At 33.7% G+C, this 52,287-nt stretch overlaps 6 protein-coding genes across 9 annotated transcripts; 3 read left to right on the top strand and 3 right to left on the bottom strand.

Moving 5' to 3' along the window:
* Positions 1-10,119: 10,119 nt before the first annotated feature.
* Positions 10,120-14,797, top strand: LOC133821822 (uncharacterized). The gene is made up of 11 exons (XM_062253973.1): positions 10,120-10,338; positions 10,446-10,546; positions 10,694-10,832; positions 11,235-11,339; positions 11,421-11,481; positions 11,685-12,205; positions 12,407-12,521; positions 13,195-13,250; positions 13,782-13,888; positions 13,974-14,061; positions 14,270-14,797. Exons 1-11 carry the CDS (start codon positions 10,177-10,179, stop codon positions 14,516-14,518), a joined length of 1,704 nt encoding a protein of 567 aa, XP_062109957.1. The 5' UTR covers positions 10,120-10,176; the 3' UTR covers positions 14,519-14,797.
* Positions 14,798-17,306: 2,509 nt separating this feature from the next.
* LOC133820892 (exocyst complex component EXO70A1-like) lies at positions 17,307-19,512 on the bottom strand. The gene has a single exon (XM_062253461.1). It carries the CDS (start codon positions 19,495-19,497, stop codon positions 17,488-17,490), a length of 2,010 nt encoding a protein of 669 aa, XP_062109445.1. The 5' UTR covers positions 19,498-19,512; the 3' UTR covers positions 17,307-17,487.
* A 2,395-nt stretch (positions 19,513-21,907) lies between these two features.
* Positions 21,908-26,705, top strand: LOC133821821 (coatomer subunit beta-1-like). The gene is made up of 4 exons (XM_062253972.1): positions 21,908-24,125; positions 25,073-25,585; positions 26,029-26,114; positions 26,278-26,705. The coding sequence occupies exons 1-4, from the start codon at positions 22,077-22,079 to the stop codon at positions 26,480-26,482; spliced, it is 2,853 nt and encodes a 950-aa protein (XP_062109956.1). The 5' UTR covers positions 21,908-22,076; the 3' UTR covers positions 26,483-26,705.
* A 4,123-nt stretch (positions 26,706-30,828) lies between these two features.
* On the top strand, positions 30,829-33,914 carry LOC133821820 (pentatricopeptide repeat-containing protein At5g39350-like). The gene has a single exon (XM_062253971.1). It carries the CDS (start codon positions 30,893-30,895, stop codon positions 33,830-33,832), a length of 2,940 nt encoding a protein of 979 aa, XP_062109955.1. The 5' UTR covers positions 30,829-30,892; the 3' UTR covers positions 33,833-33,914.
* A 1,097-nt stretch (positions 33,915-35,011) lies between these two features.
* Positions 35,012-39,169, bottom strand: LOC133821817 (uncharacterized). 4 transcript variants are annotated; one of them, XM_062253968.1, is made up of 6 exons: positions 37,853-39,169; positions 37,572-37,760; positions 37,059-37,175; positions 36,855-36,917; positions 35,531-35,650; positions 35,012-35,422 (listed from the first exon to the last, which is right to left on the bottom strand). In XM_062253968.1, exons 1-6 carry the CDS (start codon positions 39,023-39,025, stop codon positions 35,315-35,317), a joined length of 1,770 nt encoding a protein of 589 aa, XP_062109952.1. In that variant the 5' UTR covers positions 39,026-39,169; the 3' UTR covers positions 35,012-35,314. The 4 variants fall into 4 exon arrangements, 2 of the variants coding, with proteins under 2 accessions (XP_062109952.1, XP_062109953.1); XM_062253969.1 differs by having other exon boundaries at positions 35,012-35,426; positions 37,853-39,164; XR_009887761.1 differs by having other exon boundaries at positions 35,409-35,426; positions 36,829-36,917; positions 37,853-39,166.
* Positions 39,170-41,558: 2,389 nt separating this feature from the next.
* LOC133821819 (phosphopantothenate--cysteine ligase 1-like) lies at positions 41,559-45,022 on the bottom strand. The gene is made up of 10 exons (XM_062253970.1): positions 44,826-45,022; positions 44,051-44,186; positions 43,821-43,944; positions 43,697-43,741; positions 43,479-43,564; positions 43,323-43,375; positions 43,121-43,180; positions 42,940-43,041; positions 42,112-42,231; positions 41,559-42,020 (listed from the first exon to the last, which is right to left on the bottom strand). Exons 2-10 carry the CDS (start codon positions 44,184-44,186, stop codon positions 41,769-41,771), a joined length of 978 nt encoding a protein of 325 aa, XP_062109954.1. The 5' UTR covers positions 44,826-45,022; the 3' UTR covers positions 41,559-41,768.
* Between the last annotated feature and the right edge of the window lie 7,265 nt (positions 45,023-52,287).

Here is a 52,287-nt window from a genome sequence, read left to right as displayed (position 1 = left end):
TATCGATTAGATCTAATCTTTATTGGCTTGCGTTGATCACGCTAAGGCCGTCCTGACTTATGAGTCAGCACTATGTGACCAGTGCCCAGTACCACTGCCGAACCTGACTAATGAGTCACAGCTTCACAGTTGATACTGACACCTTTGCCAAATCTGACTAATGAGCCAGTACCATGCACAAGTGAGCAAGATTTGCTAAGCATTCAGTAATCAAACCATGTCCACATTTACACAATCAACATGCATCATGAACAACCATGCATGTCACGAATGGTGCGCAATTTCCTTACCTTTGGTTTGAGCGAGAATTAATATAAGAACGACCCTTGAGAACGACCTGTCATTTGCCCCTTAGCGGTTACCTGGTCATAACCAATTATGGGATTCCATCAATAAAATGAATAACGAAGGGTTCCCAAACCAAAACCTAGCCTCCGAGACATCGAATACTACTAAACCGGGTAGTAGGATCGATCCTGAGGCCTAAGGCTAGAATCCCCAAGCCAAAAACCCATTTCTGGCCAAAATTCCACTAAGGGTCGCGACCCTCCTTGGCCATGCCGCGGCCCGCCCCTCAAACAGAGGCGGCCTCCTTCAGCATCCTTCAAGAGCCGCGGCCCTCCTTGGCCATGCCACGGCCCAACCCCCGGTTCAGCCAACACTCTGGTTTTTCTTCCTTTGTGATTTCCCCTAGAACCAACCTTTCAAACCAAGCTCAAACACCACTCAAATATCCAATACAACCCCTAAACGTGATCTATAACAGTCCCTCATCAAAACCTAAGTTAAACCCCAACCAAAACTTCCATTAATTCCAACTATCCACAACGAAACCATAAGCTGAAACTAAACATCAAAACAGAGCATACCAGGGTACTAGTGACTAGAAACTTACCTCAAACTCAGGTTGTGATACTCTTCAATGGTAGACCACTCTCCCAAACTCCCAAGGCCTACTTCCCAAGCTAGAATCCTCAACAAGAGCTCAAAAATCACAAAGAAGATGAAGGAGAAGGAAGGTACGGGTAAGCTTCAAGACTTGTTCTGTTTTCCCTTCAATTCCACAGCCTAAATCAGTTTATACTTATCCTAGGGGTAAAAAGACCATTATACCCCTAGGTCAATTAAGGGTTTCTAAAGGCTCCCAAGGGCAAATTTGTCCTTTCCAACCTACCTCGTTAATCATAATTAACGCTCTCCAACTCTCGCTATTCTCGATAATCTCAAACACCAATAATTCATATCATGTTACCCTTTAACTCCCGGTAACGCTCTAATCATTTTAATCACCCCGAGACTCATCCCGAGCCTCGAATTTGAAGCTGTTATGACTAGACCGCTAATCAATAATCCAAGATCGTCTCATGTCGGATAGCTCGAACAAACCCACATTATAATGTGGTCTCAACAACATATCACCAACATGCATACAAATATACAATTATACCCTCAACGGGCCAAATTATCATCACACCCCTGTAATTTAAAATGTGGACCCACATGCATGCGTATAACATCATATCATAATATAATTCACATAAATATGCATATTGTCATTTAATGGTATAATTAAACAATTATGGCCATCCTGGCCTACTAATCCAGCCACTAAACCGCATTAGGGATTCAGGGCATTACAATATTTAATATTACATATAATATATGTAATAATGTACGTAATATATGTATGTATAAATGAAGAAAAAAAAAAGCTCTTAATCAGTTTATTTGAGTGGGTTGGTATAATTCTCAAACCATCCAATATAATAATTGGACGGTTTGAATTTTTGTCAGGTTATTCGAGTTGTATTTTTTATCAGTTTTTTTGGTTTGGTTTAGGCGGTTTGCAAAAACTTTTGCACAATCCTAATATAATGTATGGCGATTTGATAACCATGAAAATCAGTATCTGTCCCACATCGACATAACCTTGGATTGTCAGAGGGAGTTGGGAGACAATGTCATTTAAATCATTCACTCAGAGGAGGTGAAGGGCTAGTGTTGGTTTAAAGTCTGATTTTAGCATCATAAATTATTCAAAATTTATTGAAAATTGGCTGGATGTCTGTTATAACTATAACATACGCCATCATGTAAAAAAAATTGGGTTATAATTTTTTCTAGTGCCGAGAAAAAAAAATAAAAAAGTTCTTACGGTAATAGCCAAAGTGATGTCCCTACCTAAATAAATTCCTATATATATATTACTTTTCTATAATAATATAAGATTATTGAAGTAAGCACCTACTAATAGTTTTGCGAGTACTCAAAAATTTTAAATGTATATTATTATTTTTTATTATAACTTAGATAATTACGTTTTCATGTGAAATATTAATGCAATAAAGCACACATGGTCTCAATACTATTTGATGCCACATTCTATAAGTGATTAAATTTAAAATTAAACCTCACATAATCTAATTTATAATGTTAAAATTATTAAATTTAATCACGAATGCCACATTGGCAACTATCCATAACAATACCTTTTTATGTATAAATAATGTTTACTTTTTTATTTTTACTTACTTTTCAAATTTATTAATTTTTTTCTTTTTGTTTTGGTCAAAATAGGCTATATCACTATTAAGGAAGAATGTACAATTGGGTGGAATGAAAAATTCTAACCCAAAATATTTATCGTCTAGTCTAAGGCATGCTAATTCAAACCATGAGACACATTTTACAACAATGCCACTGATACGAGAAAGAGATGTTCTTGGAAATAAAATTTTCTAACCAAAGAGTTTACCTTTGATTAGAAACTTTTTATTTTGTAGTATAAATTTAGTATATATGTACATATTTTTGGTTTACTCTATTTTCCTTCTTCAATCTTTTTACATGATTTCTAATTTAATTTATGATGTTTTTGTAGATTGTTTTCCAATTTTCAGAATGTGTAGCTTTAATGATAACTTTAGATTTGTCACTTTATCTTGACCCTTCTTACATGCTGATGAATTAGATTTCTTATCAGTGTTATCTAAATTCTTTAAGAGATTATATTATTTTAGCAACTAAGAATTTTTATTAGAGGATATTATAAATTTATTGTCCAATTTTCTAAAACTGTCTTTAATTCATGTTAGACATCCATCCAATAAAACTACTTATGGATTATGTATGCTTTAAAGGTAGACAAAGCACTTGTATTGTTAGATGGTTTTTTTTATTCTTGTCGAGCGATGTAATACATTTGATTATTTTCAATAAAATTCTAATTGCTAAAAAAATTAAACAATCAAATACTAAGTGTAACGCCCCAACTCCTGGGACCGTTACGGTGTGCCTTGTAAATAGTGCTAAACTCGCTAATCGAGACATTTGGCCAAAATCGTGATCTAAGTATGATTAGCGGTTTAGGGATTAAACATTTTGGTTAAGATATAACGTTTCACAAGAACGTTTAACATATACATTGGGATCCCGAAAATACAATTAAGAGTTTATTACAGAAAATATTTACAACAGGCCGTTCTAAGCGGCAAAACAGGGTTCAACCCTAGTTCCACTTTAAACCTCGACCGTGGCGGTCGAGCAACCGCATATGTACACGTCATCACCTAAGCCCTCCAACTCAAGGATGGTTTAGCTTCCTCTTGCCTTTACCTGCACGACATAGCACCCGTGAGCTGAAGCCCAGCAAGAAAACATAACACTTTTCATAAACATTATCAAATGATTAACATTATAATCACACTGAATATAAAGCTTTCAAACCAATGGGTGCACATCACATGATTCTAGCGGGAGAGTGGCTGTTAAGTAAGCCACCAGCCTCCAAGCTCTGTTTTGTAGCGGGAGAGTGGCTGTTAAGTAAGCCACTAGCCTCCAAGCTCTGTTTTCTAGCAAGAGAGTGGCTGATAGGTAAGCCACTGGCCTTCAGGCTCTGTTTCCTAGCAAGAGAGTGGCTGATAGGTAAGCCACTGGCCTTCAGGCTCTGTTTTCTAGCAAGAGAGTGGCTGATAGGTAAGCCACTGGCCTTCAAGCTCTGTTTATTCATCGACTCTCAGGGTCGGTCAGGCATTAATGCTCCTTGAGTCATTCAATGCTAGTAATTGATTAGATCTAATCTCTGTTGGCTTGCGTGATTCACGCTAAGGCCGTTCTGACAAGTAAGTCAGCGCTTCCTAACCTGTGTCCAGTAACACTGCCGAGCCTGACAAATAAGTCACAGCCTCACAGCTGATACTAACACTTTTGTCGATTCTGTATTCAGTCCATACACAAGTAAGCAATGCTATCAATATGTATCATATGCCAATTATCCAAGAATAGGGCATTCAGCATGCTTACTAAACAGTTTCTAGCACAGTCATGATCACGCATAAACTCAGAGACTCAAGCTCTGACCAATCTCATATTCATCGTTCATGGCATGCCCTATCACATGTTTCACGTGCATTACATGCATCACACTTAATTATCTAGCATGCCTCAACAACAGTCATATGCAAATGGGCAAGATTTGCCAAGCATTCATTATGCTAACAATGTTTACATTTAAACATCCAACATGCATCATTCATAGCCATGCATGTCATACTCAATAGCCAATCAACATGCATCATAATAGCCATGCATGTCATGCTCAATAATCAATCAACATGCATCCATAATAGCCATGCATGTCACATATACACAGGGTGCAGTTTTCTTACCTCAGATTCGAGCTAGTACCAATATAAGAACGATCCTTGAGAACGATCAACCTTTAAGTCCTTAACGGTCACTTAATCATAACCATATATGGAACACCATTAATAACATGATAATCAAAGGTTCCACACCAATATCTAGCCCCCAAGAGATCAATCCAAACTAATCCAAGTAGTAGGGACACTCCCGAGGCCCATAACTAAGTTCCCGGGGTCAAAATGAGCAAACGGGGCGAAAACAGGGCAAGGGCTGCGGCCCTAGCACCTTGGGCCGCGGCCCCCAGGCTTCTCTGAGGCAAGGGCCGCGGCGCCCTCCATCTAGGGCCGCGGCGCCCAGCAAGGCTCACTTCCTGACACCTGCTTCTTCGAACTAGGGCCGCGGCGCACAAGAACAGGGCCGCGGCCCCCAACCCTGGGCCATTCCCAAACGCGTTTTAAACACTCCAAATCTTTCAAAAACATACCCAAACATTCCCCAATCATCAAATCAAAGTTCCCAAGCTTCCTAATACTCCAAAACCCTCAAAACCCAAAGCTCAAACCGACCAAAAACTCAACAATTAACAAAGTCCAATTCTAAGCTTTAAAACTTTAAAAACTTAAAACTTCAAACTTAGATTACCTTCGATTGGGTTGTTTCTCGTCAAATCCTTCGGTTAAGAAGCTTTTAATCTTTTCTAGGATCGCTATGCCTCGACCCTCGCTTGATTCCGACTCCTAGAACTCAAGATTTCCTCAAAAAGGCTCAAACGGTAAAACGGACTGTTTTGAGAGAGAACGAGAAGTTTCTAACGTATGTTCTTATCTGTCAAGCTACTTCAAGCTTAAGTAACCTTAAATAAAACCTAGTGCTCGGGGTCCCGAAAACACCCCCCAGGGACACTATAGTCAAAACTTCCAGAATTTCACCCTGATCTCAAATATTCCCAATCTATCACCAAATAACATTTCTATTACCCCAAAATTGACCCCGTTATGATAAAACTGCTAACTCATTATATATGACCGTCTCATGCCGCATAGCTCGAATATATCTCCATAATAATGAGATCTCATTCACATATTACAATATGCACCCAATTTACAAATATGCCCTCAGCAGGCCAAATTACCAAAATGCCCTTATCATTTTAAATACTCCCATACGCATGCATTTATCATCATATAATAATATAATTCACATTAACATGCATATATTCATTTTATAACATATTAAATCAATTATGGCCCTCCCGGCCTCCTAATCAAGGTCCTAAACCTTATTAGAAAATTTGGGGCATTACACTAAGTGTGTTGACGCGGTTCTTCGCCAACAGGTAATTATACGAATAAACGAGATGGATTAGTGCTAAATAGTGAAACGTAATATGAAAATATTTATATTCCAAACTGGCGAAATTAGTATTGTGGGAATGTTATCACTCATTTCCTTTTAGGTGGTTCGAATGTTAAAATCTTTCTAGTCCACCAGTCAATATTATTGATATCTCTCGAGTATTCTTTACAGAGTGTTTCTTTACAATAAAAATGCCCCCACCCCTTGCAACGCCCAGGGTCTCGATATTTATAGGGAGAGGATATCTGGGTGTTGGTAAAGGGGGTCATCCCGTGACCTTCTTACCCACCATGTCATCTCTGTGACACTTATGATTAATTCCTAAAACCTGACAATAAGGTGTTGTCTAATCAATAGGTAAGGGGAGATAATGGGCCGCATGGCCCAAACCAGTCGTGGGGTGCCTGAACACGCACGTTTATGCTGCGTATTCGAGAATTCAGGAATGGAATAGACACGTGATGTCTGATATGTGCACGTTTACATTGCGTGGTAGCCTTTATAAGGACTCGAGTGTCAGATCTATGCTGCACCTCAAGCTCAATATAGCGCCAGCTCGTGATATCCACACTGCTGACCCACTGCCTTCGAATGGACTGCTAACTTTCTGATCAGCTTCGGGCTAGGGAGGCGGAGACTTGTAACAGCAGCTCCGGGTGGACGATTTACACGTGGAAAACTGAATTATGTCATTTTCCAGTTCGCTAATAACTCATGTATATTTAGGGCGTACAAAGTGTATCCCATAGCAAACAATAAATTATGAAAATAAAATATTTTATAATTTTATCTCTCTAATAACCTTAATGGTTAGAAGACAAAAAATAGGGTTTATCCTAAAAATACCATGATAAAAAGTTTCTAAATTTTTTGAAAACATCACTTATTTAATAAAAGAGAAGTTTACATAAACATGAGAAAAATAAACATAGTTTCTATATTTATGGGAAAAAATAATTATACAAAATATGACAAGTTTTGAAGAAAAAAAGTTTAAATATGGTAATTCCATAGAATATAAAAAATAGATTACTATAATCATAAATACACAAAACTCTCTCTCACTCTCTCATTTATCTCCCTCACGATATATCTATCTCTTTTCTCATTTCTTCCTCTCTCCTCTCCCATGTGGTTCTCTCATCTCAACCATCCGTCGGTGAAGCTGCCTCCGCCCCCGCCCCAGCCCCAGATGGCGACGATGCACCTCTGCCCCCGCTCCTAATTGTGATGTACCTCCGCCCATCTAATTCGTCTTCTTCAGATCTAGTTTTATTTTTATTCTCTTTGTTTTTCTTCTTCTTTTTCACATCTGGTTTTGTCATTTCAAATCTGATTTTGCACTTCATATTTAATTGTTTCCTTCTGAACCTAACTGTATTCGGTTACAGTCATGATTTGTTCTGATTTCTGTGTTTTTTTTTTCTAGATCTGTTTAAGTAACCAGGTACAATGGTGTTTGATTCTTTTTATTTATTTATAATTTTTTTTTAGATCTAGCTACAACCAGTTACAATAACGATTACTTTAGATTTGTTTGTTTATATCTGATTTTGTTTTCATACCTGATGAAGTAACTAGTACCATGTCGATTGGTTCTTTTTGTTTTTAGAACTAAATCTATAACCAGCTACGATTATGACTAGTTTAGTTTTTTTGTTTGTGATCCTATCTATTTCCAAGTCTGGCTAAGTAACTGGTTACCATTGCAACTAGTTCTTTTTTTTTCATATCTGTTATACCCAAAAATTGGAGAATGCATCCTAGGAGGCTAAGGAGAATGCATCTAGGAGAGTGCCTCCTAGGAGGGCTAAGAAGGTGGTCCTAGGAGACCCCAAGGAGGGTGTGGTCCTAGGAGACCCCAAGGGTGTGTAGGAGGCAAGCCTCCCAAGGTTTTCTAAGTGTTGGCTCGAACGTGTCCAAGGTAAATAGCTAAGGAGGAGGAGTCTCATGCAAGAGAATGGAGACTTAGACTTTCATAAGGAAAGTCTATACAATGTTCGATCGGACATGTTTGGGAGATGCTAAAGAAGGTTGCCTCAATGTTGTCCAAGGTGAGGTTCCCTCAATATTGTCCAAGGTGAGGTTCCCTCAATGTTGTTCAAGGTGAGGTGCCAAGGAGGTTGCCTCGGACCACCTTAGTCCGAGGAGAAGCCAAGGAGATTGGTTCAAGGAGGAACATGGCATGCTAGAGGAGAGTGCATGTTAGAGGAGAGAAGTGCATCTCCTACCACCATGCACGTTCAACCTACCACCATGCACGTTCAACCTACCACCATGCACGTTCAACCAGCCCTTGCATGGGTAGCGAGTAGGAGGTGGACCAACTAGCTAGAGGAGACTAAGTCAGATACAACTTCAACAACATGCGCGGGAATCTCTCATTCTTCCCACAAATGGGGAGTTTGTTACATTTTGAATGTTGAATGTTTATTTGTAATATAAATATAATAAATATAGTAAAATATCCCTATTATAAGGGGATATCAGTTGAGGATCCCATCTCTATAAATAGAGGGCTTATGAGATGAGAGAGAGGCCCCTTCTGCTTATTCTTTCTAGAGAGATAAAATTGGGTCTGTCTATTCTAGAGAGAGAAAGTGCTGAAATTAGAGAGAATTCTTGTATTTTCACAATTTATACTGAAGAAACTCAGTTGGCATAGTCCATCTGATCTTGAGTATAGATTTATAAATCACAACTCTAAGTGGATTAGGCTATTACCGACAATCGGGGCTGAACCACTATAAAAATTCTGTGTTATTTACTTTTCTTGTTTATACCGTCTGTTGTCGTTTACATTCTCTTGAAGGTTCGTCGTATTTGACGTTCTCACGTCGTTGGCTAAAAACGCAGTCAACAATATCTATTTTGTTTTTCAGACCTAGCTATAACCAATTACCTTCACGATCAATTTAGTTTATTTTTTTTCATATCAGTTTTTTTTTTTCAAATCTCACTAAGTAACCTGTTACAATTCAATTGATATTTTTATAATAGTACATTACTAAAAAAATCAAAATTATTTTTATAGTTGTAACTAGTTACTACAACACCACTTAAAAAATAAAACCGATTTTTATTATTATAACCAGTTACCACACATCACTAAAAAAAATTGACAGTGGCACAAGATTACTATCACAAAAAAAATCAAAATTGTTTTGATATTGGTAACCAGTTATTGCGAGTAAAATATTGATTGAAGAAGATAACAAATTATAGAAATTAAGAAGAAATGAGAATAAAAAGTATGGTGATGAAGGTCTCTTATTTTCTTCTTCAAAGAATTATGTAAAAAAAAGTATTTTATAAAATATGAATGATAAAAAATAATACAAATAGATTAAAATAATAAAAATAATCTCAAAACATATCAAAACTAACTACCAAAATTTATAAAAGATAAAGTATGGTATACAAATAAAATTTTATAAATATATGAGAAAAAAACTACCATAAAATTGTAAACAAAAACAAATATGTCATAAAAAACTAAACAAAAAAACTGCCATATTTTTCAAAATTTAAGAAAAAATCTCATATTTAGTGTAATTTCCTAATGGTAAAAGTATCTCTTGACATAATTTTGGAGGATTACTTGATAATACCCAGTTTTAGAATTAGTTAACTAAAATTAGCCATTAAATAAATTCAGTTAAATTTTACCTATTATTATAATGATATTTCTCATAGTGCCCTTGCTTATACACATATAACTTAGGTATCACTAAAGTGTATAATTAGTAGATTCAAATAAATATTGGGTATAAAATTAATTTTTTTTAAAAGTGGCTAAAAATTAAATGACATCTCTAAAACTGGACAATTCGTGTAATTTGTACTAATTAATATTATTAATTATTTTGGTCATATATTTTTTCAAATAAGGTTAAAATATATTAAATTGAACTAAATTCCTGTATTAAATTTAATTAATTATAAAATTATCCCTTTTTTTTAACTAATTACAAAAATAAAGCATTAATTGGTGTTAGGCAATATCCATGAAATTTTGATATTGGTAACTCTCTGTTTTTACTGTTTTTTTAGCTGTCTTTACTGTTTACTCGCACCATTACTCACTCTTCACATGAGACCTATATATATACTCCAAATTTAAATGCAAGAAGAAACTGGAGAGCTCGAGAGTACTGAGAGAAGAGATATTCCGCCATGAAGAAGAAGAAGAGAACCCTATTTGGTATGGAGATTTTCTTGACGAATCCCATGTCTTTCAAAATCCGTAGAGAATCACCACTCATCTCCACTCTCAAATCTTCAATTTCCACCATGCTTCTTGATTTTTTCGCTGAATTCACCGATGAAATTCTCTCTGTAAGTCGTCTATCTACTTCTGATGATTGTTCAGAGAAACTCACGTTGTTTTTACTTTTTTTTTTTTCTTTCTTGATTGAATGATAGCGTGTGTTTTGGCTCTCCAGGAATATATTACCGTGATGATCTGCAATGGAAAGGATCAGTATCAGGCAAGGGATGATTTAGAGGCGTTTCTTGGTGATAAGAGTGCTGAATTCGTGAGTTGGTACTTTGATTCCCTAACTTTCTCGATTAGCTTTTTTTTTTTAACCTCGATTCTTCGAATACTTGTAAATTTCAGAATATGTTAGCATTGAGAATATTGCTTAAAGAGCTGGTTTCTTGTTTCGAAAACCCTATTTTGTTTGGGTAGGTTATGGGATCATCTCTTGAATTGCCATCGTAAATGTGATGAAGATATTCGCATAAGGGTTCTAAAAGAAGTTTCTGTCACCAGTCCTGAAATAAGTGATAGAGAAAGAGACTCAAGAAGTAGCAGGAAACTTTGCAAGGTCGGTGCTGATAGCTTGTTAGAAATATTTCCTATCTGTCTCTGTTTATGCATAGAGGGTAGACTTATTATTTCACAAAGAAAAGAACCATAATGGGATAGGTTTCGAAAAGTAACTAGAAGGAACAAGAAATGATATCATAAATTGTGTTTCCTTTCCCAATTTCCCTACTTATTTGGGCTTACCTAAAATGTTTTCTAATACTACGAATGACTTTGAACTGAAAACACTTGGTTTGTTTACTTTCTTGTTAAAGCTCATTCTGGATTAGTAAATGTGGTTTAAATATCTTGAAGAATGGCAATGAAAACGTGGGAATACCAATCACATATTTCCTTTTGAACGTTATCATTTTTCCTTTATATTACAAATGAGATGATTACTGATTAGGTATTGTTGCAGACTCATAGACATGAGCCTTTGAGAGAAATTGAGGAAGATGAAAAGATTGTTGGTGGCTCAGCAAGCAGAAATGAAGGCGTTGTGTATGTGAAGAAGCCTGAGCAGGTTTTGTTGTTATAAATTATCTTTTTTGGCTGTGGTTTAACAATTTTTCCATCAACTAAAGAATTTTTCCTTCAAGTGCAGGTTCTTGATCATAATGAGCCTATACCTATTTCAATTAGATATCCACAATCTTCTGGATCAGGTAATTATATTGTTAGATGAAATATCTTTGCTCTATAATCATATGTACTAATAATATACGAAATGTATGTCTATACTACATATTTATTCACTAATAAAAACAAATACACACGGATACTCTGTTGCTTATAAGGTGGCATCGCTTATTGGCCACTCATGCTGTTGTACCCTCTGAATTTTTATGCTATTTTTTTTTTTTTGCAGATCACTCTTTTTCCAAACAGCCTGGGGTCTGTAATGTTTTGGGAAAAAGTACTGCACTAGGTTCTGCAATCTCATATTCCATGCATGCTGATATTCCTCGGGTTAGCGTTTGGGATAGACTGGGCATGCCATGTGATGATGTACCTGCAGAGGGCGAGAGTATTGATCTGCATGCTGTTGGTTGTCACAAGCTAGATGAGGAAGTGCACAATCAGCGTGCATCAATAGCTTCCCGGCTTAGTTGTAGGGCCTCTAGTATTGATGGAAGGTCCGAAGGTTACAATAACCTTGATGAGAGTGAGAATCCGGAGGATGGTGTCATGAGAACACGTGAGCCTCATACTTCAGGTGATAACAGACAAAAGAGGCTCTTTAGAGAAATTAGCAGTGGCCCTAGTATTGGTTCAGTTCCTTCAAAGGATAAGGGTAAGATGGAGCCACAAGTCAAAGAAATTTCACTGGAGTTCAAGAGATCAAACGTGGCCACCAAAGATTCAAATACCACTCCAATTGTGGTCTCTGTATGTCCTTGCTGCTATATAATACATCAGTGTAGAAGAGTGGTTGCTAATCTCAAACTTGTGTTAGCTGTTAGGATGGAATTATGTGGTTAAATTGATTTCGAAATGTAGAATGTGTTTATTGTTTTCCCCTGAAGAAGATTTATGTCTCTTTATTCAGAAGGTTTGGTATTAAAGTTGAGTGTTAATATTTTTGTGCAGAAAGTGCTTGATATGAAACAGAGACTGAATCAAATAGAGATGGAGATGACGAAGCTTCGGTCAAAGCAAGTGGAATTGAAGATGGATGGAAAACTTTGTCAAGTGTCAAATCCTAGTAAGCCTATTTATCACTTGAGAGAATTTTATGACTCTGGGATTGATTTGTCCTTGGCAATGCAAACTACCTAATTTTGTTCAATATTTAATACTGATATGTGATTTTGGAGGAAAGGGAAAAATGTAGAAGAAGAAAGGGGATTGATATGCTGGTAATTTGGCTTAGTTCACCCCTAAACCTATGAAGGAAAAAAAAGATGATGTTTTCTGAAGCATTGTTTTTGGCAATTTTCTTATTCTTCAGCTAGATGTGATTTCAATTCCAAAATTCTGTATGAGATGCAGTCATGCGATTTTTCTAATTTGGTGGAATATATATCTACTACTAATTAGGATAGAATATTGTGCTGGGAGTTGAGTACATAGTCCTAAGTTCTAAGTAGGGTTTGGTTTGTCAATTTATGAAGAAATTTAATATCTTAACGAATATATACCGGAAAGATTGAAATGTTATTAAGCTGTTTTACTTTACCCCTTAAAAGGAAAAAAACGAAATTGTATCTTAAATTAAACATCTTGCTGAAATGTCTGTTATTCATTTGCATCTGGGATATATATTTTCCTTTATGTTCAAAATTAATTCGGTTTATGTCACCTTCCTTGTTGACAATGACTCTTTTACCCGTGTTCCAACTTTATGCCAGAATATTATTCACTTGTGTTATTTGCAGGTGAGTTAAAGCATCCAATGGAAGATATTGATTCGAGAACGATATTTGTGACAAATGTAAACTCAACAAAACATTTCATCTTTTTTGCTACTAAATTGGTTGCACCGAGATGACATTAATTATTTTAAAATTTATTTTTCTTGTCGTATTATAAAATGACTTCATTTAGACCAGGCCAACCCTGAATGCTTTCTTGTGTTGGTGAAATGGTTGTTGAAAAGTCAGGCTGTTTACTTTTTACATTAAAAAAAAAAAGAAGGGATTGTAGGAAACATGGATGGTTGGAATTTTCTTATGTGTATGTTCTTGGGTAGTGGTTTGGGTCTATGCAGAACATCTCATTTTGTGAAGTTTCATGTTCATTAGACTTTAGTTTGCTTGGAACTGTCCAAAGGACTTCAAAATAGGTTATAAAGTTTTGAATGATCACTACTTTTCTATGAAGACGTGGACTAGACGTAATAGATAAATACTATCTCTTTTGATCTTTCTTCAACTTATATTTATTATCGTTTCAATTTCACATTTGTAGTTAGTTTTATCATTTCACGATCACTATTCTCATACGCTATACCATCGGAAAACAGGTGCATTTTGCTGCAACTAAGGAAGGTTTGTCATTGTACTTTGCCAAGTGTGGTGCCATTGTCAATGTGATAATATTGATCGATCCAGTAACTGCTAAACCAAAAGGGTAATGTTTTGTCTATTATATGTACCATCTATGTAACAATAAATGGTACCATGACAACAAATAAGGTTCTTCATTCCTTTCTCAGGTCTGCTTATATTACATTTGCTAGCAAGGAGTCTGTTGACAAAGCAGTGGCACTCAGTGGAACAGCATTTCTTTCAAGGACAATTCAGGTATGGTAGTGATGTGGTATTGTGCTTTCTGCATAGGTCTATCTAGACATGCATGTGTTTGATCGTCAAAATCAACCGCTTAGAGTAGGAGCTAATTGGACTTTCAATTTTATTGGAAATGTTTTCTGCCATATCAGAGAATCACTTGAGAAGTTGGCTCGAAATCCATGAAATCAATTCCTCTTACACTTGTAAGATTCTTATGTAGGTGTTGAGAAAGACAGAAGCAGCATTAGCACCAATCCATGCTGGCAAGTCTTTAAAAGTTCCGACGCTGTTGCCTAATGGAAACAAGGTGACTGTCCCCACCAAACCATATTATTCGAACCATCATCTACAATGGCGAAGAGAGCACGTCAGCAGCACATCAGAACCATCAGCCTCAGCTAGTGATCGCAGTCGGCCTCTTCTGCCAGTCACAGAGAGCTTTTCGTTTCACCGAGAGGAGAATACTTAGCTACACCAATGACAGTATCCATTTAGATATGATTTTCTTAACCATACCGCGCTACCAATTGGGTAGGCTTGATTAGTTGATTTGCTAATTTTACTTTTGAAATTAGACCGGTGTCTTTGTGGAATCAGAATATGCAGAATAGTAGAGATGATCATGGTGTCTCCTTTAGAATATGTAAATGTCTTGATCTCAGGGAGTATACAAACTCTTGTACAAATCTTATTGTTCATGATTGAATTTTGATTCAGTTTTGTGATTGTGTATTGTATATAAGATGTAGTGCAATGTGAAAGTAAATATACTTTACATATAAGCATGCATAATATGGGTGTTTAACACTAATCTAATCTCTATACTTTAGTTTGATAAAGTAAATAAATAAACTTTTTTTTCTTAAAAAAAATATTAGTTGCTTGTATATGAAAAGTGAATTATTTGGTATGCGTTTGAACTAATTAGTTATATATTTTTTATTCAAAGTGTAATTAAATCATGTACATAAATAGATAACACTTAGATCTTAGATTATTGGGTTTAGACCTTTAAGACCTTGTATATTGCCTCATTACCTGTTTGGATTCTATGTTTTGACAAATTATTTTTTGGACCTTGTTAAAATAGTTAAAATAGGTTCATAAAACTGATTTTGATGAACAAAAAATTGAATATAACAACACAGCTTTTAAGCAGAATGATTGTATTTTTGTTCTGAGTTGTTAGTTTGATTAATTATTTGTGATTTTAGTTCAAATTTTTTTGATCAAAATCGGTTTTAAGGTTCTATTTGAACTATTTTAGATTATTTAATAGAATTAACATATCATTAAATATAATATGTATATATATATATATATATATTCGCGGTAAAAATTGAGGTGTGTAATATTTAGCATTACTCTGTCTATATAGTACATAGTACAAAATAAATAATGGAAGTACAATAATAATAATAATGAGATTAATATATGGTATTACGATATAGTTAGTTTCGTAGTTAAAGTTAGAGATCGAACACCTCAATTTAAAAAAAAAAATTATAATAATAATAATAATAATATTATTATTATTATTATAAATTACGTACACTTAACTTTCTTTTCCAATGAAGATTAGGATACATATGTATGTGATGTGAGGGTGTGATTAACAAAAATATAGAACAATTAGGCTGTGTTTGGTATAAAGTAGAATTGGGAGTTTTGACTCTCCAGATGTAGATTTGAGAATTTGCAGTTGAGTTTGGCAAGAAAAAGACATAATACTCTTGTTAGAGATGAGTAAAATTTGGTTGTTTAGGGATATATTGACTTCTTTTGAAGACAATAATATGACAAGAATATTATATTGTCATATATAACACCTAAATTTATTCTAGTAGAATACCAACCAATCAAGAAAATGACTTATATTGCCTTTAAAGTATTTTTTTTGGTTAAGTGAATTGTTTCTGAAAATGACCTTAATCAATAACAATCATCTAATTACAGCTCATTACAACAACATTACTAAATTAGTTTTATCGAAATACAAAGTTGGTACCCTATATTTTTAATAATGCTCATCTGGTGTCATGTAATTTGAAATTGTACATATTTGGTACCTTGGACTCAAATTTGAATAATAAAATTTTATCAATATAATCAAACTACCCTCAATAATATATAATTACGTAATTAAATTTGAATTTAAAACTCATATAATTGAAGATAGTTTGGTTATATTAATAAAATTTTATTGATAAAATTTAAGTTCAGGGTACTAAATATGTACGATTTCAAATTACAAGGTACCAGATGAGTATTATTAAAAATATTAAGTACCAAGTATACTTGTATTTCGATAAAACACAAGGTACTAAATGAGTATTTACCGAAAAAGAAAACAAAAAAGACAAATAGATAGCAAGCCTAGTGAGCCCCAATGATGCTGCAACTACAATCCATTTTACAAGTTTTAGAGATTCACTTGGTTCATAAATTTTAATGGTTCTTTAAATCTCTAAAATTGTTTCCATTATTAACTATTTTAACTTCTTTTTCACTTTGTTATTAATTAGCGTAGGTAATTATTTGGTATCCTGTATTTTTGCAAAGTATCATTTTGGTACCTTGTGTTTACAATAATTCTAATTTGATACCCAACTATACATATTTGATACCCTAAACTCAAATTTAATTAATAAAAATTTACCAATTTAATTAAATAGCTCTTAATTATTTGAGTTCCAAATTCAAATTTAATTACTTAATTATATATAACTAATACCAGTTTGATCATATTGATAAAATTTCATTAATCAAATCTGAGTATAGGGTACCAAATATGTATGATTTTAAAATACAGGGTACCATATGAACATTATCGAAAAAATCGGGTACCAAAACGATACTTTGTAAAAGTACAGGGTACCAAATAAGTAAATTCCCTATTAATTATTGTGTCTATATAGATAATACAAGGGAATTTACTCATTTGGTACCCTATGTTTTTGCAAAGTATCATTTTGGTACTCTCTGTTTTCAATAATGCTCATATGGTACCTTGTATTTTAAAATTATACATATTTGATACCCTAGACTCAGATTTGATAGATAAAATTTTGTCAATATGATTAAACTGTCATCAGTTATATGTAATTAAATAATTAAATTTAAATTTAGAACTTACATAATTAACAGCAGTTTGATTAAATTGGTAAAAATTTATTAATTAAATTTGAGTTTAGGGTACCAAATATGTACGATTTTAAAATACAGGGTACTATATGAACATTATTGAAAACAGAGGGTAACAAAATGATACTTTACAAAAATACAGGGTACCAAATGGTTACCTACCCATAATACAATGACATAAGAATGGAAGAATTCAAGTACATAATATTCTTATATTCTAATGTTGAGAAAGAACAAGAGTAGTAAAAGCACTAAAACACTATTTTTACATGACACTACTAAAGAAGATCTTATTTACATAGCAGTGAGTGTAAACCGAAACTGATTGGTGACAACATTCTTGAGTTTACCAATCAAACGAACATGTTTGTTGGAGGAGAACTTGGCCAGCTTTGGTTGAAACAGAGAACTCAGCTTACTCTCCAAGCTCTTTTCAGTGTGCTTGACATACTTACCAGCACTGGCATCTTGCTCAACCAAGGCTCTGTAACTCTCTATGTAACTCCTATAAGTTGGGACAACTTCCTCAACTAAAATCCGACACACTTTTCGCCTCAAGTTTTCGTCTGAAATCACCCAATTCGATTGCTTTTCATAGCTTTCTTCAAATGCCTCATTGAAAGCCTTGAGCCTTCTCTTGTTATCTGCATCATAATCCAAACCAGTACTAGTTTTTTCTCTTCTTGAAACCGAAATCGAAACTAGACCTTTTCGGGTTACAAGAGGCAGAAGAGTCTTTCCCCAGCTCTCCTTGAGGTACAAAGCTGCATAGTAGTCCTTGTACTGATCATGTGAAGCTAACCAAGTGTCTCCCATCATATCACCAAGCTTTGTCCCTCTTAGATTGCTGAAATGGCAATGGTTATTCATCATGAAAAGGTATGAGAGTGAGGTGTCTGAATAGGCCTTTGACCATGAATCCAAATTCAACCCAATTTCCTTCATCATGTTGTAGAACTGGATTGAGAGAAGACCCTCTTGATAGATCTCTTGTTTCCATTTTTGATTGATGGTTAAGACCTCAGTCAAGGCTGGCTTGTAGTCCTCACCAAGAAGTTGGTTACAATAGTCAGTTATGAATCTCACAAGCCTTGGAACACTCCCATCTTGAGGAGGCGAAAATCGCCTCTGTGATCCTACTTGGAAGGGGAGTTCTTGGAATATGTCACAAGCATCTTCCACAACTTTCTTGACGAGTTCCCTCGTCGGGTTTTGGATTTCCATGCAGGCCGTGCTGCCATAAAGCCGGTTGAAATCCATTCTCAGATTGTTCAGGACTTTGAAAATGTCTAGCAGCTTGAGGAGCTTGATGGGTTCCTTTTTCATGTTGGTAACTTCATTTCCAAATTCAAGGAAAGAAATGATTCCTGATTCTATCGAAATTCTTGCGAAACAAGGCATCCAAACATCCGAACCAATTTTCTCAAACACTTTTTTGCTGAGTCTGTACTCATGATCAAAAATATGTTTCAGAGCCAACTCCAAATGCATACCCCATTGCTCAATGTAATTCTCAACACTTTGCATATCATCACTATCTGATATCTTCACATCAAGATAATCCAAACCAAGAGCTTGTAATCTCCTTCTAGCATTTGAAACCCGGATTTTGACAAACAAAGATACACACTTTTCAAGTCTATCATTAGCCTTTAACCTCTCAATTATGGCATGTAGCTGTTCAATCACAGACACTGGCAACTCCAATGGAGACGCCATAGGAACCAAATCAGTACTCTCTGTCAATAAAAACAGCTTTCTCAACTCATTTTCAAGCTTGTCTAAGGCATCAGAGAGCAACCCTCCTTCCATATGAAAACTCTCTTCCATTCCATGCAACTGCTTCAAGATTCTCGAAGAATTTTTCAAATTTAACAGGCGCTCGTCGCCTTCAAGGAGCTCGAAAACATCTTCGAGCCACTGAATTGCTAGCAGGCTGTGGCTGGCAAGAAACTTTAGTCCTTCTCCAAGCCTTCTTATGAGTGAGAGGTAAGCAAAGAGATCAGTATGCGGATCAGACGAGATGAGTGCCTTCTCAAGCTCGGAAACAGCCTGATAAACCCTCAGAATTGCAGCTGTTGGACCAATGGCACAGTCAACTTGGTTCCTCACTCTGACATATGTAGTTTTATGGCTATGAACCTCTCTAACTTCAGCTTCTAAAGGAACTAGTCTTTGGTTGATTTCTCTCAATCTTGACCCGGTTTCATCTAACTCAGTACCAACTTGTTTAGACTTCTGTAAGCTTGCCTTGAGTAACTGTCTAGCAGCTTCAAAATTCTGAGTGTTTCCCAACTCAGCCATTGCCAAAAATGTCTCCTTTCTTTGAATTTTGCACCAGTTGATATTATGAGATTCTGACAAACAGAGTCCCAAGTTAAGACTTACACACAAAAATGTTGTGTTTCTTTTGGATCACTCAATCACTTTCCTCACCAAACTCACCAAAACAAGTTAAAAAAAAAAAAGATGAGTACCCACATTCAAACCAAACCTCACTTGCAAAACAAACATAGCTTGGAAGCCTCAACAACCAATGCTTAATTTGAAATTTGGTTTAGAATTTAATGCAAACAAACAGATAAGTCAGTCCAAAAAGAAAAGAAAAGAAAAGAAAATTTTCTGAAAAATGAAGTCTCTTATTAGTGTAAACTACTGACCAGATTTCTTTGTCCACAACCTCCCAAATCACAAGATGCTGCCAAATTTTGTTTTTTACCTGATGATCAATAAATCAGTGACCATTAATAAACACACAAAGTTGTTTTTTTTACCATAGAAAATTTCTGATTTTTTCCACTTTTTAAGGCTTATTTTGCTCTTGCTTTCTCCAACAATTGTGTACCAACTCTTTACCATTTTTGCAATTCTTGTTTGGGCTATAAATAAGAAAAGAACATGGAATTGGAATAAAAAGGATCTCTTTGTTTGTTTATGTATTCAATGCTTTGTTGGACTTTAACAAACAAGAAATAACTTCACATACAATTTATGAACAATATTATTGATACAAAAAAATGAGTATTGCTACATCTTTGCTCTGAAAATTTAACAATCAAATGTAAGTTTCAAATTTTAGATTATTTTTAAATATGCAAATCAAAATCTTAATCTTACATAAATCATAATAGTCAAAATCTTATAAATCAAGACATCTTACCTTGATTCATAACGAGAGCAATTGATTTCTAGCAAACAAACAAATTCTCTCTTGACCTATTTAGATTGACAAGCTTTGTTGATTGAGAGAAAACTAGTTGTAGATAAAGAGAGGACCAAATGTTTCACTTTATATTATAGACCTTTCATTAAGGAAATTATCTTATATTAATTAATCAATTCCTATTAGGGATTCTCTTCTCCTTGATTTTCTATGGTGATCCAGAAATTACTCCTCATTGGTATTAATAGCAACCTAAATTAAAGAAATCATTTGATAACATGTAGATAAAATCAAAAGAAATCACCATGAAAAAAATGCTTTACTACATAGATTCAAAATGGCCATCTCCAACTAAAGAATGACCATAGAGGGGTGTTCAAAAAAATCGCCAACCCGCATAAATCGTTCACACTGCACCATCAAGATTTAAACCCTTTGTGGTTCGATATGAGTTTTATTGAATTGCAAAATTTTAATTTGAGTTTTGAATTTGCTCATGTGGTTGTATCATTCAAATTTTAAGTTGAACTATTTATGTTTAATTGTCATGAATATTGAATGTTGCTCAATTTTTTAATGTAAAGTTGTAAAATGCATAAACTACATTAGTTGTCCCCCATTTTCCCCGTACCCAATAGTTAGACCTAAGACTGTATGAGAAGGCTCGGATCAGCCCAATGCCCTATAGAGCTACCATTTGTGCGACCACTCCTCGAGTCAGGCAAACCTCTTCCTGAGCTGAAGCATGATCCTTCGGGGTCCATGCTCTCGTGATGACCTAAGGGGGGGCATTGGGCTTCTCCTAATTGACTTCGAGGTTATTTACCTAGCGGTTGTGAGACTCCTTACAAGTGTCACTCCACGTGTCGATCACTTAGTCTAATAATTAGGTATTTAACTTTACCCAGTCTAGAAGGATGCTCGACACACAAGTAAATAGGGAAAGCGTATCACACGCTTTCCAACCTGTTAATCCACTGAAGGATGACACCCCCATGTATCACATTAGTAAGGGGCATCATCCCTTCTACCTCCCATAAAAGAAGGAACCCCTAGTACATGCCTACAGATTAGCCTCCACTCTACAATTTGATTAGACGGCGACGATTCTCATCGATAACCAGGGTCTGCCCAGACATAGGTGGGCTAGGCCTGTGCCTAGGGCCCCAAATAAAAAGGTCTCATTCTTTGAAAATACTATTTTTTTCTATACAAAAAGGTCTCATAATTTTACAAAAATACAATTTTAATATAAATATTGTAAAAATACCAAAAAGTTTCCTTTGCCCCAATGCTCACGGGCCGGCCCTGTCGATAACCACCCTTGATTTTACCCATTCCTTTTGCATACCACTCAAAACAACCTACACACGCACTTAAAAATTACAATAATAAATCATATACAAGTGTTATAAATCAATTTTTCAAAAAATATATATACATTAGTATGGGCCTAAACCCAAAACGACCGAATACCCAAATCTTGGGCCGGCCCAAATGCCCAAAACAACTGAATTACTTTTGTGAACTTCATTACGGGCCCTGGTTTTCCTCAGATCTCCAAATTTTCGCTTCGTCTTCTTCCTCGGACACGGGACTCGTATCCATTTCTGTACATTCCCAATTCTCCATTCAATTTTCTCACTCACCAATCTAGCTACGCTACTCAAATCCCTAGATCTGAAACTTCACTTGGATTTTCAGATCTCGATTTCCGAAAATGGAGAAGTCTTGTACCTTACTGGTTCACTTCGACAAGGGCACGCCGGCCCTCGCTAACGAGATCAAGGAGGCCTTGGAAGGAAACGAAATCGAATACAAGATCGACGCTATGAAGAAGGCTATCATGCTCCTCCTCAATGGCGAGACCATTCCCCAGCTCTTCATCACCATTATTCGCTACGTTCTTCCTTCTGAGGACCACACCATTCAGAAGCTTCTCCTTCTCTACTTGGAGATCATTGACAAGACCGATAGCAAGGGCAAAGTCCTCCCTGAGATGATTCTCATTTGCCAGAATCTCCGTAACAACCTCCAGCACCCCAATGAGTACATCCGCGGCGTCACTCTTCGATTCCTTTGCCGCCTCAACGAGGCCGAGATCGTCGAGCCTCTTATCCCTTCGATTCTCCAGAATTTGGAGCACCGCCACCCCTTTGTTCGCCGTAACGCAGTCCTCGCCGTCATGTCCGTCTACCGCCTTCCCGGGGGTGATCAATTGCTGGTCGATGCCCCGGAGATCATCGAGAAGTTCCTCTCCTCCGAGCAGGACAATTCTAGTAAGCATAATGCCTTTCTCATGCTCTTTACTTGTGCCCAGGAGCGTGCTGTTAATTACCTTTTCACCCACATTGATAAAATTATCGATTGGGGTGAGCAGCTTCAGATGGTCGTTTTAGAATTGATTAAGAAAGTTTGTAGAGCCAATAAGGGAGAGAAGGGAAAATACATTAAGATTATTATCTCTCTTTTGAATGCCCCTTCCAGTGCTGTTATCTATGAGTGTGCTGGGACGCTTGTTTCCCTGTCCTCGGCCCCAACGGCTGTCAGGGCTGCAGCCAGTACTTACTGCCATCTTTTGCTCTCCCAGAGTGATAACAATGTCAAGCTCATTGTTCTTGATAGGCTCAATGAGCTTAAAGCCTCCCATAGGGAAATCATGATTGAGTTGGTTATGGATGTTCTTAGAGCTCTTTCCAGCCCGAATCTAGACATTAAGAGGAAGGCCCTTGATATTGTGCTTGATTTGATTACCCATAGAAATGTCGATGAGGTTGTTCTTATGTTGAAGAAAGAGGTTGTCAAGACTCAGAGTGGCGAGCATGAGAAGAATGGCGAGTATAGGCAGATGCTGGTGCAAGCCATTCACAATTGCGCCATTAAGTTCCCTGAGGTTGCAAGCACTGTGGTGCATCTGTTGATGGACTTCTTGGGTGACACCAATGTGGCTTCTGCCTTAGATGTTGCTGTTTTTGTACGTGAGATTATTGAAACCAACCCGAAGTTGCGTGTTTCTATAATAACGAGGCTGCTGGATACTTTTTACCAGATTCGTGCTTCCAGGGTATGTGCTGGTGCTCTTTGGATCATTGGTGAGTACTGCCTTTCACTTTCCGAAGTGGAGAGTGGAATTGTGACCATTAAGCAATGTCTTGGGGACCTCCCTTTTTTTACCCCTTCTGAGGAAGGGGAGGATCTAGGTGCTCAAAAGACTTCTCAGCCTGTAAACTCCACCACTGTGTCCTCTAGGAGGCCTGTGGTACTTGCAGATGGGACTTATGCCACCCAGAGTGCGGTATTGGAAACTGCCTTGTCTCCACCTACACTTGTCCAAGGATCTTTGGCTTCTATTGGAAACTTGAGATCTCTTATTCTTTCAGGTGACTTTTTTCTCGGGGCTGTTGTAGCTTGCACATTGACAAAGCTTGTATTGAGATTGGAGGAGGTTCAGTCGTCAAAAACTGAAATTAACAAAACAACTACACAAGTTTTATTGATCTTGGTTTCTATGCTTCAATTGGGTCAATCCTCAGCTCTTCCACAACCCATTGATAATGATTCTCATGAGAGGATTGTGTTGTGTATGAGATTGTTATGCAACACTGGTGATGATGTTAGAAAAATATGGTTGCAGTCGTGCAGGGAGAGCTTTGTGAAAATGCTAGCAGATAAGCAGCTCCGGGAAACAGAGGAGATAAAAGCTAAGGCTCAAACATCTAATGCACAACCTGATGACCTTATCGATTTCTACCATTTGAAGAGCAGGAAGGTATGTGCAAAATCTTATTTCGTCTCTTAAAATGTGTTTAATTAAATGGATTACGATGTTTATATAACAAATATATATTATATGTTTCGTTATTACTCCATTTCTTTTGGGTAATTTTAATATTTGGTCATGTATGTGTACTCCTTGTTCCTGATTTACTTTCCTTGAATATTCTAGACTCTTTGTTCCAGTCGGACCATATTTTTACAGCATTGGAAAATCATGTCAAGTTGCTTGCAGCATTTCCCTCAAATTGATTTAGAACTAAAGAGAGAAATGAGATGAAAAAGAAGAAGAAAGAGAAGAAATTTATAGAACCGAGAGGATGAGAGACTTCTAGAGACAACAATTAGAGAATTCTGAAGTTTGTACTTTTTAAATTAGTCTTAAAAAATAAAGTGAACATAAAAAAAAAATTTATACATCGGCCATTAAACCAAACTAGGAAGCTCGAACAAACCTGACAACTAAATAAATCTAATTACCCAAAACTTAATGAAATCTATTAAATAATAAGTACATAACGTAATAACCATAAATTTTGTTTGGGATCCCCATCACAAATGTTATTCTAAATTGATACATTTCTCTTACCCTCTTTAAATTTCAAACCTGGTTTGTGCTCCACACACATTTACACATACGTAGATACACAAATATACAATATATTTGTGTGGTATAAAGTATTTTACTAAGCTGTACGAGTGGTTTTTTTTTACTAAGCAGTTCATGTGTTTGGTTAATGTTTTCTGTGATCTGTCTTTTTTCAAAACTGCTGCTAAATATGATACTATCTGTTTTCTGTTGAAACTTTTTCAAGGCTCTTGATGTCATCTTAATGTGTTTCGCTAGAGTTGTGTATCATTTTCTTCCTGCCTGTATTTCTCCTCTGTTCATATCATGCTATTAGTTTTCATATGATTATCTTACAAGTGCATATTTTTCAGGGCATGAGCCAGCTTGAGTTGGAGGATGAGGTCCAAGACGATCTCAAACGTGCTACAGGAGAGTTCACAAAGGATGGAGATGATGCAAATAAACTGAATCGCATTCTTCAGCTCACAGGATTCAGTGATCCAGTTTATGCGGAGGCATATGTCACTGTTCATCATTATGATATTGTACTTGATGTCACTGTCATTAATCGAACTAAGGAGACACTACAGAATTTGTGCCTGGAGTTGGCCACCATGGGTGATCTCAAGCTCGTAGAGCGACCTCAGAACTATACTCTAGCTCCTGAATCGAGCAAACAGATAAAGGCAAATATTAAGGTTTCTTCAACTGAAACAGGAGTGATATTTGGCAATATTGTGTATGAGACTTCTTCAAATGTACATGACAGGAGTGTAATTGTTCTCAATGACATCCATATTGACATAATGGATTACATCTCTCCTGCTTCCTGCGCTGACGTGACATTTAGAACAATGTGGGCAGAGTTTGAGTGGGAGAATAAGGTATTTATTCATTCATTTATTTATTATTATTCTCTTATTAATTTGGAATTTTTTTCTTTTCAATTTTTAATAATCTTCTGATGCAATTTGTAGGGTAGTTTGTATTTGTTATGGTTATTGATTAAACCCAAAAAAGCACTCGGAAGATTGCGACTTTAGACCATCTGACTAGATTTTATTTATTGTTATTTATAGAAGTTGAGGGATCTTTTTTTGAGATACTGCTATACTACACATCCTATGATCAGGGTACTTTTGGTTAGGTTAGACAAATTTGGGTGTGGTACAAGTGGCAAATGAGGCAGTGAGAGATAATAGTAATGAAAGTGTTTGGTATTTTTCCGAACTAGATTTGAGAGATTTGAGAAAACTCGTATTAGTGTCGATTGGGACTTTCTAAATCGTGCAATTTATTTATTGACGCAACAATTGCTCTAATTCAGGTTGCTGTTAACACTGTTATTCAAAACGAGAAGGGATTTTTGGACCACATTATGAAATCAACAAACATGAAGTGTCTCACTCCACCGTAAGTTTTTTGGTCCTCACTTCTTTGTTTGAATTTCAATGATATTCGGGTTCATCCTCTTGGCTTCATTTTTATAGAACCTACAATATAACTGCTCCATTACATGTATCTATGTATGTATGTCTAAATCCACAGTGCTCTTCTTTTCTTATTGGAATTTTAGATCCGCGCTCGAAGGGGAGTGCGGGTTCCTAGCAGCTAACTTGTACGCGAAGAGTGTTTTCGGGGAGGACGCTCTGGTGAATGTGAGTATCGAGAAACAAGCAGACGGTAAGCTAAGTGGATACATCAGAATAAGAAGTAAAACTCAAGGCATTGCATTGAGTCTTGGGGACAAGATCACATTGAAACAGAAGGGTGGTGCTTAGTGTAAGCAAGTCCTTGCCAAGTTATATTATCTTCGCAATTTCATTTTTTTGGTCGTGGATTTACTTTGTGTAGCCTTGAATTGTTACAAGATTCATCCTGTATTTTGATCTTTTTAGAAGAGAGAGAGAGATAGGGAGAGAGAGAGAGAGAGAGAGAGAGATGAACATGGTGAACCAGATATCAATAACGAAAAGCTTCATGCTGTCAGTAAATTTGTATCGATGTGAAGAGTTTTTGCTTGTGTTTTATGTCAGCCAAGTGAGTTCAAAAATACCAAACGAGATAATACAGGAATGCAAGATTAAGATGCTGAGATTATTTTGATATTTTCGTCTAAATTTTCTATAAAAAATTAAGAAATTTTGTGGCAAATGTTTCCAACACACACGTGACCAATTTTTCTGCTTTTTCAGTCCTATTGATATTAATTTTTAAGGGTACCACTTACGTATAGTATCATAGTAAAGAAAAACATAAATACTAAATCGGTATGTGAAAATATGATAAAATATGTTATTATACTTTTTGGATTCTGTGTTTTGTCTTATTACTTGTTTAGATTTTGTGTTTTGATAAATTATTTTTTGGATCCTATATTTTGTAAAATAGTTAAAATAGAACTATAAACCTGATTTTGGTCAATGATTTCTCAACTAAAATCACAAATAAACTGGGTTCACTTAAAAATTGTGTTGTTATATTCAATTTTTTTTTATCAAAATTGAGTTTAGGGTTTTATTTTAACAATTTTACAAAATATAAAGTCCAAAAAATAATTTGTCAAAACACAAAACCCAAAAAAGTATAAACCAATGATGGTATTATAAATATATTTTTACAAATATGTATATGTTTATTTAATTGATAAAGCAAACACCACTATATTTGGAAATTTCTTTCAAATTTTTATCAATTAAAAAAGGAAAAAAAGAAGAAGATTTTTGTTCGTTTTTATATAAGATCATACTATGGCTCCAATAAATTATAGTAGTTTTAATATTAAATTAAAATTGTGAAATGACATGAGTAGTTTAATTAACTGATATTTTGCCACTCCATATTTCATTCCTTTTTTGTTTTCGTAGAGTAGAGTATGCTAATTTTACAGAAAAAACAAGCCTGTGATTTGGTCTTAAAATACATGAATAAAATAACATTAATCACATCATTAAAAAATAATAACATTATGAATACTATTCTTTTCAATTTAATATATATACATAATAATAAACTTTGAAAATAATATGAACTTTTTGGCCACAAAAAAATCATCATCTTCTCTCTCTCCAACAACACATTTTTCGATTTCAAATTACAGTGAGCAATACCCTTCCATGAATGCACTTAACACTTCTCAAAACCCCTTCCTTTGCTTGGACTCGTCATAAAGCGGAGAATTGTTGATGAAATCTAGTAAAGCTCCACTAGAAGCGTACTCATAGTTGAATTTGGAAAAAAGAGACTGATTAATAAAGTGATATTTTGACACGCCATATTAATTTCTTCTATTTTTGTTCTTTTAGCAAAAAAGTTAATCTTATTGCAGGCAAAGAAAAGAAACAATTAAAAGTGTGTTTTAATTATTAGTGTTAAAGAATGAAACGAATACGAAAATAGAAGAACACTCAAACTATCAAATTATTGTGTTTATGTAGGGGAGAATAAAATAGTAAAATTAATCTTTAGCTAATGTGGGACTTTGATTTTATTTTATTTAACAAATATTCTAATAAAAAAAGTATAAATAAGGATATATTTTCATAATTATTTTTTGTTTTTTTTTGTCTTAAGGCCTCAAGTTTACTAATTCATAAAAGAATAAAGAGATGCAAATCACCAAAACTCAAATCAATCGTATAAATATAATAACACGAAAAAGAAGAGAAGAAGAACCATGCACTACAAATAGGAACTAAAAAAAATTAGTTCAAATAATAAAAATAATTGTAAAGTATAAATAAACTAGATTGACAAAAATATCAAATAATAAATATTGCTCCAAGTTATAAAGTTAGTGAATATATATACTTTTGTGATTTTTTTGTGTTTTTCGGTTCGTGAGAAGTTTTCGGCGCGAATTTTTTTGTGACTGTTTATTGTAGTTATTTGGAGCATCTTACAAATTTTCAGGAAATCTCGAATAATTTATAATGCTAAAAACTAAATACAAACAGGTTGTTGCAGACGTGATTAATTATATATATATATATATAGTATAAATGGGTGAAGAGAAAGATCATAGTTTGCCTAGTCGAAGTATTAGGGTTCGACCTGGGGCTGTAGTGGATTCAGATTGATGATGATGATAGAATAATGGCTAGTAGTAGAAGAGAGTGTTGTAAATGGGGTAGGGGTCAACTCCTTGGAAAAGGAGGATTTGGGTCGGTCTACTTGGCCCACATGACTCAACCAAAATCACATATTATTCTAGGAGGCTCTTCATGCTTTCACCCACTCATGGCTGTCAAAATCACTTTGGCTTGTGACAGACACAGAGCCGGCCCTAAAAAATAGTGGGCCTAAGACGGTTTTAATAAATTTAAAAAAAATGGGCCCTTTTGTATATGTAATTTTAAATAAAATTAAATTAATATTTAGTAATATAAAATTAAACTAATAAAATTAAACTAATTTTAAATAAAATGGGCCCTGGGTAGGGGTGGGCCCTAGGCACGGGCCTAGCCCGCCTATGCCCAGGGCCGGCCCTGGACAGACATGATCACGATCAACTATGATAAAAGAATGGTATTCTATAATATGTTTTTAGGGTACGCTTCTAGTTGAACTTTATTAGATTTCATCAATAATTCTTCGCTTTACGACGAATTCAAGCAAATGAAGGGATTTTAAGAGGTGTTGATTGTATTCACGAGAAGAGTGTTGTTCACTGTGATTTGAGACTAGATAATGTATTGTTGGTAAAAGAGAGAAGATGATGTGATTTTGGATATGATTGGATGACTCCTATTCCTGTTAAAGGCACTCATATATATATTTGGCTCCCGACAGGGCCGACTCTAATGGTGTGCAAGCTTGGCTACTGTACAGAGCCCCAAAAAAGAAATGACCCAATATTTTTTTTTTAATGTTTTTCAGATTTTTTTTTTTAATAAACCCAATTAAACAACCCAAAATATAGGGCCTAATTTGATTTTTTTTTTCTCTTTTTTTTTAGTAATTTTTTAGTTTTTTTTTCTTTTAGTGTTAAAAATTTTATTTACAAATTACAATTTTTTTATTAGGGGCCTAAATTTTAAAATTAGAACAGGGCCTCCAAAATATTTAAGACGGCCCTGGCTCCCGAGTGTGTGTGGGTGAAGACCAAGTTCAGGAGCAATGTTCTGATATTTTGGCGGTTAGTGTTATGGTTTCTAATGAAGAGGCTAAGGATTTTCTAATGAAGTGCTTTGAAAAAAATCAATTCATGGCTGACAAGAAGATGATTAGCAATTCATGAACATCTTTTGAATAATAAGAAGAGAGAATTCAATTCATGAACGTTGTTGGGATGTGGTCAAATCAAATTAGAGTGATGAAGAAGAGTACTTAGTTCAATCTACGAAAAAAAGGAATGAAATATGGAGAGAAAAAAATATCAGCTAATTAAACAACTTATATTATTTTCCAATATTTTAATTTAATATTAAAACTACTATTAATCCATGTCATGTCATCCATGTGAGATTGGATAATTAGCAAAATTGGATTAATTGGAACTCCACAAAACTAGCAAATTCATGGTTAGAATTAGTAATGACAAGTCCTCAAACAGAGCCCCAACTCTTTAAATTAGTAATTGAGTTTATACATTTTTAGACAAGTTATTTTGACTCATTAACTGTTTGGACTTTGTGATTTGATAAATTATTTTTCAGATTCTATGTTTTGTAAAATATTTCAAATAGGTCCCTAAATCTGATTTTGATGAACAAAAAATTGAGTATAACAACACAGTTCTTAGGCAGAATGGTTGTATTTTTGTTTTGAATTGTTAGTTTGATGAATTATTTGTGATTTTAGTTCAAAAAACTTTAATCAAAATCGAGTTTAGGGTTCTATTTGAACTATTTTAGTAAATACAGGATCCAAAAATAATTTGTTAAAATATAGAGTCCAAACAAGTAACGAGACAAATTATGGGATCTAAAAATGTATATAAACCCTTAGTAATTATCTGATTATAAACTTGATAACCATGATTTCCCTCTTCCTTAATTGCTTTGCATTATTAAATATTATTATTAAATAATTTCGCATTATTATTATTATATTTCCATATTTAATAACAATTCATAACCATTAACGATATAAAAAAATGAATAAATATTATTACGAGTGTTTTTGGTCATAACAGACATAACTACCGGAGGAAGATATATAACGATTTCCAAGCTTTTGAAATATCTAAAATGGCACTCCCTCGTCTCTGTCCCATTCTTTCTCCTCTCTCATCAAAATTTTATTGCCTCAGAAGATATAAGCATTGCTCGGCAACTTCGAAAGCCTTTGACTTTCTTCGTCTGCTAAAGCTCTGCAAGGCTAGCGAGGATTTGAAACGTGTCTACTCTCTTCTTGTTGTACATGGTCTCAATGGCGACGAGCTTTTTCTGGGAGAGTTTTTCAGGTCTTGTTTTCACGTGGGTACTTCTCATTTGGCTTTCTCTGTGTTTAGACGAATCGAAAAGCCCAGACTTAGTTTTCAGAACTTGATGATCAGATGCCTCTGCCAGTACGGCTTATACGACGATGTCTTGTCTCTCTATCTCCATTGTCGTTTCTTGGGTTGTTCTTTTGATGAGTTCACGTTTCCATCCGTAATCAAGGCTTGTGCGGCTCTGGGTGCTATCAGGACTGGAAAAGAGCTCCATTGCTTTGTTTTGAGAACTGGGTTTGGAAAGAACCTTGTTATTGAGACTGCTTTGGTTGATTTTTATGCGAAATATGGTCGTATGAAGAGTGCACGTGATATGGTTGATGGAATGTCGAACCCAGATTTGGTATCCTGGAACGCATTGATCTCTGGTTATTCGTTAAACGGACTTGATAGGGAAGCTGTAGAGGTTTTCAGGGGGATTTTTGGGGCGGGTTTGAAGCCAGATTTGAGCACTTTGGCTAGTATGATTCCTGTTTGCACACGTCTTGGTTGGATTGAAGTTGGTAAATCTCTGCATGGCTTTGCTGTGAAATATGGATATTTTAGCAATGATTTTCTGGTTCCTGCTCTCATTTCAATGTATGCTGGTAACATGGATTCATGTACTGCCAGAAACTTGTTTGACACTGTACTACAGAAAAATAGTTCTGTTTGGAATGCTATTATCTCTGCTTACACCCAAATGGAAATGCCAACGGCAGCCTTTGTCATGTTCCGGTCAATGCTTCGTGATGACAAACAACCTAATACAATCACTTTCATCTCTATCATTCCTTCATGTGCAAATCTGAGTAGCATGTCATTTGGCGAATCTATTCATGCTTCGGCCATTAGACAAGGGTCAGACAATCAAGCTCCTATAATGGCAGCTCTTCTTTCAATGTATGCCAAGCTAGGTGATATCAATTCAGCCAGTTATATATTTCATCAGATGCCCAGTAGAAATAGACTTTCATGGAATTGTATGATTTCTGGTTATGTGTACAACGGACAATGGGAATCAAGTTTAGGCGCCTTCTGCGAAATGCAATTTGCAGGATTCAATCCAGATGAAGTTTCCATTGTCAGCATTCTCTCCGCCTGCTCCAAACTAGAGGCTCTTCTGCTTGGTAAGTCTGTCCATGCCTTTTATTTAAGAAAGGGTTTTGATTCAAACCTTAATGTGTCAAATGCACTGCTGGGATTTTACACTGGTTGTCACAAGATTTCCTCTTGTTTGAATTTATTCAATGAAATGCCTGTAAGAAATGTCATTTCATGGAATACTTTGATATCGATTTGCATACACAATAAAGAAATAGAAACAGCAGATTTCGTTCTTCACCAAATGCAAAAAGAGTGCCAAGAACTGGATCCAGTGACCCTGATAAGCATACTCCCTAATTTCAGTGAGAAGAAAAATATGAGACAAGGAATGGCCATTCATTGCTATGCTGTCAAAACTGGGTTTTTACGAGGCGTTTCTCTTGTTAATTCACTTATTACCATGTACTGTAACTGTGGAGATCTTGATGCCGGGAAGTTGCTTTTCGAATTCTTGCCTGAAAAGAGTTTGGTGTCTTGGAATGCTATGATGACCGGCTTTCGTCACCACAGTTTACATAAGGAGGTTATGGTATTATTTGGCGAAATGACAAGGGATAGAAAGAAGCCAAATCATATAACATTGCTGAATTTATTGCCTGCCTGCTACAGCCGATTGCAGGGTAAGTCTGTCCATGCTTTTGCACTTAGAGCAGGAATCATTGTTGAAACCACCATTGTTACATCTCTAATAATCATGTATGCTAGATTTAACGATCTTAGATTCTGTCTCCTACTGTTCCAAATGGGAAAAAAAGAAGACATTTCCCTGTGGAATGCTATCATGTCTGTACATGTACAAACAAAAAATACTGAAAAGGTCATCACCTTCTTCTTCGATTTGCTTCAGTTGAGATTGGAGCCTGACAATCTAACCATACTGAGCCTAATTTCTGCCTGCGTTCAGCTAAATAGCCTAAAGTTCACCAAGTCTGTTAACGCTTACTTGATACGCAAGGGAATTGATAAAGAAGTGACTATCAGCAATGCCCTTGTGGATTTGTATGCAAGATGTGGAAACATTTCAGTTGCAAGAAAGATATTTGATCGCTTGAAGGGAAAAGATGATATTTCTTGGAGTGTGATGATCAATGGGTATGGATTACATGGTGACGGTAAAGCTGCACTTGATCTTTTTACACAGATGGAACTTTCAGGGATAAAGCCTAATGGGGTCACATATTCAACCATTTTATCAGCCTGCAGCCACTCTGGCCTAGCCGAGGAAGGCCGCAGGATCTTCAACTCCATGGCACGGGATGGGATATCGCCTGGAGCAGAGCACTACGCTTGCTTGGTGGACCTCCTAGCTAGAACAGGTAACTTGGTGGAGGCTTATGAGATTGTTGAAGGGCTTCCTTTTACACCGTCCACAAGCACACTTGAGGCTCTTTTGGGTGGTTGCAGCATCCATGGAAATGTTGAACTTGCAGAAAAAACTAGTAGGAAACTGTCTGAATGGGACCCTGAAAACTCGACATCTTATGTAATGCTCCACAATATCTATGCAGCTAGTGGAAGGTGGAACGATGCAGAGAAAGTGAGGTGTGAGATTGGAAAAAGAAGATTAAGAAAAATACCTGGGTTTAGTCTTTTTCTAAAAGGTGATTAGGAGGAGTTAATCAAAATGATTCTTGTTTGGCAGTTTAGATTAGAAATATGGCCATGATAGAGCGACAAATAGTTTGTTCTTAGCTTGTAAAAAATATTAAATTGTAAGATGTAAATATTACACTATATTCATCTATATCTATGTATATATTTTCATTATTAATTAAGTAATAACAAGGTTTACAGCCTTCTCTCTCTTTTTTGATGTAAGAGTCATGGTCAATTATTTTCACAATTTGTTTGAAGAAATACAATTTTTAAATCATTATTAACGCTAGGGGTGTTCATTGGATGACATCCAATGTTTTTAAGCCCATCCGATCCGATCCAATCATCCAATTGGATGTTGGATTTTTGGAACCGATCCGATCCAATCATCTTGAACCAACTGATCCGATCCGATCCAATGGATGATTGGATCGGTTCGGTTCCATCCATTGGTTATCCGTTGGATTGGATCGGATCCATCCGATCTTTTAAAACCTTTATTTAGGCTGATATAAAAAAAATATATATATTATTTCAATTATAAAAACACTAATTACTCATCCAAATAATAAAAATATTTAATTGTAATGATTTAGAAGTTTACAACACAAATCTAATATAAAATTAAAAACATAAGTCTTAATAATTTGTAGGAATCCAACATAAAATTACAATAATACATCATAATTAAATAAAAAAGTTTAGTACATGAAATATAATATATGTAAACAGTAAATGTAATAAAATATAATATATTTTAACTTTAAAAAAAATATATAATATATTTTTTATCTGAATATTAATTGGATGGTATTGGATCATTATTGGATTGGATCGGTCGGTTGGATCCATTGGATTTACATGTCATCCAAGAACCGACCGATTCAATATTGGATTTTTAAAAATGTCATCCGATCCAATCCAATCATGATTGGATATCCAATTTTTAGCGGTCGGTTGACATTGGATCGGTCGGTTTGTTATTGGATCGGATCATTTCTGCAGAGCCCTAATTAACACAGTATTTCAAACAAAAGTGTAAAACAATTTCCAACACTCCCGTGAAATTTTAACATCAAAATTACTTAATAAGACAATTATATATAAAAAAAAAAGGGGCCATATTTGCTAGTTAGATTTTAAGTTCGAAAAATTGAAAAGTTGATTCTTATGATTAAATAATTCAGATCTCTTAAAATTTAAGCACCAAAATGGCGAGAAAATTTACTAACATCTAATATAAAATCTGCACAGAGATCCAATGATTCAAAAGTTCTACAAACTTGCACTGTGCATAAAATCATCATAAACAAATACTTAGTACAGTGTTGATCTATCTTTACCATTCATAATCTTTCAAAAAATGTTCAACTTCTTAACTAACGAGTATAATATGGTGTTAATATGGGCTTGAATGTCTTTCAACAAGAATTAAATTAGAGGATCTTCCACATTATCAACACCCAAGTTCTTGTCTCTGCTAACTCTAATATTTTCACTGCTTGTTGTGAGTTACCAGCTCGTTTGCTACCACCATATTCATCTTGTATATTTCACGAGCTCCAGCTACCTTCTTCAAAAGAATCTTTGAATCTGTCTCTAGCTGTCTAAACATCAAACATCATCAGATTTTTAGTCCCACTAAATTAACTCCATTTTAAATATAATCAGTTTATGCAATTAAGTAGTAGAAGCAGGCAGCGGATCTGACCTTGAATGAAATGAGAAAAGCCTTTGGAGCCCACTCTTGCCTAAGCACTGGTAACATCTTTGGTACTTGAGCAAGTTGCATGTTCAAAGGGCCAGATGCTGATTGAATCTTATGTTCTGCCTGCAAAGTGAAAACTCATGGTTTTAAAGAAAAGGAGAAAAGAAAAGAAAAGGCACATTAAGGAAGTCAACATTCAACTCAACTGATTACTCTATTATAAGAGAATAAATCCATGGTTCTATCATGATCATTACTACATGTTAGAATGTAGTGGAAAAGTGGTTTAGAAAGTAGGAAAGGGTGCATGGTAAGAAGTATGAAGTTCCATCTCAAAACCAAAAACTCATACTCTTATAAATTGTTGAATATACCCATACACTTTCCATGTGAAATATTTTCTCTCACATCTCCCCTCAAGATGGTGGCTATTTTTGCTCACCAATCTTGGACGGCTCGATCGCAAGTGACTCGTTGGCTCTTTTGGCTCTTTTTGGCTCACTATCCCCAAATCACAAATGGCTCTCTTTTTGGACCGGTTTTGGATTTGGATCGGATACATACTCGTTAGAATTTTCTTTGGCTCTTGATACCATGTTAGAATGTAGTGGAAAAGTGGTTTAGAAAGTAGGAAAGGGTGCATAGTAAGAAGTATGAGGTTCCATCTCAAAACCAATTGGTGATGAGTGGAGTAACTCATACTCTTATAAATTGTTGAATATACCTACACACTTTCCATGTGAGATATTTTCTCTAACACTACAACGTGTGACAAAATATAATTGGTAAAAGAAGAGGTTAAAATACTGTTGGATGAGATGAGACAGTACTGCTACTACTACTGACATTGAGAAAGAAATGTGTTTTCTTCTGTTTTCCTCTTTTCAATAGCAACCTTTCTAATTGTTCTCCGCAAATAAATTCTATGATTCCATTGTTGAAACAGATTATTGTACATAACACTAACTATACTTTGCCAAGGAACATAGAAGTCGGAAACAGCAGCTCCAAGATAAAACATTGCATTTGGTCTAAGCTTGCTGGTAGATTTGACCAATGGCAAAGAGGAGGTAATAAATACATAGAATACTGATGTAATCAAAGGGCTTATAAGTTTTTCAGACTAAGAACAAGCACGAAGCTATTTTAAAGCATATTGGACTCTAGAAGCTGACAACTAATTATAATACACTAAGACAGTTGCATATTCTCTATATTCTACATAAGTGTTAAGCAAAGAACCTGAATGAAAAAGAATATACATATCAAGTAGCTAGAAGTTGGAAAAGAAAGAAACTAACTCAGTCATAAATACATATATTCAAACCAGAGTTTGCTGATGCAGATCTTCTTTTCGAATAGGGGTATCTTCCTCCGTCCAATTAAGCCACTGAAATATATTCATTCAACATGATTAGCATCGCTAAAAACAAATGAAGAATTTTGTTTTAGGGAGAGCGCTGCCCCCCTTGGGTTGTTAATATTAAGTTTGCCCAATCATTGTCATACTATATGCTTAACTTTGGCTAACCTCTACTATATCATCAATGACCACACTGATAGACTGAAATATTCTGTCATACTCATCACTATCAGAAATGTTGATAGTTTCTCGCCAGTTCAAAGAGAAAGATCCATCTTCACTAAACTGCATTTTAAAGATAAATTAAGTTACTCCCAGTCTCCCACCCAGCCATGGAATAACTTTACAACACTATATATTAGGGATACAAAAATTGTGTTTAAGAAAAGTATGGTGGTTCTTAATACATCTGAAAGTGGCAACATAGATGAAACATTAAAGTAGGAACTCTTCAGTTACTTTTTTGCAAGACTCATTACTGCATTCTAAGAGAACCGCAAACCATACAAAATTAGCAAAATATGTCTGCCTACGTCTCAAAATTAATTAGAAGTTAGTAAGTGTGATTTGTCATTGTTGTTAATACCAAAAACATATAGTTGTGACTAAGTCAGTGGATATTACAAATTTATGGATATTAACTAAAAATAAAAACAATACAGACTCCCAAGGCAGTAGTACCTCAATGAAGATTTTAGCATACCCTGTCTTAAGAAATAGGGTTTCTACACAAGGAAAAAGCTTTATCATTGCACCCAGAAAACAAGCGTAATCTGCTATTGGAAGCTTCCGATTCGTAATATTCAAATGTTTTGCCTCGTACAAAGGATCAGGAAGCAAATTATAATCCCTGTGTTCTTCCGTAAATCCCTAAATCATCACAAAACATTGCCTGTGTGAATTCATTTGAACGATAGCTAGTAAATTCCAAAAAGAAAAAGCTCAGAATCAATGTTACCTACCTGTATGTAACAATGCACCTTCAATGCTTTGCATCTGCTGAAGATTTGGAGGAAATTTCTCAGCTTAATGAACCAAAACCATTCGGTTCGCTCCATAGAACCCGTGGTCAATTCAATTTCAGCCTTAAGCAATCCAGAACAAGAGTATCTAAACGTTGTCAACTGAAAAATGGTCCCGCAATATCTGAAATAACAAAGATTAGGGGTGTTGATCTCAGCCTTCAACAACCCCCAGCAACATTGAATCCTCAAACTCTTGAGATTTGAGTGAGAGAGCAGAAAACTCCCAGTCCCAGTCAATCCACAATCCAGTAATGCCAGATTCTCAAGCAAAGGAATTTGCTTGATATAATCTTCAATGGCATCAGGCTGACCGAAATCCGCACGTTCAATTTGCAAACTTTTTAGTAATCTACAACTTAAAAAGCTAATACTTCCAGGAGAGTTTAAAGCCCTGGTATAAATAAAAGACTCGAGCTTTTCAGCTTTGATCACCACATTCGGAGCTGAAAGGCCGTAATAACTCACCTCCAGTGTTCTAAGTTCGGGGCACGAAATATGGAGCTCAGAGAAACCAAAACAGTAATCCAATACTAAATTCTCCAATAAAGGAAAGCAGGATAACAAATTCTTTAAACTATTATCATCTATACATGAACAACTAACAATAAGCTTCTTCAAAGAAGAGGTCGCCACCAAAGAACCCGCAATGAGAATACCAAAGCTTTTCAGAGACAAAACGTCGAGCGATTTGGCTTCAAAAAGAAGTAGCCAAAAAGAAGTGCAATTAAAGAGAACCCAGAATTCTTCAGAGCAGCTTTGAAGTTCCATTACCTTAAAATCACGCTTGGTGGCCATGGCGACCAGCTGAACGAAACGAGAAAAGGATTGCTCGTCGGTGATGTCGGCGCAGAGCTTTAGCTTCTCCACGTTAACCCCCCTGGCATGGCAGCGATCGAGCCAGAGCCCCAAGCTCCTGTCCGCGTAATCAAAGAAATGGGTGTCTTTGAAGGGTAGTGTTGTTTCGTCGAAGACGAAAAAGGGAGAGGAAAGCCAGGCAAACCGCCATATCTTGGAGGTGGCAGAAGCTCGAATGGCGTCCTTTGGAGGAAGATGAGCTAGGATGTTGTGAATGAGTGGCTCCGGCAAGAAGGGGGCCGGTGTTGGTTCCATGATTGGGTTGGGGGAGCTTGAGAATAATGGAGTTGGATTCTAGGGTTGGATTGGAAGGAGAGAATCAATGGGAGCTTACCAGAAAACGAAAATAACTACCCTTTTATGCTAAACGGGTTATTCCGGAAGAAATGTGTTATTTTTCTTTTTGTTAAGAGTTTATACGTGTTTTTTTTTTTTTTTGACCTTTTATATATTTTTTTTTGGACTATGTGTTTTATCTTGTTTAAATATTGTATTTTGATAAATTACTTTTTAGATCTTATGTTTCGTAAAATGGTTAAAATAGAACCCTAAATTCAATTTTGATGAAGAAAAAATTAAATATAACATCATTGTTTATAAGCAGAATAATTTTATTTTTGTTCTGAATTGTTAGTTTAGTAAATTATTTATGATTTTAGTTGATAAAATATTGACCAAAATCAGATTTAGGGTTCTATTTTAATCATTTTACAAAACATAGGGTCCAAAAAATAATTTGTCAAAATACAGGATCTAAACAGGTAATAGGAAAAAATACAGGGTCCAAAAAGGTATAAACCCTTTTAAAAAATTTATTTTTCAACTTTATATTTTATAAAATAATTTAAATAGACTCTAAATTCAATTTTGATGAAGAAAAAATTAAATATATCAATACAATTTTTAAGCAGAATGATTCGATTTTTATTCTGAATTTGTTAGTTTGGTGAATTATTTGTGATTTTAGTTTAAAAAACTTTGACCAAAATCGGATTAAGGGTTCTATTTAAACCATTTTATAAAATATGGGGTCTAAAAAATAATTTATCAAAAAACAGGGTCCAAACAAATAATAGAACAAAACACAAAGTCTAAAAAAAGCATAAAGCCCCCTTAAAAAGATCTATTAAACTATTCTCCTAAAAAAAAAAAAACAAATAACTAGTTCACAATCTTATTGGTTTGCCGTTTTACTCTTTTTTTTCTATCTATCTCTGTAAAACGACAACTTTTATCCATAAAACGACATGTTTCGTGAGCAACGACAATATTTTAAAACGACAACATCCTCAAACAACGACAATTTTCCTAAAGAAAAACGACATTTCTCAAAAACGACAATTTACTTGGAAAGGACAACATCTTAGAGAAACGACATTGTTTATTAAACGACAATATTAGTCCTAAACGACATGATCTTTAAATTGATAATATCCTTTATAAACGACAGTTTTCTTGTAAAACGACATGTTTCTTAAAAACGAAGATAAACGATAATATCCTTAAGAAACGACAATTTTCTTGAAAAACGATATATTTTTCTTGGAATCGACAATTGTCTTGAAAAAACGACATCTTTAATAAAAACGACAATTTTCTTAATATTTTTATGGTTTTAGTATATGTAAAATATATGAGTATATATTTAGGATATTTTTGGAAGAACATATTGTTTGTAATAAAAAAAACATTAAAAACTTTTTTATTTAAAAAAATATATATAAAAACATAAATATAATTATTTTTATAAGACTCAATAAAATATGCTGATTCTTTCAAATACAAACACTGCTCTATAAAAATTAAAAAATGACAGGAAAAAAAATCACTTAAATGTTTTAATGCTGCCAAATAACAAAGTGAAACAAAAATTCATAAGATTTGAAATTCATATCAAAGAACCAACTAGTGATGCACACAGGGCGAGAAGTGTTCCCCCGTCTCCGTCCCTATTTATAATTTTAATCCTTGTTCTCGTCCTATCCCTGCTTATTTCCCGTCGAAGACAGGGTAGAGAATCCTCACGGGGAACCCATTTATTTAAAAAATTAATTTAGATTAAAATTTTAAAATAAAAATAGTAAATTAAAACATTGTACAATATTTATTATCTAAAATACTAAATATTATCCCAAAAAAAATTAAAATATTAAAAATGTTACTATTATACTACAATAACATATAAATACATATAAAATATTACAAAAATATATAATAATTTAAACGGGACCCCATTGGGGCGAGGAGTATCATCCCCGTCCCCGCCCGATTTAACATTCGGGAATTAAAAATTATCCCTGTCCCTACTCCAATAGGGGCGGATCCCTACAGGGCCCCGTCCCTATGGAGAAAATGTACATCCCTAGAACCAACTGAGATAGCAGTGCTTGTATAGTAACAAATAAACAATAAAAATGAAATGTTGCTCCCCCTAATAATAATTATAATAATAATAGAGGAAGCAAAATCAATTACACACAATAAAATGAATCCAGTTGAATAAAAAATTTAAATTTGGGTGATGGTTTATGAATTCCTCCATTATTTCATTCAACTAAAGATTAGCCAATTCAGAGGTCTTTCATTTCACTCAATGTTAATCTATCTTTACCATTCATTATCTTTTAAAAAATGTTCAACTTCTTAACTAATGAGTATATCGTAGCTCTGTTTTTTTAGTACTTTTCAACAAAATATTTCCACAATACACTAAAAGAGACACTCTCAATTCAGATTATTTCTTAACTTGTATGATTATTTGCTGACAAATAAACTATGAAAAAAAAAATTGTACATAAAATACGAAATCTTATCTGTCATTAAGATTTAAATAACTCATAAGAAGGGAACTAATTAAATTGTTACTGAGTATAATTTTATCAGTATACACAATAAAGTCACATGAATTATTATTCATTCTTGTTACTTTTCAAACATGACATTATTTTTCTTATTTCCTCAACAAATTTCAAATTAGTAACTTGAGGCATAGATGCTATCATAGATCAGAAGAAGAAGAATTGGTGTTGATATGGATTGAATGTCTTTCAACAAGAAGTTGAATTAGAGGATCTTCCACATCATCAACACCCACATTCTTGTCTCTGCTAACTCTAATATTTTCGCTGCTTGTAACAACCACAACTTCCTCTTTGCGAGTTAACAGCTCGTTTGCCACCACCATATTCATCCTATACTTTTCAAGAGCCCCAGCTGCCTTCTTCAAAAGAATCTTTGAATCTGTCTCTAGCTGTTTAATCATCAAGCACAATCAGATTTTAAGTCCGGCGAAATTAACTCCATTCTAAATAATAATCGGTTTATGCGACAGAGGATCTGACCTTGAATGAAATGAGAAAAGCCGTTGGAGCCCACTCTTGCCTGAGGACTGGTAACATCTTCGGCACTTGGGCAAGTTGCATGTTCAAAGGGCCAGAGGCTGATTGAATCTTATGTTCTGCCTGAAAATTGAAAAATCATGCCAAGGGAAAAGAAAAAGCCACATTAAAGAAGTCAACATTCAACTCAACTCAACTGATATCTGTACTATAACCTGGAAAATAGATCCATGGTTCTATCTTGGTCATCACTACAATGTGTGACCAAATAGAAATGAAAAAGGGAATTTACTCATTTGGTATTCTATGTCTTTGCAAAGTATCATTTTGGTATCCTCTGTTTTCAATAATGCTCATATAGTACCCTGTATTTTAAAATTATACATATTTGATATCCTAGACTCAGATTTGATATATAAAACTTTGTCAATATGATCAACTGTTATCAGTTATATGTAATTAAGTAATTAAATTTAAATTTGGAACTTACATTATTGACAGCAATTTGATTAAATTAGTAAAATTTTATTAGTAAATTTGAGTTTAGGGTACCAAATATGTACGATTTTAAAATATAGGGTACCATATGAGCATTATTGAAAACAGAGGTACCAAATGATACTTTGCAAAAACACAGGGTACCAAGGAAAAAAGCAGAGGTTAAAATACAGTTGGATGAGATAAAGATATGTTTTATTCTTTTTTCCTCTTTTCAATAGCTACCTTCCTAATTGTTCTTCATATATACAAAATATCATATAGACAAGATAAGGAAATTCTATGATTCCATTGTTGAAACAGATTATTATTGTAATTGTATATAATACTAACCATGCTTTGCCAGGGAACATAGAAGTCAGAAACGGCAGCTGCAAGATAAAACATTGCTTTTGGTCCGAGCTTGCTGGTAGACATGGCAATCATCCGTAACATCTGACCAATGACAAAAAGCTATAAGTTTTCAGATTAAGAACTAGCACATAAAATAAATAAAAAACCAACTGAATCTAACCTGAAGATACTCAAATATGGTTGTGAAAGGAAGTTTCAATAAGAAGCCTTTGTTGACAGCCTGCAATATAATCAAATTCACACCATATGGCGAGTTTGGGTTATTTTGAGCAATATTCACCCCTGCATAATACCCTAAGAGAGCCAAAAGTGAAATGGAAATAAGAAAAAAAAATGAATGAGAGACAAAGAACTATCCATACAGAATGATGCTCAGCAATTGCCCTTTTTACTGCTTCAGAATATGACTCCTGTACTGAAGGTAAAACGAACTTTAGTCATTCTCAGTGTCAAAAGACTCCTAAAAGTAAAATTTTACATCATAAAAGCTGACACATGTTTCTTCCAAAAGCACAAACCTTTAATGTTTGATCCATCAGTTAACTCAAAACATTCTAGCAAGGGATCATCCGGAAGAGACCGGCAAAAGGGTTGGAAGGTTCCCCTGCAAAAAACAAAATCCAGGCATGATCTTCAAAATACAAGACTTCTAATTGGTGTATCATTTCAAGTATTGTACAGTTCTTCCAGTGAGTAAATTGATAACAAAAAGAACATGGTATAAACAGAAAATTACCTCCTATATAGAAAGATAACCGCATATCCAGCCTTAACAAAATACCTGAAATTGTACAAGGAAAATTAATAACTTAGAAGAAATAAAAACAGCACAATAATTTGAGAATGGTATACGAATGTACTCTGTGGATGTTGCTCCTCTATGGCCCGAGCTGAAATTATCAATGTATCGAACACAACGTTGCTCCAGGGGAACAGTGGTTCCACCTGATGTCACACACACAATCCTCCTAGCTCCTCCATTTCCTAAATTTATGAATCAGATCAGCACACAGGAAATGGGAAAGAAAAGCAGCCCAAAACAAGCCTGTAGATTGTATGCATACAATAATCTACCAAAGAGTGAACTTGCCAGAATTCATCTCATTTCTTTTAATAAAATTCTCTAGCTTTGCACTGATATCAGCATTGTTCCTTAAAGGGGGAGCTAAGTTGAAAAAGGATTCGATTACCCCATTTATGTTGGCTTCAGTAGCTTTCAAATCCATCTGAAAATTACCAAATATGTGAAAAGTTATAAAAACCCATGATATGATTTCATAAGCAACACTCAATTCTTGAACCAACATGAAAATGGGTCCTGGGAGAGCTTCCCTTACATGACTCTGAATGATCAGAGCTATAATGTTAATTCAAAAGCCACAGAATTCCTCCATTAAATACAGACACAAAACTTGAGAAAATGGCTAAAGTCAATAGCCCTCCAGTGCATTGCATGAAATTACACTAAAAAAGTAACTGAAATGAAACTCACTGCTAAGAGCCACTAAATGCACCAATAATTTGCTTAAAAATTGAAAATTTCATAGGATTAAAAAAACTTGATCAATAGAAAAAGAAACCGCAGATTGAGAATTTGAGAAATAAGAGATTAATACTAATTTAATACAGATTCGAGCTGAAAGTAAGAAAAGGGACACAATAATATAATACGATTTGGGGTTTGTTATCGCAAACTACTATTGCTATCAATTTTAAATTGATTTGAGATCAATCAACTCGTAATATAATAATTGAGGTTATATTATCATAAACAATTATCTATTTTGACATTATAATAACAACAAAATAAAAAATTAAGAATGGTCCCCCAAATTGAGAAACCATGAAAGATGATAGAGATTTACCGGGGCGGCGTCGGTCAACGGTGGTCGGAAATTGTTCCTCTTTCGAAGCTGAGTGTCACGGCGGTGCTCCGGTCCGGTGATTGCTTGTATTTTTGAAGAGAGAGAATGGAGAATGGTGGTTGGGAAACTGGAAAATTATTATGTACAACTGCACCTATTATAAAAGCGTGCAATCCCCAATCTCTTTTTCAGTTTCAGATGACTTATAACAAAAGCAGTCAAAGCGAATTTGGATACTCTTTTTATTTGGTCTTTGTCTCTTAGTTTAATGGATTAGAGAAAATTTGAGTTAGGAATGTTAAAAACTTGTCCTACTCATATAGGAAAATAGTAGTTTTGTACATGTGTTTTTGTCAAATATGCTATCGGCTCTTGTTTTGTGTTAAATGACAATTCGGACTTTGTGTTTTACAAAATAGATTAAAATAATACTTTGTATCTAATTTTGTAAAAAAAATTCTAATATAATATTTTATTTTTAACTCATCTACCACTTTCTTCACTACTCTGAACTCATTGTATCACTAACGATCCGATAATTTATCTTATAATTGAAAATAGTTTGACCAAAATCGGGTCTAGGGTACTATTTTGATTCATTTTGTAAACACACATAGTCTGAATTGTCATTTAACAAAACACATGGGCTGATCACGTATTCAGAAAAAATACAGGAGCCAAAATTGTATTTTCTTTTTTATAATGTATCATTCAAATATTGCAGAATAAATAAAATGTTGTGCAGATGTTGACAAGAATGAAAGTGGTGTAATTGATTTTGATGAATTTGTGCACATGAAGATAAGAACCAAAATAGAAAACCTTTCAAATCACCAACCAAGATATATAAAAAAGGATGTAAAAGGCTCCTACATATGTATATCATTAATGAGATGTTGCCCTATTTCCATTGTCAATAGGCTTGGCTTAGTTAGCTTGGTGTCACTCACTCACTACTTAGGAAGCTAATACTTGGTTATTGTCCTTATCATGTGATAAATAAGGCACTCAAATCTTCCTCTATTTGTTTGCCACCATTTTATTTGTTCTTCATACTAATAACCTTGATGACTTTATCAAGATGATGAAGAGAACATCTTAGGGTTATTAAAACCCTAGTATTATGTACCTTTGTCTTGTCTAGTCGTATGCTAGCAATATAGTAAGGGCTTGAATTCAAATTTGTATTAATTGATTTTTTTTTTCACTAAAAGAAATTGAATTTTACTCGATTTGGTTGGTGTAGTAGTCGAAAATGGACCTAGGTCCAATTCTAAGGCTCAAGCAAAACAAGTTCGAATGCAATCTAATTAAACAAATGGTTATTTGAAATACAAAGGCATAAAATAACATACGGTTAAAGTCATGTTTAGTCATACATTAATAAAGGCCAAAAACCATTTGGTCTCACTAACGAGATGGTTTGGATATGATAGATTAGGCCTAACCTCCAGGTCAAGACACCATTATACGTACTTTTACCTAATTAAGGTTAATTTCAAAGCACTAATAGGACCGAAGCCATCGTGAAGACTCAATCGAGAGTCTTCAACGACTACTAGCCCAAAAAAAGCGAACTTTCTCCAAAATAAGAGGGAGGGCCAGTTCTCCAATCCACCTTCACAAGGGCTAGCAACAGAGGAATTATCAAAGGCCTATAGGTATTAACTGCATAGGCCGTTGTATTGAAATTGAAGCTCTTGTAGTCTCTTAGGCGATGCTCAATATTTATCCAAATACTTGTACCCTAAAGTGTATATCTCCTATGTTGTTAGATACATTAATAAGCCTTGCTAAATTTGATTTAATTAAGGTTGAAAGAGGACTCTTATTAGATTAAAATAGTCTCCTCTTATATGTTTTGTTGTTGTAATAGAATCTATTACTTAATAACATATTTTTTTCTTCTAAAAAGTAAAATAAAATAATCTTATATAAATTAATATTTTTTATTTACTTATAGTTATTTACACACAAAATTTTTAACATTAATGAACACATTAGTGAAAATCTATTGGGTTGGAGATGGAAAACAATTTGATTAAATTTGCTTCTTCTTTCTTATTTTTTAATTTTATTTGGTTATTCTATAATTTGTTGGTTCACTCTTTTTTTTTCTTTTAGAAAAAGTGGAGGGGGATAGAAAACAAAGTGATAGAAAAGAAGAAAGAAATTCTTATCTTGTTTGGTAGAAAAGAGTAAAGAAAATAAGAACTATGTGTTATTATTTTAGTCTAAAATTAAAGGGTATATCTGTAATTTTATTTTGATGGTATGTTATACATTTTTCCAACCCACTTGGGAAGCTTTTTTGTCTTTTGTATGACAAGATTTTTTATCTTTTGTTTTTGGTTAAGTCACTCACCCAATTTTTAAGTTAAAATATATATTCAGAGATACTGATTTTTCAGAATATCTGATTATGATTGTATTATAAATTAATTTGAATTTTTTTATTGTTTTATTTCTCATACATTCATTCTATTTAGTCAAAAAGAAATTAATGGCTCAAATAAATAAATATGGAAACAAGATTCAATTATTTTATTTAATTAAGAAACATGATTAAGCTAAAACATTCATGTCTGTCAAAATTATAATTTTATATTTGTGTTTAAATATTTATCTCATTTAATTGGTTTTTTTTCCTCTTCATAAATCTTGACAAAAATACACATGCGTAAATTACAAACATATTTAAAGGACTCTTATTTAATTATTTTGCAAGATGAATTAATGGCTAAAATGATAGTTTGCCAATAATTAATTTTTTTTTATTATTATTATTATTGAGTTAACTTAAACCTATATATTATTATTAATTTATTATAATTAATTAGGTTATTACCAATATTATGAAGGGTTTATATTTTTTTGGATTCTGTATTTTTTCTGATTACCAATTTGGACTCTGTGTTTTAAAAAATTCATTTTTGGACCCTATATTTTGTAAAATGGTTCAAATAGACCCATAAACTCAATTTTGATGAAGAAAAAATTGAATTTAACAACATAATTTTTATGCAGAATGATTTAATTTTTGTTCTAAATTGTTAGTTTGGTGAATTATTTGTGATTTCAGTTGAAAAAACTTTGACCAAAATCGGGTTTAGAGTTCTATTTTAAAAAATATAGGGTCCAAAAAATAATTTGTCAAAATATAAAGTCCAAATAAGTTATAAAACAAAACACATGACTAAAAAATGTATAAATCCTATTATTATGAAAGAGAAAGGTAATTAGTAACTTGATCTGCCAGGTTGGATTTGTCTTTGGATTACTTTGCATGTGTGATGGTGATCTAATATATATAAATACACTTATATATATAATATTTCAATATTATTATAATTTAATAATGTCACATGCATGAAAAATAATAAAGTATTTCATTCAAAAGGAAAATGAGAACAAAAAGCTAATTAAGAGAAGAGCATATATAGATCAATGCACATTATTTTAACCCATATTAATTATATAAAATCTAATGTTACAATTATTTTCTAATAAAAATTGTTTCATTTTCTCCCTAACACAATCATTTCACAAGTTTTACCAAATGATTGATTAGAAATTTGCAATGGAGACCATTCATCTTTTTATCTTAATCTTCTTCTTATCATTATTTTTTATTTTGAAAAAGTTATGTTTAAGATTATAATGACTGTGGTGTTGATTATTGGTTATTACCTAACTTGATTAAAAATGAAAATATATAATGGGTCTATACATACAAAGAAAATAATCTTGTACTTTATTTGTTTAGAGATTTCCAATTTTACAAACAAAAAAAATTATGAGTGAAAACAATAAAAAAAATTGAGAAAATTATACTTTTAAAATTGTATAAGAGACTTCTTTTAATATGTTTATAATTGTGTTAAAACATTATAAAATTATAATATATTTAAATTTTATTTTTTTGTAAAGAAAAATTTCTCAATTTTGTGTTTAATCCAAACAAGAGAAGATAAATTCTATGGATTTTTTTCTACTCTTAAAATCTAAGATTGAAACTAGCTATTAATGGTTAAATATTAAATCAATTGTGTGTACTTAATATTACTTAAAAGAATATATATATATATATCAACTATGACTATAATATTTTTTTTTTTTAAAGAAACATTAAAAACAGAAAAGAATAGGGTTATTTGGGAAATCTAATCTAAGTCTTAGACCTCAGATTCAGTCAAACATAAGCCTTGGTTCATACAAATTAATAATGATAAAATCCACAGGCCACCTAATTCAAATTATATATTGAAAAATGATATATGCACTCAAATTATCCACAAAAATATTACTCAACTGATGTTATATTATTTTTTTAAAATAATAAATTTCGTCTAAAATAAATGTGATTGGTTAAAAGAAAATACCACGTCAGCTGGAGTAAGAGCATCTCTAATAGAGTGTTAAAAATATGGTACATTATTATATTTAGCATATTTTAGCAAAACTATCTCTAATAATATCTAAAAAGTGTGTCAAATTCAGCATAAAATATAATATGAGCCAAATTTAAGACAACAATTAATATTAATATTTTATTTATCATATTATCACTAATTTATTAATTAATAATTATTTTTTATAATAAAAAATAAAATAATTGTTACTTTTTGTATATTATCAATAAATATTAAATGATTTGTTAACTATTTTTAGTTAATTTACATTTTGTACATTGAAACACAATTATAAATATTAGCTAAATATATCATTGACTCATGTTTTGTGTCAAATTTAGCACAAAATTTATATTTTAATATTTTAGTGCATAATTTTTGGACTTATATCATTACTCATATATATATATATATATATATATATATATAGAGGACAATTCTCATGTAAGGGCTTCACTTTAAGCCCTATCGGTAGGGCTTTCAGTGTTTCTCGACCCGTGAACAGTTTTCGGCGCGAATTTTTTTTATGACCGTATATATTGTAGCTATTTAGAGCATCCTGCAAAGTTTCAGAAAATTCTGAATAGTTTACAGTACTGAAAACTAGGTTCAAACATGTTGATTTCTACTCGCATAAAAAAAATTAGTGACGCGTGCAACAACATGTTTGAACCAAGTTTTCGGTACTGTAAACTATTCGGAATTTTCTGAAACTTTGCAGGATGCTCTAAATAGCTACAATATATACGGTCATAAAAAAAATTCGCGCCAAAAACTGTTCACAGGTCGAAAAACACTGAGAACCCTACAGTAGGGCTCTTTTTAAAGCCCCTACATGAAAAATTCTCTATATATATTTATCATTAATTTTGAATAAAGTATAGTTTAGTATTACTATCAAATTTCACATCATAATTTGAGTCAGCACAAGCTACCACCCTTCTTACCTGCCTCACCTTCTTTATTATTAATATTTTGATTTTTGATTTTTGATTTATTTATTAGACTCATGCTTAGCGTCAATTACGGGTCACATTTTCTTAATTTAATTCTTCTTTTAATTGACTTGTATTTTATTTTTAATATGTCAAATTGATTAAAAAAGAAAAAGAAAAACAGTGACACATACCACCCCTGTCTCACTCATCCAAACAGGAGATTACATTTTTGTTTGGTCATTAGATGCCAAAACCTGCATAGCCATTCCACGTGGCCAAACAGCCTTTAATTTTGAAAATTTGACTAATTTGGGGCTCAATTATAAAGTGACTAAATATAATACTCTCTTTTACTAGGGTTAGGGTTGGATCATGAGGCCAAAAATTTGTAAATATGTATATACACATATATTTGTCTTATGAAATAATCACTTTGGTCCACAAAATGGTAGTGCTACTATTTCTGTTCTTTTTCATTGTGAATCAGTTCGACACTCATTTTTCCTGGTGGACTGTGTCAGGTTGAGAATTATAAATAAATTTAAAGATATTACGATATTCTGTGAAATAAAGTACACACCATTTGTAACATGCAATAAAAAAAATATTTTACTAGTTAAAGGGCAATAATAACTTTTCTTAAAAAAACAATAATAACTTGCCATAAGAAGTCATTGGAGGTTAATTAGTTAATGGTAGCCTTATTTTCAGATAAATTAATTATTAAATATTTATTTATAAATTCTATTTTTATTACAAATTTGGAGCATTTATTTTGTTGAATTTATTCAAATAATTCATAGTATTATATATAGAAACACTAATTTATTCAAAATGATACAGCGCCATACAAATCCACCATAAATTATAAGCACAACTCTAATTAAATAAATATATATTTATAAAAAATTATTTATTTAATAAATAAATCAAATTTAAAAATATATATAATTAGTTTAATTTAATTGTATTTGATTTTTACATATATATATATATAATCCAACAACTAATTCGATCTGTGCAATCATAATTGAATATCCTATTTTTTGGAGTAAATTGTAATTGAATAGGATAATTTATACACAACCCTAATGTGTAATACTTAAATCTTAAGTTGGAATATACTTTTCCAACTTAAATTAAATTAAATTAAATGTTCACACATATATATTAATTTCCGGACTTTCTTTTCCATAATTTTCTCACTTATTATTACCTTCTCCTCCTCAATCTCCGGAGTTATGTTTACTAGTAATAATATATAAATACAAATATATATATATATGTACAATTTCTTTGGAAGTATATACATAGAGAAGAGAATATATATATATATATATATATATATATATATATATACGACCTTTAAATGGCACCATATGTAAATTGAATTTTTTTTAAGGTTTGATTTTTAAGAAACAAAAGTCAAAGTGAGATTGAGTCTAGTACAACTTATGATAAAGTTAGTTACTACCAGTCACAGTTAGTAGTTAGTTACCCCAACCCAAGTAAACTGTAAAAGTAGTAAAATCACACTTCGATCCACTTCCACTATTATGAGACAGTTTTGATTTGTGTCTTTATTTTCTTTTGTTTTTATGTGTTAATACAATTAATCCTCATGGCCTACTGCCATTATATTATTTTGTTCACGTTTTTATATGCTCTTTTTATATAGAATACGTGTTGAGAGTATTTTGTCAATTTCTTTGTTGATAAAAGTTGATTTCGATACTACATACATAGTTATAAATTCTAATTTTTTATTATGACAGTGCATATTGTAGTTATTTAGAATATTTTATAAATTTTGCGATAAATTATGAATAATTTACGGTGAAAATTTCTTGAAACTTTGTAAGATGTTCTAGTCATAATAAAAAATTGGAATTTATAACTATCCACGTGCCGAAACTAACTTTTGTCAACACGACTGTTCACAAAAAACTGTCAACGCTATAATCTCCCTTATATATAATATAGGAAAATTCTAGGGTACAACAGCATCCCATGTTTTTGGGAGCACTGATACACATTTTCTTGTTTTCGATACTGGAATGATTTTCAGCGTATTTAGATTATCAAGCAAATTTTCAAGAAATTATGAATAAT

This window comes from Humulus lupulus, chromosome 3 (assembly GCF_963169125.1).
Source record: "Humulus lupulus chromosome 3, drHumLupu1.1, whole genome shotgun sequence".
NCBI lineage: Eukaryota > Viridiplantae > Streptophyta > Magnoliopsida > Rosales > Cannabaceae > Humulus > Humulus lupulus.
The sequence above is the reverse complement of the archived record's forward strand: the minus strand, read 5'-3'. Positions and strand labels throughout refer to the sequence as shown.

Bases quoted from the DNA above. Each gene is read 5' to 3' on its own strand.
- LOC133821822 (XM_062253973.1), top strand. From the start codon at position 10,177: ATGAAGAAGAAGAAGAGAACCCTATTTGGTATGGAGATTTTCTTGACG. The intron at 10,547-10,693 runs GTACTTTGATTC...TTGTTTGGGTAG, and splicing joins AGTGCTGAATTCGTGAGTTG to GTTATGGGATCATCTCTTGA. The intron at 13,889-13,973 runs GTAATGTTTTGT...TTCCTTTCTCAG, and splicing joins GTAACTGCTAAACCAAAAGG to GTCTGCTTATATTACATTTG.
- LOC133820892 (XM_062253461.1), bottom strand. From the start codon at position 19,497: ATGGCTGAGTTGGGAAACACTCAGAATTTTGAAGCTGCTAGACAGTTA.
- LOC133821821 (XM_062253972.1), top strand. From the start codon at position 22,077: ATGGAGAAGTCTTGTACCTTACTGGTTCACTTCGACAAGGGCACGCCG. The intron at 24,126-25,072 runs GTATGTGCAAAA...CATATTTTTCAG, and splicing joins ACCATTTGAAGAGCAGGAAG to GGCATGAGCCAGCTTGAGTT. The intron at 26,115-26,277 runs GTAAGTTTTTTG...TTGGAATTTTAG, and splicing joins ATGAAGTGTCTCACTCCACC to ATCCGCGCTCGAAGGGGAGT.
- LOC133821820 (XM_062253971.1), top strand. From the start codon at position 30,893: ATGGCACTCCCTCGTCTCTGTCCCATTCTTTCTCCTCTCTCATCAAAA.
- LOC133821817 (XM_062253968.1), bottom strand. From the start codon at position 39,025: ATGGAACCAACACCGGCCCCCTTCTTGCCGGAGCCACTCATTCACAAC. The intron at 37,761-37,852 runs GTAGGTAACATT...GTGATGATTTAG, and splicing joins AGGTGCATTGTTACATACAG to GGATTTACGGAAGAACACAG. The intron at 35,423-35,530 runs GTCAGATCCGCT...ATGTTTAGACAG, and splicing joins CTTTTCTCATTTCATTCAAG to CTAGAGACAGATTCAAAGAT.
- LOC133821819 (XM_062253970.1), bottom strand. From the start codon at position 44,186: ATGGATTTGAAAGCTACTGAAGCCAACATAAATGGGGTAATCGAATCC. The intron at 43,945-44,050 runs GCAAGTTCACTC...TCATAAATTTAG, and splicing joins AAGAAATGAGATGAATTCTG to GAAATGGAGGAGCTAGGAGG. The intron at 43,376-43,478 runs GTTTGTGCTTTT...TTTTACCTTCAG, and splicing joins TGATGGATCAAACATTAAAG to TACAGGAGTCATATTCTGAA.